The 72,089-nt window shown below is 39.3% G+C and overlaps 1 protein-coding gene across 1 annotated transcript; it reads left to right on the plus strand.

The window, feature by feature from the left end:
• Positions 1-42,254: 42,254 nt before the first annotated feature.
• On the plus strand, positions 42,255-42,929 carry LOC121464489 (E3 ubiquitin-protein ligase TRIM52-like). The gene has a single exon (XM_041677518.1). The coding sequence runs from the start codon at positions 42,255-42,257 to the stop codon at positions 42,927-42,929; it is 675 nt and encodes a 224-aa protein (XP_041533452.1).
• Positions 42,930-72,089: the final 29,160 nt, after the last annotated feature.

Consider the following 72,089-nt stretch of genomic DNA (forward strand, 5'->3'; position numbering starts at 1 on the left):
CTGGTCATAGTGAGGTTGCAGCATTTTAGGAAGGGTACAATCTGTCAACAAATCATAATAGTTGTAAATATTTATGCACTGAATGTGATCCTAATTAATCTCATAAGATACACACTAAAAGGCATGAAAGGTGAGATATCATCATTGTGGAAGAGTTTTCATATCTCACTTTCTCCCTTTGATAGGTCTTCCAAGCTGAAAATCAGCAAAACATTCAGAATTCAACTATAGCATAGAGCAACAGGATTGACATACAGGCACATGCACAGAATATGGATTCTTCTCAGTATTTTGCTTCTTTAAAATAGATATAGTATTGATGAGCTCTAAAGTACATTTGAGTGAAAAGAATAGCTGTGTAACAGATAATTTTTTTCTTATATGGGAGATGAGTTCTTCATTTAAAACCATTACTTTAAGCAAGCACATGCCTATAAGTGCCTGTTCAGTTTGCATATCCTGTAAGTATTTTTTAAAAATAAAACATAACAGAAATATCTGCATAATATACCCAGGAAATTTAAATTTATTTTTTAAGTGTTAAAGTGGATATACACTTAGCTTTATATTTGTGTATGTTAACAATTAAACGTTATTGAGCATTAAGAAATATAACTCTGTGTCACTTTCCACCCCAAAATATAATACATCATGATATTGAAATTAATACTCTAATTGTAAACTAGCAAAAATGCTTTTATAATTACTTCAATGTCTGTAAGGCTATGACTCATGAACAAGTTACATTCATGGTTGGGTTGCGTTTATACAAGACAGGGTGTGAATTTTAAAAATGGATCAACAAGATGGGACAGATTTAGGTGTGGACATATTTACGTAATGTGTTTAAATATGGGCATAGAGAAGCACAAAAACAAATATCTCCCTTGGCATATTCAATCCATATAGGAGATTTTGTGCACTATTGTATTAATAAACATTTATGGAGATTGAGCAAAAATTGGCATCAGGTAGGATCTTGGCAAATAATCCTTGACTAGAGTAAGTTAAAACCTATTGACACTTTAAATCCTTAAGAGAATGCAGACTAATACCACGGCAAATTCTGCATTTGGGGCAGAAAAATGGAAGACTCTTCCAAAGGGCAGTTCCCCCAGCAGTTGCAAATGAAATTGTAACCTTAATGTGACTCTGTTGAAAGCCAACATATAGCCATACAACCCCAAAGGAACAATGGAATTCTATAATTATATGTTCACACCTACAATATGTCTCACTCATTTGTGACTCTAATTATTATCAAACTGTCTTTTTTCCATGTTGATTTTCTCGTTTGCAGAAAATGTGCTTTACCCACATTTAAGTACTGTGACACTGAGATTTTAGGAGCAGACACTGTGTCTAATGTAGTTCTCATATATAGTAGACACATTAAGAACAGACACAGTCTTACTTCTTCCCAGAACACTCAGTGTTGTCAAAAATTTGAGTCTTCCCTCTGGTTCCAAAAGGCAACCAAATGTCTCTTAACAGACTCTGCCCATGGGTAGGAGCAGCTGTGGCAATCTCTGAGCAAGTTGAGAACTGTGCAGAAAATAAATAGAACACTATGAATTACCATTTATATTACAACCAAATTGGTCTTATTAAGAGATTAGCTACAGGACAAAGGATAACTCCTAAGGCTTAAGAACTATCTTTAAAAATGTATCCCTAAGGAATATGGTGTGTGTGTTTGGGGAGGGGGGGAGGAGAGCAGCATCATCCAACTAACAAGATATTTGGGCTGAGTGGGGATAGGACAGGAGATAGAGAAGTTATAGAATGAGGGAAAGGAGCCCAGATGTGCCATACAGAGCTACACAATAGTAAACATTTCTTTCCTGTCTCTCTCTTCTACTGACATGTATAATTGTAGTATCAAGAGCTGCAGTGTGTTAGGTAGTATATACCCCCCTTGTCCAATCAACCACACCCACAAATGCCCATTGCAATGAGTCTTTTGATTAATTTTTTTTTGGTATTTCACATTTTCTTTATTTATTCATTTGACCACAGACACAGGGTTTGTTTCCCTAGCTTGGCTTTTTTTTTTTTTTATGAGAGCAGCTTATTTGTTTTTTCTTTTTTTTTTATTGAGAAAAAGAAAAAAAAGTTTCCGCCTCCTCCCAGCCTCCCATTTCCCTCCCCCTCCTCCCACCCTTCTCCTCCTCCCCCCACTCCTCTCCCCCTCCCTCTCCAGTACAAAGAGCAGTCAGGGTTCCCTGCCCTGTGGAAAGTCCAAGATCCTCCCACCTCCGTCCATGTTTAGGAAGGTGAACATCCAAACTGGCTAGGCTCCCACAAAGCCAAAACATGAAGTAGGATCAAAACCCCCTGCCGAGCCGGGCATTGGTGGCGCACACCTTTAATCCCAGCACTTGGGAGGCAGAGGCAGGCGGATCTCTGTGAGTTTGAGACCAGCCTGGTCTACAGAGCTAGTTCCAGGACAGGCTCCAAAACCACAGAGAAACCCTCTCTCGAAAAAACAAACAAACAAACAAACAAACAAAAAACCCGTGCCATTGTCCTTGGCTTCTCATCAGCCCTCATTGTTAGCCATGTTCAGAGAGTCCGGGTTTACCCCAAGCTTTTCCAGTAAAGGTCCAGCTGGCCTTGGTGAGCTCCCAATAGATCAGCCCCACTGTCTCAATGGTTGGGTGCACCCCTTATGGTCCTGACTTCCTTGCTCATGTTCTCCCTCCTTCTGGTCCTCATTGGGACTTTGGGAGCTCAGTCCAGTGCTCCAATGTGGGTCTCTGTCTCTATCTCCATCCATCACCAGATGAAGGTTCTATGGTGATAAGCAAGATATTTGTCAGTATGGCTTTAGGATAGGGTCATTTCAGATTCCCTATCCTCAGCTGACCAAGGAACTAACAGGGGACATCGCCTTGGGCTCCTGGGAGCCACTCTAGGTTCAAGGCTCTTGCCAACCCTAAGGTGGCTCCCTTAACTAAGAATTGTGCTTCTGTGCTCCCCTATCCAACCTTCCGTTATCCCAATCCTCCTGTTTCCCCAAGTTACCCCATCCTCCCCTTCTCACTTTTCTCTCCCCATCTCCCCTTTCCCCCATCCCACCCCACCCCCAAGATCCCAATTTTTTGCCAGGCAATTTTGTCTACTTCCCATAACCAGGAGGATAACTACATGTTTTTCTTTGGGTTCACCTTATTATTTAGCTTCTTTAGGATCACCAATAATAGACTCCGTGACCTTTATTTATGGCTAGAAACCAATTATGAGTGAGTATATCCTATGTTCATCGTTTTGGGTCTGGCTTACCTCACTCAGGATAGTGTTTTCTATTTCCATCCACTTGCATGCAAAATTCGAGAAGTCATTGTTTTTTACCACAGCATAGTGCTCTAATGTGTATATATTCCACACTTTCTTCATCCATTCTTACATTGAAGGACATCTAGGTTGTTTCCAGGTTCTGGCTATTACAAATAATGCTGCTATGAACATAGTTGAACAAATGCCCTTGTCATATGATCGGGCATCTCTTGGGTATATTCCCAAGAGTGGTATTGCTGGGTCCAGGGGTAGGTTGATACTGAATTTCCTGAGAAACAACCACACTGATTTCCAAAGTGGTTGCACAAGTTTGCATTCCCACCAGCAATGGATGAGTGTACCCCTTCCTCTACAACCTCTCCAGCAAAGGCTATCATTGGTGTTTTTGATTTTAGCCATTCTGACAGGTGTAAGATGGTATCTTAAAGTTGTTTTGATTTGCATTTCCCTGATCGCTAAGGAGGTTGAGCATGACCTTAAGTGTCTTTTGGCCATTTGAACTTCTTCTGTTGAGAATTCTCTGTTCAGTTCAGTGCCCCATTTTTTTAATTGGGTTAATTAGCATTTTAAAGTCTAGTTTCTTGAGTTCTATATATATATTTTGGAGATCAGAGCTTTGTTGGTTGTGGGGTTGGTGAAGATTTTCTCCCAGTCAGTAGGTTGCCTTTTTGCCTTAGTGACGGTGTCCTTTGCTTTATGAAAGCTTCTCAGTTTTAGTAGGTCCCATTTATTCAATGTTGCCCTTAATGTCTGTGCTGCTGGGGTTATACATAGGAAGCCATCTCCTGTGCCCATCTGTTGTAGGGTACTTCCCACTTTCTCTTCTATCAGGTTCAGTGTGTTCGGACTGATATTGAGGTCTTTGATCCATTTGGACTTGAGTTTTGTGCATGGTGATAGATATCGGTCTATTTTCATTCTTCAACAGGTTCACATTCAGTTGTGCCAGCACTATTTGTTGAAGATTGCTTTCTTTCTTCCATTGTATACTTTTAGGTCCTTTATCGAAAATGAGGTGTTCATAGTTTTGTGGGTTAAAATCCGGGTCTTCTATACGATTCCATTGGTCGACTTCTCTGTTTTTATGCCAGTACCACACTGTTTTCATTACTGTAGCTCTGTAATAGAGTTTGAAGTCAGGGATGGTAATGCCTTCAGAAGATCCTTTATTGTATAAGATTGTTTTGGCTATCCTGGGTTTTTTTTTTTCAATATAAAGTTGATTATTGTCCTCTCAATATCTGTGAAGAATTTTGATGGGACATTGATGGGGATTGCATTGAATCTATAAATTGCCTTTGGTAGAATTGCCATTTTTACTATGTTGATCCTCCCAATCCAAGAGCAAGGGAGGTCGTTCCATTTTCTGGTATCTTTTTTTTTATTAAGGAAGCAATTAATTTATTGAATTAAATTCTAAGAACATTTATCCAGGCATTTTTATAATTTCTTATTCTTTAAGGAATAATTAAGTAAGTAAGCAACTATTTGCTTGTTAGCCTTCTAGAGGGTACAATGGAATGGGCTGAAAAACTGTCAGATATGTTATTATCACACATGACAATGACATTTTTTCTGCAAGATTTGTTTTCCCAAACTGATAAGCAGTAATGATAACATTTTCTGGTATCTTCTTCAATTTCTTTCTTCAATGCCTTAAAGTTCTTGTCAAATAGATCTTTCACTTCCTTGGTTAGAGTTCCCCCAAGATATTTTATGCTGTTTATGGCTATCGTGAAAGGTGAAGCTTCTCTGATTTCCCTCTCTGCTTCCATATCCTTTGTGTATAAAAGGGCGACTGAGTTTTTGGAGGTGATCTTGTATCCTGCCACATTACTAAAGGTGTTTATCAGCTGTAAAAGTTTTTTGGTGGAGTTTTTGGGGTTGCTTATGTACACTATCATATCATCTGCAGATAACGAAAGTTTAACTTCTTCCTTTCCAATTCGAATCCCCTTGATCCCCTTATGTTGTCTTATTGCTATTGCTAGAACTTCAAGCACTATATTGAAGAGGTATGGAGAGAGTGAACAGCCTTGTCGTGTTCCTGATTTTAGTGGGATGGCTTTGAGTTTCTCTCCATTTAATTTGATGTTAGCTATCGGCTTGCTCTAAATAACTTTTATTATATTTAGGTATGACCCTTGTATCCCTAATCCCTCCAAGACTTTTATCATAAAGGGATGTTGAATTTTGTCAAATGCTTTTTCAGCATCTAATGAAACGATCATATGGTTTTTTTCTTTCAGTTTATTTATATGATGGATTACATTGATAGATTTTCATATGTTGAACCAGCCCTGCATCTCTGGGATGAAGCCTACTTGATCATAATGGATAATTTTTCTAATCTGTTCTTGGATTCAGTTTGCCAGTATTTTGTTGAGGATTTTTGCGTCGATGTTCATGAGTGAGATTGGTCTGTAATTCTCTTTCTTGGTTGAGTCTTTGTGTGGTTTTGGTATCAGAGTAACTGTAGCTTCATAAAAGGATTTAGGCAATGCCTCTTCTGTTTCTATATTGTGAAATACATTAAGGAGTATAGGTATTAGTTCTTCTTGGAAGTTCTGGTAGAATTCCGCATTGAAACCATCTGGTCCTGGGCTTTTTTTGGTAGGGAGGTTTTTGATAACAGCTTCTAATTCTTCACGACTAACAGGTCTATTTAGATTGTTCACCTGGTCCTGGTTTAACTTTGGTAAATGGTATTTATCTAAAAAAGTGTCCATTTCTTTTACATTTTCCAGTTTTGTGGCATACAGGCTTTTGTAGTAAGATCTAATGATTCTCTGAATTTCCCCTGTGTCTGTGGTTATTTCCCCCTTTTCATTTCTGATCTTATTCATTTGCATATTCTCTCTCTGCCGTTTGATTAGTTTGGATAGGGGTTTATCAATCTTGTTGATTTTCTCCAGGAACCAGCTTTTTGTTTCATTGATTCTTTGAATTGTATTCTGTGTTTCTATTTTGTTGATTTCAGCCCTCAGTTTGATTATTTCCAGTCTTCTACTCCTCCTAGGTGAGTCTGCTTCTTTTTTTTTTTCTAGAGCTTTCAGGTGGGCTGTTAAGTCTCCAATGTGTGCTTTCTCTGTTTTCTTTAAGTGGGCACTTAGTGCTATGAACTATCCTCTTAGGACTGTTTTCATAGTGTCCCATTAATTTAAGTATGCTGTTTCTTTACTTTTCATTGAATTCAAGGAAGACTTTAATTTCTTTCTTTATTTCTTCCTTAATCCAGGTATGGTTCAGTAGTTGACTGTTCAGTTTCCATGAGTTTGTAGGCTTTCTGGGGGTAGCATTGTTGTTGAATTCTAACTTTAATCCATGGTGATCTGATAAGACACAGGTGGTTACTAATATTTTTTTGTAACTGTGTAAGTTAGCTTTGTTACCGAGTATGTGGTTAATTTTCGAGAAGGTTCCATGAGCTTCAGAGAAGAAGGTATATTCTTTCCTATTTGGGTGGAATATTCTATAGATGTCTGTTAAGTCCAATTGATTCATTACCTCCATTAATTCTCTAATTTCTCTGTTAGGTGTTTGTCTGATTGACCTGTCCATTACTGAGAGAGTAGTGTTGAAGTCTCCTACTATTAGTGTGTGCGGTTTGATGGCTGCCTTGAGTTTTAGTAATGTTTCTTTTACGTACATGGGTGCTTTTATATTAGGGGCATAGATATTCAAGATTGAGACTTCATCCTGATGAATTGTTCCTGTTATGAGTATAAAATGTCCCTCTCCATCTCTTCTGATTGATTTAAGTTTGAAGTCAACTTTGTTAGAAATTAGTATGGCCACACCTGCTTGTTTCTTAGGTCCATTTGCTAGATAAGCCTTTTCCCAGCCCTTTACTCTGAGTAGGTGCCTGTCTTTGTGGTTGAGGTATGTTTCTTGTAAACAGCAGAATGTTGGATCCTGTTTTCATATCCAATCTCTTAACCTGTGCCTTTTTATAGATGAGTTGAGTCCATTGACATTAAGTGATATTAATGACCAGTGGTTGTTAACTCCGGTCACTTTTTTAGTAGTAGAGTTTCTGTGTTTCCCTTCTTTGAGTTGCACTGGTGAAGGGTCTCTATATGTCTGAGTTATTGTGGTCATTGTTGGACTCCTTGGTTAGTGATTTTCCTTCTATTACTTTCTGTAAGGCTGGATTTGTGGCTACATATTGTTTAAATTTGTTTTTATCGTGGAAAATTTTGTTTTCTCCATTTATAGTGAATGAAAGCTTGGCTGGGTATAGTAGTCTGTGGTTGCATTTATTGTCTCTTAGTTTTTGCAATACGTCTATCCAGGACCTTCTGGCTTTCATGGTTTCCATAGAGAAGTCAGGTGTAAGTCTGATAGGTTTACCTTTATAAGTAACTTGGCCTTTTTCCTTTGCCGCTCTTAATATTCTTTCTTTATTCTGTGTGCTTTGTGTTTTGATTATTATATGGCGAGGGGATTTTTTTTTTTTGATCCACTCTATTTGGTGTTCTGTATGCTTCTTGATCCTTCATAGGTACATCTTTCTTTAGGTTGGGAAAGTTTCTTCTATAATTTTATTAAATATATTTTCTGGACCATTGAGCTGCACTTCTTCTCCTTCTTCTACTCCAATTATTCTTAGGTTTGGTCTTTTTATTGTGTCCCATATTTCCTGAATGTTTTGTGATGAGAGTTTGTTGGACTTGCTGTTTTCAGTGCGTTTATTTTCTCTATGGTATCTTCAGAATCTGAGATTCTTTCCTCTATCTCTTGTATTCTGCTGGTTATGCTTGTTTCTGTAGTCTCTATTTGTTTACCTAGATTTTCCATGTCCAGCCAGCCCTCTGTTTGTGTTTTCTTCTTTGCCTCCATTTCAGTTTTCAAGTCTTGAACTGTTTCCATTATCTGTTTGATTGTTTTTCCTTGGTTTCCTAGGGTATCATTCACTGATTTATTCAATTCTTCAAACTTACTGTTATACTTCTCATCCATTTCTATAAGGGCATTTTTTACATGCTGTTTAAGGGCATCAATCACTTTCCTAAAGTCAATTTTTTCTACTTCTTCTTGATTAAGGTGTTCATGTCCTCCTGTTGTGAGGTTGCTGGGTTCTGGTGGTTTCATGCTGTTTTTCCAGAATGTTGGGTGAATTCTTGCATTGGCGCTTTCCCATCTCTTCCTCTGAATGCTTCCCTATGGATCTTCTTTTACAGGATCAGGTCTCCTTGCCTACTGATGTACCTTCCCAGTGATGGCACTCCCCAGTGATGGCTCTCCTGGTGCTCCAGTGATTTCTCTCCTGGTGCTGAGATAATATCTCTGTGCTTGTTGGGTAGCTCGTAAACAAAGTGCCTACCTTGCTTGCTGCAGGCAGGCTATTGAAACAAAGGAGCTCCCGCCTGCCCACTAGGTTGCCCTCGGGATTTGGCCCCAGCACCGTGAAGGGGGAAGGGATGCAGAAGTGGGGAGGGTTCTGGATGCAAGCTGGGTGGGATAGGAAGAGAGAGGCAGTATGCTGAGAGTATAGGCCCAGCAGGAAGCCCAGGAAGTATAGGGAGGCTGAGGAATGTCTGAGTTCCATGTCTTGGGCTGCTGCCAAGGGTCCCAAACTCACCCCAATGATGGCTCTCCAGGTGCCGAGATCAGATCTTGGTGCTGGTTGGGTAGCTCATAAACAAAGCGCCTACCTTGCTTGCTGCAGGCAGGCTACTGAAACAAAGGAGCTCCCACCCCCTAGGTTGCCCTCAGGATTCGGCCCCAGGGCCCCGAAAGGGGGAAGGGAGGCAGAAGGGGCTTGATTAATTTTTTAATGACAATAAATTAATGTTATATCAAAGTTAAGAATACCAACAAAAATAAAGATGAAGATCTTTTTTATACTCGATTCTTGTCTGAGGATGATGTTTGAAGTTTTACATATTCTATAAAGGGTGAGATTCTATTAATTTACTTTTGGTTTATGTATACACACATACACACATATTCATTTAGTTTGAAATGCATGTAGGGAGTAGGTGAAGTCCTGAGTAGGGGTTGAAATAGGCACAAGGATATCAAGGACCCCAGTGCCTCAGACCCATGGGAGTGGCAAACAAAGCCTTCCCCAGAGAAGATTCAGAGGTATTGCAAAGCTTTCCTCTGGTTCAAGTGTGACAGCTGCCACAGTGCGCTAAATGCCCACCATAGCTTTCTCGCCTTGATGTTTATAGCCTGAAGACTGCTACACCATAGAGAGTGCTCCAACTAAGGGTACCCAAACCCACATCCTTGTTAAGTTGTATGTAATAACCCTGTCTCTTTGTTCAGTTATGTATAATGATTCCACCTCACTGTTCAATCATATATAATAAACAGGTTGAGCTTCCAGGGTGCTATGCCTGGGTGCTGTGCGTTGTCTGAATGCCCAGTCTCTTTAACTCCAATGTGTCTATGTATTTGTCATTTCTTCATTCTCTGGCCTATCCAGTTAGGGCAATCCCTAGGTCCAATCAAATGATCTCTGCATAATCCCTTTATCCTACCCTCACTATAATTTTCAATGTTAACAAGAACCATATTTGATATACATATATGAAAACCCTTAAAACATGTCATGTTTTACAATTAAACTTCAGATGTGCTATACACATATATGTATAAAAGAGAACAGAGGTTTTTTTAAATCAGTGTAATTGCTCTTACACATACTGACTTGCATTGTTCTGCTCATACTTAGTATCTTGTGGATGTCCTCATTCTCTCATGTCCTACAAAAGACAGTTTACTTTTTTATAGTTTGTGTAATAACTCAATTATTGATGACATTTATATCATCTTCATTCTGTTATCAAGCACATGTTTTAGAAAAAACCATTGTTCATGTTGTTTGTGCATGATTAGCAAATGTTCCTGGGTAGAAAAGAATGTGTGTGCACATGTATGTCATGCTGTGTGTAGAGGGGTGTGTGCTCAGATGCTAGGGCGCTGAGGTTGCCAGGCTTGCACAGTACATGTCTTTACCCACTGAGTCCTCTCACCTGTACTTCCAATGTGGATTGGGTTTGTTTCTGTGATGGTGCCTTTCTGTGCTGCTCAGGCTGGCCTTAAGGTTGCCGTCCTCCTGCATTACATTCCCCAATGCTAGAAAGTAAAGTTGTGCATCTTATGCGTGGCTCAGAATCTGTCTAAGTACTATTAATGTATTATTTGTTAATGATTGACACTTTCATCGAGTATGTGAGATTATCTTTTTTCGTATATTTTCATTGGAAAGGTGTTTTTATTTTAAGAAGAGTTCAGTCTAATATGTGGAAATGATATATAGTTTATTTCTATCTCTTTTAATCCTAGTTAGAACTCTTCTTGTGAATTTTTGGAATTTATATTTCTTCTATTTCACATTTCCATGCACATAATTTTTTTGTTGTTGAAATGGTTTAATTATATCTTACTGAATTAAAAGAGCATGGAAATTGTGATTTGATTTTCATTCACTGTTTTCCTTTTCTAAAATAATGTTTTATGTTGCCTTTATTATGAAAATAATATAATGTGATAAAAGTTATCAGTTTTTGTGATTTTTTTGTTTATCTGTTTGATTGCTTTTTCTTGGTTTTCTTTAAGGGATTTGTTGATTTCTTTCAATTTTTTGTTTGTCTTTGTCTTCATTTCTTTGAGAGAATTTTTTATTTCCTTTTTAAAGGCCTCAAACATTCTCCTAAAGTTATTTTTTAGGCCATTTTCTTCTGCTTCATCTGTATTTGGTTGTTCAACTTTTGCTGTTGTAGGGCCACTAGTTTTTATTGGTGTCATGTTGCTCCTTGTGATGTTGAGTGTGTTCTTACCTTGTCTGCCCATCTTTTCCTCTGATTGGTGTAGGTGGGGTTGTGTCTCTGGTGATCAGTCTTCCAGGTGCCAGTGGATCCAAGACTCAGATGATTGCTACTCGTGGTGTAGTTAGGGTCATGTTTCCAGTCACCCCAGAAGTCACTTGGTGTTATTGGAGATCACTCAGTGCTCCCAGGAGTTGCTCTGCAATACTGGGGTTTCTTAGGGCTTGCTCCCATGGAGGTTGCTTGCTTGGGGCTGCTCCTGCTGAGGTCACTGTCGTGGGCATGCTCTGGTTGAGGTAGCTGGCTCAAACCTGCTCTGGTGGAGGTCACTGGCTCAAGCCTGTTCCCACAGATGTCCCTGGTTTGGGCCTGCTCCTTCAGAGGTCCCTGACTTGTGCCCAGTCCCTCAGAGGTCTTTAGCTTGGGCCTGCTCCCTCTGCAGTCACTCCCTTGTACCTGTTCCTGTGGGAGGTTGGTGTCTCAGGCCTGCTTCAGTAGAGGTCATTGGTTCAAACCTGTTCCCATAGATGTCTCTGGCTCGGACTTGCCCTTCAGTGGTAGCTCCCTTGTACCTGCTTCTGTGGAGGTCACTGCCTCAGGCTGAATTTTTCATTTATATGTTAATTATACAGACTTGCCAACTCTATAGTTATGACTTGTCATTCTATGTTATCTTTTCTGTTATTTTTTTATTTAACGTATTTGGAGTATACTTTTATGAAATAATATAAGATGAGTGTTAGCACTTTAAAAGGACTGGTTAATTAAGAAAAATTTTCTTTCCTCAACTTTTAGTTAGACTGTAGAATTGCATATTAGAACTTAATATGTCATCATTGGTTCTTTCATGATAGTTTTAACATGGTTAAAAAATATCAACTTGCTTTTAAAATTAATTTTCCAGTTCATGCCATTTTTATAAGGATGATTTTCTATTTCAATAGCATGCTTATATATAAACCCAAATACTTATTTTATTTCACATAGAAGTGTATTTGAAGAACAAATAAGGACAAGACATTTTAATGGGAAATTTTGAAAATAGTTTAACGTTCAGCCAACAGTGGAGTTGGCTTTATAGGTTATACAGTGATCGAGCAGCTATTGAGGTTGTAAACTCCTGGCAGGCAGGAGGCAATTTCCTTGGCGGAGGTGAAATGGAGGGTCACTAACAAACTGAAGGGGAGACATAGTGGTGACAGTTCATAAAAGGGACAGGAACAGGATATCTCTGACAATGGCATCTTTACAGGCTAGTATAATCCAGACGGATTTGTTATGAGTCATCGCAGTTGCTAATGATACAGTTTCATGTCTCTGCCTTCTTGAACCTTTTAGTTAAAGGACAATAATGTGTTTTTCAAGAGCTATTACAGCACCAGGGTGAGAAGTGAGTTATGACGCAGAAATTTTACCGTATGAATTGGCACCAGGGGATTATTAATCTTTCAACCTTGTCTTATACTTAAGGCTTAGAAATGCTAAGTGAATTCTTCCAGGTCACAACATTGTGGTCAAGACATAACTAGACGTTCCTTTTTATTTGCCTTTCCATGTTTCTCAAGTCTTGGGCACAATGAAATAAGAAGCGGATCCATGTTGCTAAGAAACATGTCAGCAGCTGCTTTTCACAGGTCCGCTAAGGGTCCTGCCAAGAAGTCTAATACTTGGGCCTTTGACCTGAAAGGCTCCGGTGATTCTTCTTTCCTCTACCCACTAAGGTGTCAGGTGATCTGCGACGCTGGCTATCCAATAAGTTACTAAGAAAACACCATGTCTCACCACTTACTCTGTCAAAGCCACCAGCGTCACTTGCCTGAATTACGCAAGAGTCTTACTAGGTTTTTGCATTTCTTTTTGTCTCTGTTCCACTCGCCATCCAATAACTAGGATGATATACTATCTCCACCTCTGTCCTCCTGTGAACACATTTATCTACCTCCTATCTTCAACCTACCAATCAGTCAGTCAATCAATTTATTTATCTACCATCTAATCCATCTACCATATAATCAATCATTTATCATATAATCCACCACCTATCACATCTCTACTTATCATCAATCATCTGTTTATATCTAGCTATCTTTTATCTCTTTGTTATTTGTCAATTTTATCTATGTATCTAAATTTTCTTTTGCTGTCAATGATTTATCTTTATCAACATGTCTCTATTTAGCTGTTATCGATTGCTTATCATATATTTATATTTAATGTTTATCTGTCTACCATCTCTATCATATCTATCTTTATTAATCAATTTATTTATCATCTGTTTTAACTTGATTAGATCATATCTGTCCCTTGCTTTAAGCTCTCCAATGACATACCAGTTTAGGATACACATAGAAAATACCCTTTCTCTTGGCCCCCCAGCCCCTCTGTGATCTGGTCCTGGCTCTTTGCTTATGTCTCTATTCTGCATTCTGTTATTTCCTACTTTATTAATGTGGTTGAGGCACAGTGCACTTGTTCATATCTTTGACATGCCTTTCATATTCCCTTTTCACACCATGTTCATACATCCTTGTCCCACCTCTTTGAAATATCCACATCCAGACGTTTCTGGATTCTATGGTTTTCTGGATCTTTCTGGTTCTGTTGTTTATAGCTTGGTTATCATCAACTTAACAGCTAATATTCACATATAAGCAAACACACACCATATTTCTCTTTCTGGATTTGGGATACCCCATTCAGGATAATTGTTTCTAGTTCTAGATATTTACCAGTGAATTTCATAATTTAATATTTTTTGAATAGATGAGTAATACTCAGTCGTGTAAAATTACCACATCTTCTTTTTCCATTCTTTAGTTGAAGGACACTTAGATTGGTTCTGGTATTATGAATAAGATATCAATAAACATCACTGAGCAAGTGTCTCTGTGGTTGGATGAAGCACCCTCTGAGTTATGTGGCCATGAATGGTATAGTTGGATCTTGATTTAGATCAATTCCCATATTCCTGATGAATTGCCACACTGATTTTCCCAGTGACTGTATAAGTTTGCTCTCTCACCAGCAATAAATGAGTGTTTCCCTTATACACTCTTGCTTGCAAGAGCTGGTATTTGTGTTGTTGGTCTTGGCCATTCTGATAAGTGTAAGATTAAATCTCAAAGTAGTTTTGATTTGCATTTCCTGGATATCTACAGATGTTGAATATTTCTATTGGTGTTTCTCAGCTCTTTGAGTTTCTTCTTTTGAGAAACCACTATTTGGATCTGTAGCTTATTTTCAAATTGATTTTTTTTTTGTTTTCTTTATATCTAGGGTTTTTTTTTTTTAGTTCTTTGTATATTTTGGATGCTAGCTTTCTATTGGATGAGGAGTTGGTAAAAATCTTTTTCCATTTTGTAGGTTGCTACTAGTCTAAATGTCTTTGCCGTGCAGAAACTTTTTAGTTTTTTGAGGTTCTATTCATGAATTGTTGATCTTAGTGTCAGTACTAATGGTGGTCAGTTCAGTCTTTTCTTGTGCCAATCAATTCAAGGTTATTCCATACTTTCTCTTCTATTAGGTTTGGTGTATCTGGTTTTATATTGAGCACTTTAATCTATTTGGAGTTGAGTTTTTTATAGGGTGATAAATATGGATCTATTTGGATTCTTCAACATGAAACCACTCAGTTTTACCAGTATCATTTATAGAAGATGCTGTCTATTTTTCTAGTGTGTATTTCTGGCTTCTTTACCAAAACCAAGTGTCCATAGGTGTGGGTGTGTGGACTTATGTCTGTGTTTTCAGTTAATTTCTCTTGATTCCTCCAGTTCCATTTTGTATTTATTCCTATTGCTATGAAGGGACAAAATGACCATGGAAACTCTAATAAAGGAAAACATTTAACTGGGGATAGATAACAATTTCGGATGTTGTCCATTGTCATCATGGTGGGGAGTGTGGCTGCTTTCAGGTAGACATGGTGCTGGAGAAGTAGCCGAGATTTCTACATCTGGTTTGCAGGCAGCAGGAAGAGACCCTCTGGGCTTGGAAAGGACTTTTTGAAACCTCAAAGCTCACCTTTGGTGACACACTTCCTCCAACATGGCCTCCTAATCTTTTCAAATAGTGCCACTCCCTGGTGGGGGTACTGAGTGCTCCACAGGAGATAGGAAAGCAGGGTGTCCCATCCAGATCTGGTTATCCCTGTGACTAGGACAAAGAGTGATGAGAGAACAAACCGGGAGGGCTGCTACAGAGCTGGAGATGAGACTGGGAGAGTGGACTTGGGGTGATGGAGAGAGAGGTGAAGATTTATAGTCAGCCTACCCCTTTTGCTGGCAGGAGTGGCCTGCCTGCTGTTCCCAGGGAATGCCTGTTGGAGTTTGGTGCTGGAATAAAGGGCTGAGTAGAGGCAAGGAAGTTTTAAATGGTTGATGTGTATGATCTACTGCAGATGGGGGTTTCCGGGGCAGGGTGGGTACACCAAATGGTTTGCTGTTTGCCAGGGATAAGATTGGGAGATTGATGCTGGAGATGCAGAGGGAGAGGTGAAGATCTGCAGTTTGTTTGCTGGTTTCCCTGGCCACAGTGTCCTGTGAGTTCTCAGGGAGTGTCTGCTGGACTTAGGTGTTGGGATTAGGAATAAGTGGGGGAGGCAGAAGCTCAGGGGAGAGCTGTGAGGTCCACCAGAGATGTTGGGAGGGGGTGGGAGTGCTGTGCCCTCAGTAGGCTGTCTAATACAGAGCCCTGCATAAGACTGGTAGAATGGATTTGGCAGAGAGGAAGGATAAGTGAGGATTTGAAGTTATCCTCCCGGCCTCCCGGTTGGAGTCCTATTGTATGAATTTTATACTACACTATAAGTTTCAGGAAGACAGAATTGTTGAGTTATTCATTTTACACTTCCAGTACCTCGAATAGTTCCTGACACATAATTAATTATTGAGTTCTTAAAAGATTAAAAAAAGTCCTATTTACATAGTGATACACTTCAAGATTGTTGAATAAAATTAGCTTTGTATAATGAGTAAGTTACTTCTTCACATTTTCTCACTTTTACAAGAACAATAATACAACCAGCTGCATCCAAATTATTGTTAGTATATAACCCAGAAAAATGCACACAAAATGCTTAATTTGATACCACACATGAAATATATGCTCAATGACAGTCAAAAGAGTATTGGGTGTGTGTAGAGAGATGGCTCAGTGGTTAAGAACACTGTCTGTTCTTGAGGACTCTGGTTCAAGTCCCAGAACCCCCATGGCAACTCACAACCATTTGTAACTCTAGTCCCAGGTGATTCGATGTCCTCTTCTGACTTCTGTGGGTACTGCATACATGTCATTCACAGACATACATTTAAGCACTCATTCACATAAAATGAAAATCTCAAAAAAATGAAGAAATAAAACAGGTTAAAATGTAATGATAGCTCTTAAATCTAATGTTTGTTTTGACTTTTAATTTCTTATTTACTGCTGTAGCTCAGTCTTTTTTTTTCCGAGGTAGTGATTGTTTTTAAAAAGAAACATGAAAATAAAGACAGTGCATGGAAACCTGTATTAGTTAGAGCTTTATTGCTGTGATTATTTTTCTTCTCCATTAGTATATGTAACACTTCCTGTACTATGACAGCAAACTATTGGGATGAAGCTTCCAGGTGAGTATCAGCTTGATTTCTTCATGTTCTCTAATTCAAGCATGTGGTGACATCAGCAAGATGGTCTTACTGTCAAGTGTTGGAGTGTAACTTATATTATTAGCAATAGTGTGTAACGTTTGGGGGTCTGTGGGACCTCGGTGGGCAAGAACTCAAAGAGAGGTATCCTGTTCCTAGCAGTAGGCTTCATTCTTATGGTGTCTAGTAGAGGCATTGCTCCCAGTCATTGACACTCCATTTTAACGTCCACATATATTCAGGACCTTCTATAGTCGTAGGTCTCCATACGCTTTTTTTTTTCACTTGTAGGAAGAAAGTCAAGATCAAAGAAAGAAGAAGGATTAGGAAACAGAACACATTGAAATTCCTACTTTCATTTGCCACATGGTTAAGTGTGTACTGCTCGTGGAATTCTGCAACTGTACACAGTTTAGTCTACCGTCAGTGGGCAATCAGCCATACTATAAGCAGCAAACCTGAGTGGGAGACAAAAACATGGTGCATTTGTTAGTTTAGAACTAATGTTTGGTTTTCTTTTTTCCTAGTACACATGACTTAAGTTTATCTACAATAGTAGACAAGCCTTCCTTCCAAGCAAATACTCTTCGCTTGTTTACAAACAGTTGTAATGTGGGTTCCATTGGATTCATCCAGGAAGACAAACAGGAAAGGAAAGAGCTGGAATGCTTCAGACTTTGCAACATAAACAGTTGACCAATGATGGGCTGCAGACTATTATAACCAGGTGCTCCTTAGTGCTCTCATCTTCCCCCTTTCCATTCCTGGACATAGAACAGAACGAAATTAATCAACTTAGTGGTTTTTTTCTTGTTATTTAAATGTGATTTAAAGTCAGGGTAGAGAAGCCTTACAAAATATTTCCCTCATGTCACAACATAAACAAAAAGCATCCAAACTTTAGTCATCGCTTCAATAATCTGTAACAAGCCTGAGGGAAGAGCAGGGCAGGATGAGTGGAGAAGGCCTGATTCTACCATTTGGATAAGAAGCCTGCTAAGTAATTAACCTCAGAATCTCCATAGTCCAGAAATGTAAGTAACGTGTCACACACCCATTTCTTAACAGAACGTTAGCTGTGAGTTCTTTCACTTAGCACATGGTAGGAGAGCTAATCTTTCCTATTCTTAGATTTCGCCTTTTGTTTTGCAGGAACTTTGCTAGTTCCTGTCCCAGTCTTGGCTCTTTTGATGGGGCCTGAGGGAGAATGGACAGTGGAACCAGAGGCCCAGGGTTTGATTCCAACACACCAGCCTCCTCCCTAGAGTTTCCTAAAAGCCACGTTCACTGCTGTCGATTGGCCTCACCTGACAACTTGGAGCTGTTGTTGTGGAGATGAAAGGAGGTAAAAAGTGAGCAGTCTTGGGAATGGGGTGGGGGTAGGGCTTCTGTCACATGAGAAGTGTTTTGTTTATCTTAGCTCTTTGCTTTTCTCCAGTAGAAGATCTGACTAAGTCTTATTTGCATTTGTTCAGATTTTAGGTTATTAACCAATGTTTTCCTCAATATTCTTTTTTCAAATTGTTTTTTATTGAGCTCTACATTTTTCTCTACTCCCTTACCTGCCTCTCCCCTCCCCCTTCAGTCCTTCCCCAAGGTCCCCATGCTCCCAATTTACTCAGGAGATCTTGTCTTTTTCTAGTTCCCATGTAGATTAGATCTATAAAGTCTCTCTTAGGGTCCTCATTGTTTTCTAAGTTATCTGGGATTGTAGGTTGTAGGCTAGTTTTCTTTGCTTTATGTTTAAAAACCACCTATGAGTGACTACATGTGATAATTGTCTTTCTGTGTCTGGGTTACCTCACTCAAAATAATGTTTTCCTGAAAAATTCAAGATGTTGTTGTTTTTTTTCTGCTGTATAGTACTCCATTGTGTAAATGTACCACATTTTCCTTATCCATTCTTTGGTCAAGGGGCATTTAGGTTGTTTCCAGGTTCTGGCTATGACAAACAAGCCACAGTATTCTTAAGGAGACTGTTTTCACACCCTACTCAGACAACTTCATCTACAAGTTGCTCGTTGCTCTGGAGACCACTTCCATAAGACACACTGTGCAGTTTTCCATCCAGTAGCCATTTTACTATATCTGTCAAAACGAAATTTTGACATTTATTTATTTGTGCGTGTGTCTGTCTGTGTGTGAGAGAGAATGATTTGAAAGAGTCAATTTTCTGTCCACCGTGTGGGGTTCTGGGAGTTAAGCTGAGGTTCCGCAGGCCTGGTCACAGATACTTTTCTCTACTTCATCCCTCACAGGCCCCACTCTCATCTTTTATAAAGCACTCTCGCGAGTGCCAAGGAGAGGGGTTCATGGGGAAAGTGCTTGCATAGCATAGGACTTGAATTTGGAATCTCAGCGCCCACAAAACGCGAGGTGAGGTGATGCATGTTTGTTGTAATCTCAGTGCTGAAAGGTCTAGACCTCATAGCCCAGCAGGCCTGTCTGAATCAATGAGTTCCCAGCTTAGGAAGAGACCTTGTCTCAAAAGATAGTGTGGAGAGCAATCTAGGAAGATAATTAACATCTACTTCTTTCCTCCACGTCCATATACATAAAAATGCATGGGCACACACATGTGCATTCCCCTTATACACTATACGCTGCACACACAGACATGCATGCGCGCGCACACACACACACACACACACACACACACACACACACACACACACAAAACCCCACTCAGCTTTTTACTTGGACGTAGTTGATCAATCAAGCACCTTGTTCTCCTCGTACGGGCATTCTCAGATCCTGAGACTTGAATAGGTGCCAGAATGACCTGAAAATGGTTGGACTAGCTCATACTAAATGTACCACACCTGGATGAATGTATTAAGTTGTCCTTCCTAACTTAGATTATTTGAAAGTGACCCAATTGCTCCTTGAGTTTTTCTTAGTCCAGAGTGTCTCCATATATCCATCTAATGAATTGTCTTTTTTTTTTTTTTAATCAGAACTGGCCAAAGCAATTTTTTTTTTGTACTGAAAACTGATGAGTTCTCTCTAATATAGAGTTCTTCTTCCTCTGTTAGTATTGCAAGTCTCTCTGCACACTCCAGGGTTTTGCTCTGTGTGCTCTGGCCAGCTGCCTCTGTATTCTTTCCCACTGCAGCAATTGCAAGCATATTTCATTATACTGCTTTTGGCAGAAAGAATTGTTTCTTGATTAATATCTGAGCAGAAAATGGTTTCTCAGTTGAGCAAAATTATCAAAGCTGTCCTAGACTTGTTTATAATGGCTTGCTATTTCCTCAGCCCCTTCTAAGGGCAGCTGCTGAGGCCCTTGCTAACTAATAAGCAGATTTGTTATGGAGAGGCACCCTGTGACTTACACCATCTGGCTGATGGTTATTGGACCGGGGAGGTGCTTCTACCCCGAGGCCCTGTTTCAGCAAGGCAAGAAACCTATGGCTTGCATAGCCTGGCTCAAAAAATATTTTTGGGAAAATAGCCAATCAGATCCATGTCTTTGGAATTTAGAATTTGGAAACAGACCTGCCTAAGGCAGTTAACCTTAGGGACGTGTATCGTGTGTGTGTTTGTGTGTGTGTGTGTGAAGAGTTGCTCATGTCATGAGGGGTCTGAAATAACCACCCAGAGACATGCAAGCCGAAGCAGGAAAGAGTCCCTGGGAAAGACAGACAGATGAAGTAGCTGGCAGAAGACAGGTAGAAATGTATGAAAATGTGTTTTCTGTAGAGCAGAGAGGGAGGCTGGATTCTGAAAGTTCCCCTGGTGTAAGCCCTGTGAATTTCAACTGTATAGTGTCTCCACTCTCAAATGCCTGGCTTCTTGATTTATCCTTAAAATATTGCACACGAATGCATTTTTACCTTTGCGAACTGTGAAGATGAAATGTTTGTTCAGCAAAGAAGGTACAGTGCTTGCCACGTCACTCCAGTGAACTCTTTGCCAGAACATCAGCAAACTTTCTGTTAAACCCTCTCAAAGTCTTTTTGTGTAGCTCTAACAAGAGAGTTTTCTTGTTTATTATTGCTTATTTGAGTCTTGGTTGTGCATCCTCCCATGCCTCTTTGCTTGTCTCTTCATCCCCTGGCAATTTGTTAAGGTTCCATCAGACTCTAGTTACTCTTCTTATCTGTGCAGTCCCTCTAGAGCATGTGCTGAAGAATTACCTGCCTGCTTCCTTTGTGTGACCATTAAACCTTCTCTGTGCTAATGTTATTCATTGTGAAAAATTTCATTCAGTAAGGATTACACCTTGTGAGGAGTTGGAATAAACCCATACAACTATTAAAACACAACTGACGAGCATAAAAAATATTTAGACTGCTACTCAAGACAGACACTGTAATTGTTTGGTATGAATAAAAGCAAAGTTAGTGAGCACATCCATTGCCACAGATGCTGGGCTTTATAACTCCATTTTGTAACTAAAAGTTTGGGCTATGTGATGAGCTTCTCCATGTTGTTTTTGCCTCCAGACTCTGAGAACCATAATTTTCATGTGTTTTATGAGTTCCCTTTTGTAGATTCTCCATTTAAGTGAAGCTATACAGTATTTATCTTGATAAGACAGACTTATTTTAATCAACATATGAATTTCTATATTGTTCCTCTAAATTGTCACAAATGGAAGTATTTTCTTCTTTTAAAAGCCAAATCATATTTCATTTTGTGTATATACCATGTTTCTTTATTCATTCATTTCCTGATGATACCTAGGATGTTTTTTCACCTTCGTTAATGTAAATGATTCTACAGTGAAAATGGAGGTACATATATGTCTTCAGCATAGCTATTTTATTTCCTTTGGGTTACATGTGTGCATGTAATACACACACATGGATATTGTGGTGGTTTGAATAAAAATGGCCACAATAGGCATATAAAGTTGAATACTTGGTCACTTCCTGGTGCCTACAGATTCAGATGTAGAGCTCTCAGCTCCTCCAGCAGTGAGTCTGCCTGTGTGCTGCCGTACTTCCTGCCATGCTGATGATGAATTAAAACCCTGGAATTGTAAGCAAGCCCTAATTAAATGCTTTCCTTTGTAAGAGTTGTAATGGCCATAGTGTGTCTTCACAGCAACAGTACACTGACTAACACACACACACACATATACACACATATGCACTGAATTAACAGATCATATGATAGTTTAATTTTATAGTTTTTTTGAAACTTTATACTCTTAATGTAATATAAAAATTCAATTTACATTTCTGTCAGCATTTTGCCTAAGTTCTTTCTTTTCCTTTGACAGCATTTTTATTTGTTGTCTTTTGTGTTGTTGTCCATCTTGAGAAAGCATATTCCTGTGTAGACTAGGCTTTTCTTGTATTTGATAACCCCCCACTTCACCCTCGGAATCCTTGGATTATAAGTGTAGGTATCTACCACAGTCCCAGATCAGTTGATTTTGTGGTTAATCGTGAGGTGTGAAATTATAATTTGTGGTTTTGATTTGCATTTTTGACTGTTTCTGCACATCCTTGTTGATCATTTGGGCTTCTTTTGAGAAATATTTACTCATGTCTGCTCCAGAGCTGGGAAGAAGACAGGGGAATTGGTTTCAGAAGGGTTGAAGGGGATATGAAGATCCTTAGTTAGCATACCTGGTTTCTGGGCTGGAGTGCTCTATGGGAGTTTTATATGTATCTAAGATTTTCCTTTTAAGAGGAAAAAATAAATTCTTGGATCCATTGCTTTACTCCTTTTGATGTAACTACCCAATTACAAGTGAAAAATCTTTGGGGAGCTACTTAAAGTCACATTACTAAAGTAATAGAAGTGGTTTCACAGACTCTAGTTGCTTGGACAGCTTTGGGATTTAGGACCATGGGCTTTGGGCTGTTTAAGTTGATGTCAGCCTTTACAACTTGCAAGTTTCTACTTTGGTTAACTTTCCAATTTTTCAAGTTTACATATTTAAAAATTATAATATCAGAATTTACATGCAGTAGTTAATTATAGTGTAATCTATTTTCACACTTTTACCAATAGTGGATTGAAAAACACAGCAATTTATTTCTTTACATAGTCATAGTCTAAAACAATGAGAGCATTTACAGTTGGAAATTGGTTCTTATTATCCTGATACTCAGTTATACCTTGTGGGTGTTATTGTATAGAGGCTGTTTGTTTGTTCCCGGCCAGCGTGTCTTCATCTATTTTGTTTGGCTATAACAGAATTTACCTACAGCCCAGAATTTTATGTAGCAATAATAGGTTTAATTCACAGTTTTAGAGGACCAGATGCATTCTATTAGCTGCTGTTCGGTTGTGTTGAGGGCTTTCTGGGTATATTACAGCATGTCAAGACGACAGTATGGTGGAAGTCCATGTTAGAGGGAGTGTTCACAAGGTGAAAGAAGAAGCAAAAGAATGGGGTGTGGCAAGGGTTCCTCTTTTTGTAATAACCTTCTCTTGAGAAACCTGGAACCCTCCTTACTAGACTTACCCTACCTTTGAGACACAGCATATAAGCATTTAGGAGAGTGGTTCCTGGATGACGCAGTTGCATTCAATATACGTCCTTTTTTTTTTTTCTTAAAGATTCTACTACAGAAATACTGGCAACCTGAGAACCAAATTTTAAGAACATAAACTGCTTGAGGACAAACCTCTCCCAAAACACTGCAGTGGGTCCTGTGATTTTCACCATCTTCAGATAGCCAATGAGAAGATCATTCAGCTATGTGACAGGAAATAACCCAGAAATTGTACCCACATCATCCCTTCTCAAGTTCTCAAGACCCTTGTAACATTGCTACATGAAGGACAAACAAATGTCTCTCAAAGTGTCTATAGAACTTGAATTCTACTAAACATTTCCTGGGAAAACTGAATTATTAACACAGTTAAGGCCTTCATGCCAAGAACTTAAATCCCTTTATGCATTGTACATTCTTATGCAACAGAAGCAGAATATTAAGTGTTAATATATTTCCTTTGCTTTTCCTTATTAATTTTTTCTCAGTGTTGAGGATTCTGTACATGTTAAGCAATTTCTTTGCCAATGAGCTGTACTTCCCGCTGGCAGTTTTAAAGAAATGTGTGTAGAAAAGACTTTATACACATGGCTGATGCCCTACTACTTACGTATCTATTTCAATCTTCCTTTTTAAAAAGTTTTATTTTTAACAAGAGATATGACATTAAAGTCTTTTTATACATATTTACTCCATGTGCTACATATTTCTTCAATCTTTTTTAAAAAAATATTTATCTATTTTTATCTATGAGTATTGAAATATCCATTCTTTAGCTCTTTATTCTTACTTGTTTTTTTACATTTCTTGGCAGGATATTTCAAAAATTCCACAAATTCAACAGATGGATGGGTAATGAAAAAGAGGTACATACAGACACTGCAATTTTATTTAGTCCTAAAGAAAATGAAATTGATGGGACTCGCTGGAGAATAGTTTATTAAGTGAGGTACCTTAGGCTCTGAAACATGAACAGCATATGTTTTCTGTAAAGACGAGCTTCCAGTTATACACACATATTCCAGGGAGGCCTGAGGATAGGGTACTAGAATGCATGTACTAGACTCCGTGGGAGAGTAGAGTAGAGCACTACAGCTACGATGAGGGGCAGGGAGAAGGAGGGAAGTACAGGCAGGTAATTCATATTCATGTATGAAAGCCAAGGTCACAAGCAAACTTGTTACCCTGTTTGTTCATTAAAAAGAAAAGCATAGCTACAGGCACCTCTCACCCCTAGTCAGGTGACCTCACAGCTACCTTTATTAAGTGACAAGTCCCCTTCTTTCCTCTTTCCATATGTTAATCCTGAAGTCTGTGACTTGCCTTGGAGAGCAACAGGGATACAGTGTGTGGCTTCTAAGAAGTCTAGAAGCTTCCACTTTTAACCTTGCAAAGAATCTTAGTATAGATTAACAAATGGTATAGACTGAGAAGGCCAAGAAGATGGATGGGCTGCGAGGAGAACAAGTATAAGAATCCAGGCCCCACAACTGTGAGCAAGCCTCCTCAGATTCTCCAGTCCTTGTTAAGAGACCTCCCCGCTAAGACTCCAGGGAGCATGAGACATGAACTATGACCTCTGTTCCCATTCCTGATCTGTGGTTTGTGAAGAATATGGTGGAGGCTGGTTTCAGTTCCTGAGTGTTGGAATGGAAGTCTATGCAGCAATAATTACTGGAACTCTTTTATCCCCCTTGACCTCGCATATCTTTCAGGGGGGGAACCCTTCTAATGCATTGTTTTGGTGTTTCTTCACAGAGCAATCTTCTGGTTACACAAGAGCTGTAACTGAATTAATGCCACCTTGTATGTCTCTAGGAAAAAATCTCAAGATTAGTCTGATAAAGTTCTGCAACTGTCAGTGTGATTTTGAAAGGCAGCTTTGTTATGACTTGATTATTTGGATTCATGGCTTTATACAAGTCACTAGATCACACAAGGCAATGGTGCCATTCCTCTCCAAGTCTCTCTCAACTCTACCCAAAGTTCTTAAAACCATCATCCTATCAGCAGCCTCAGAGAGAGCCATGATCACAGTAGAGACTTCAAGTGGATAGGAGTAAAAACAAGGAAGAGAATGGAAATTTAACCATATCAGACCTAGAGACAGTTCAGTGTACTTGTTCTAGAGTATGTTTTTAGTTTTTTATTTTAGAGTAAGATGAAATAAAGCAATAACAATAGTATGGAGTGACAACGTGAGTCCCACTAAATGCCTTACTTCTGTAATAAAAGAAAAATAAAAAATTGAGGGAACAGAGATTAAGTGACACTTAGAACAAAATGTGACACCAACAGATCAAACAATATCCATGGTTTGTATGATGACTAAAATCAAAAAAGGTATTTTCTGAATAAAATATATTTCAAAAGAGATGTATATGTGATAAGAACACTCACCCCCTTTTTCCAAAGATAGGTGAGTCATACATAAAAGAATAGAGTTGGATCGCTAAGAAGAGGTTTTGGTCACTTTCCTTTAAATAATTAAATTTAACCTTTTTGATTGGTTAGAAATGGCTTCCTATCTTTACTTCTCTGACAGGTACACAGGGGAAACGATGCCTTCTTTATCGGTCTTTATTTATTCCATTAGTGTCTCAGTAACCGCAGCCTGAATGGCCTAAGCGCGGGGGCTGTCTCGGTTTTCAGAGGAAAGCCATTCGTTTGGTGCCTTCCCTTCAGTAAGAGGCATGCTCTCAGCTGCGCAGTGGCAGGAAGCCAGAGAAGCAATTTCCTTTCTTTTAAAAGGGTTTGGAAAGCATCTGATTGTATCAGGAAGAGGCTTTTCAGTTCTCAAGGTGAAAGAACACTTGCTTCTTTTAAAGATATAGTAGAAATAAGATACAGTAGTGAGAGACAGGGCTGACCAGTTAAACAAATCCAGGAAGGGCAGGACACAGTCTGTCTACAAGGGATCTCAATGCAAATTAGCAGAGCAGGAGAACAGTATCACCTTTTCCGACTCCCTGTACTACTTGGCTTAACTTTTCATCTTATTTTCCTTGCACTGTATTTAACATCTGGTGAAGGCATGCACTTTTGAAGGACAATGTGATGCTTTGATTTATGTGTTATTGGGTAATGATCAGCACCAAAGGCTTTGCCCATCCAATACTGTAAATTTTCCTTCCTTTATGACAAGAATGGTAAAGACCATCACTTCCCTCAGCTTTTAAAAAAATATTTTTAGCCGGGCGGTGGTGGTGCACGCCTTTAATCCCAGCACTCGGGAGGCAGAGGCAGGCGGGTCTCTGTGAGTTCGAGGCCAGCCTGATCTACAAGAGCTAGTTCCAGGACAGGAACCAAAAAAGCTATGGAAAAACCCTGTCTCAAAAAATCCAAAAAATAAAAATAAATAAATAAATAAATTTTTTTTATATTTATAATTTAAAAATATTTAAAACAATTTTTTAAATTTAAATACATTTTGATCAAATTCTTCCGCTCCCTTCTCCTTCCAGATGCTCTCTGCCTTCCTTGGACCCACCCAACTTCGTTTTCTCAAAACAGACAAACGAAAAGCCAATATGACAACACCACCCCCCACCAAGAAAATGAAATAAAACTATACTTAAACAAGAAAAACAAACGAACAAAAACAAAACACAACAAAACAAAAAAGCTAAAACCACCAAAGTGTAACCAAAAAGTCTGTGGAGTCCATTATATGTTGGTCAACTACTCCTGAACATGAGGCCTGTCCTGGAGTGACTGACACACTGGGTGTCACCGGAAATGATGTCTAGACCTCAACAACTGATGGTGAAACAGCCACCATTTAGAAGACCTTGCATTTGTCCCCCTGTCTCAGACTGACAGTAAATGGTTCCCTATCAGGAGTTAAAATTTTAGATAAAATTATAATCCATTTTATTCGTATTTTAATTTTAAAAAAGTTATTTATTTTTTATTTTATATGTATTAGTGTTTGGCTACATGTATGTATATGTACCCCGTGTGTGTCTTGTGTCCTCAGAGACCAGAAGACAGTGTTGGAACTCCTGGAACTGGATAACTGGTTGTGTGTAGCATGAGTTATAAAAACCCAGAGACAGAAATTGGGGTTCATCCCGAAGTGACAACAGCCAGCCACTGGCTCTTATCTCTACCTCAGTCCAAAATGGGGATCCTGCCTCCAGGAATCTCAGAGTGAGACTGTGTGTGAGAGCTGTCTCCTCCTGTCTTATATTCCTCTCTAGGGCTGGGATTAAAGATGTGCACCACCAACACCTGGTTTCTCTGTGTGGCTACTGGGATTAAAGGTATCTGTCACCACTGCCTGGTTTGTAAGGCTGATCAGTGATCACTGGTCTATGTGTTGCTTTTATTGGTTAATGAATAAAGAAACTGCCTTGACCCGTTGATAGGACAGAACTTAGGTAGGCAGGGAAAACTGCACTGAATGCCGGAAGAAGGAAGGTGGAGAGAGAGACGCCATGAAGCTGCTGCCAGAGTCAGATTTGTTGAAACTTTAGCTGGTGAGCCACTACCACGTGGCGATACACAGATTAATAGAAATGGATTAAATTAAGATGTAAGAGTTAGCCAGTAAGAGGCTAGAGCTAATGGGCAAAGCAGTGATTTAATTAATACAGTTTCTGTGAGGTTATTTTGGGTCTAAACTAGCCAGGCCGCCGGAAGAACAACCGGCCTCCCTCCTCCAACAGATCAGTGCAGCTGCTTTACTCTCTGAACTTCAGGCAAGCTTTAATTATTAAAATACAAATGAAATATTGCTACAGTTGTGAGCCATCATGTGGGTGCTGGCAATCAACCCTAAATCCTCTGTAAGAACAACAAGTGCTCTTATCCACTGAGCCAACCATCTCTAAAGCCCAACAATTTTAAGTAAAAGAACTAATGGAAGTTATTTTTTGAGCTCTGGGATATGAAAATAATAGCTATTGATATTATTTTTAATTATGATGACTCTAAGAATAAGTGCAAAAGCATCCAAAATAGCTACCATGTGATGTTTAGGCTTGTCTACTTAGTAGGTACATAATATGAGCAAAGGTGCTGTCTGATATCAACTGTTTCATTAGCCAGATTAACAAAAAGGGGATAGAAATTGCATTGTTAGTTTCCATGGCATATTTAATTCAACCCAGTAAACCCAAATCATGTAATTTAGATGTCTAATAAATATTGTCATGAGTGAAATATTTTACAGGTTGTTTTTATGCTGAGCAGTAATGTAGCGTCACATATAGCTTGGGAAACTCATAGCTTGGTATTGTTTGACCTTTATGGTTCTTTATATTAACAATTTAGACACAAGATTTCAAAAGTTGCTGTTTCAGTGTCTGCTTTCTCCTTATACTAGGTTACTTTTAAACATATATTAGATATCTTTAGGCAAAAATAGTCTTTAAAATATTATTATTTTTTCAATTAAAGTATTAGTTAGCATACAAAGTAGATTTAATTATGATATTGTCATATGTATATATAATTATACACTTTTACTTGCCCACCTGTCTTCTTTGCCCCTTGCCATCACATCCTAGTCTCCCCTCCCCATCCCATACTGTCCCTCATCTTATGCTAGATTCCCCTACCCTATGTTAGTGCCCCCAGCTCACACTACACCCCCACCTCATTTTAGTCCCCCTCCTCATCTAATACCAGTTCCCCTATTTCATGCTAGTCCCTCCATCTCAGGCAAGACTCTCCCCTACCTCATGATCGTCTCCCATCTCATACTAGTCCTGCATCTCATGCTATCGTCCCCCACCTCATGCTAGTCCCCCCATATCATTGTAGGCTCCCCCATCTCATGCTAGTCCCTTTCCTTTTCCTAACTAGTCTTCACTTCTGCTTTCATGTCACATAGAATCCTGTTTCGCTTTTGTCCCCCTCCCCCACCCTCCTCTCTTACAGTCATTTCTGTTCTTATGTGACACACACAGACATGCAAGCACACGTATACATTTTAATCGAGATTCCACACATAAGAGAAAATGTAGTATATTTATTAAGTCTGACTTATTATATAATTACTTCTATTTCCATCCATCTTTTTTTCTGCAAGTGCTATAATTTTACTTTTAACTTTTAACTGAAAAAAATTCCATTGTGGTTATGTTTATAGTTTTCACTATTCATTCATCTCTTAGTGGACATCTAAGCTGACGTCATATCTCAGTTGTTGTTAATGTCATGACAGTAAATGTGGATGCGCAGGTGCACTGATTTAGAGTTCTTTGGAACGATATAGCGGGTCACATGGTAGTTCTATTTTGAGTTTTTTTGAGGAAGTTTCATAATGATTTTCATAGTAGTGGTCATGATTTCTATCTATCTATCTATATCTATCTATCTATCTATCATCTATCTATCAATCATCAGTCTATCTACCATCTTTCTATTTAATGTTGGAGGGGTGTGTATGTATGTGCCACTACTCACCCATGGAGGTCAGATGATGTCTTTTGGAAGTCAGTTCTCTGCTTCTATCATGTGGGTCTTGGGGACTGAAGCAACTTTGGCTTCAGTCAGCCTTGGCAACAAATGCCTTCACAACTGAATTTCTTGCGGGCCTGCTGTAACAGTTTATATAGTTTATATTCCTACCAGCCTACACATCTTCACTAGTATTTGTCCTCTTGCTTACCTATCACCATGCACAAAACTCAAGTCCAAAGAGATCAAAGACCTCAAAATAAAGCCAGCCACACTGAACCTTCTAGAAGAGAAAGAGGGAAGTACACTTGAACTCATTGGCACAGGAGACCACTTCCTAAATATAACCCCTGCAGCACTGACACTGAGAGAAACAATTAATAGATGGGACCTCCTGAAACTGAGAAGCTTCTGTAAAGAAAAGGACACAATCAACAAGACAAAACAATAGTTTACAGAATGGGAAAAGATCTTCACAACAAATAATAAATGGAGAAAAGAAAACATATTCAACAAATGGTACTGGCATAACTGGATATCAACATATAGAAGAATGCAAATAAATTCATATCTATCACCATGCACAAAACTCAAGTCCAAATGGATCAAAGACCTCAACATAAAACCAACCACGCTGAACTTCATAGAAGAGAAAGAGGGAAGTACACTTGAATGCATTGGCACAGGAGACCATTTCCTAAATATAACCCCAGTAACATGGACACAGAGAGAAACAATTAATGAATGGGACCTGAGAAGCTTCTATAAAGCAAAGGACATGGTCAATAAGACAAAACTGCAGCCTACAGCGTGGGAAAAGATCTTCACCAACCCCACATCAGACAGAGGTCTGATCTCCAAAATATACAAAGAACTCAAGAAACCGGTCATCAAAAGAACAAATAATCCAATAAAAAATAGAGTATGGATCTAAACAGAGAACTCTCAAAAGAGGAATCTAAAATGGCTGAAAGATACTTAAGGAAATGTTCAACATCCTTAGTCATCAGAGAAATGCAAATCAAAACAACTCTGAAATTCCATCTTACCCATGTAAGATTGGCCAAGATCAAAAACACTAATGACAATTTATGCTGGAGAGGATGTAGGGTAAAGGGAACACTCCTCCATTGTTGGTGGAAGTGCAAACTGGTACAGCTCCTTTGGACATCAGTATTGCGATTTCTCAGAAAATCAGGAAACAACCTACATCAAGACCCAGCAATGCCACTTTTGGGTATACATCCAAAGAATGCTTAATCGTACCACAAGGGCATGTGCTCAACTATGTTCATGGCAGCATTATTTGTCAAAACCAGAATTTGGAAACAACCTAAAAGCCCCTCGACCAAAGATAAAATAAGGAAAATGTGATACAGTTACACAATGGATTACTATGCAGTGGAAAATAAAATGATATCTTGAAATTTGCTGGCAAATGGATGGATCTAGAAAACATTATATTGAGTGAGGTAACCCAGACCCAGAAAGAAAATATCATATGTACTCACTCATAAGTGGCTTTTAGATATAAAGCAAATAAAAACTAGCCTACAATTCACAATCCTAGAGAACCTAGACAATAAAGAGGACACTAAGAGAGATATATATGAATCTAATCTACATGGGAAGTAGAAAAAGACAAGCTCTCCTGAGGAAATTGGGAGCATGAGAATCATGGGAGAAGGGTAGAATGGAAGGGGAGTGGAGCAGAGAAAAATATATAGCTGAATTAAAAACAATTTAAAGAAAAGGCGTGTGCCACCACCACCACCCAGTGAAAAGACATTTTTAAAATCTAATATATTCTATCATTTTTCTTCATTATAGCATTATATATTTGTTATAGTGACACCTATAGCAAGACTCCCATCATTCTGGAATTCCTGTAGATATTATTCCATTACCCCCTCTCTTTCTCTCTTTCTGATATTTTTGCTGGATCTGACATCATCTTCAACTTTGATGCTTATGTACTGAGACGGAACAACAGGGGAGTCAATTTAACAGAATGTGAACAGAATACTAGGGAAGCAAGACCTTAATTCAAAGCTGGAAATGTAAACGAACCTAAGAGGAACCAGTAGTTCTTGATCTAATTGAGAAGACCTTAAAGAAGCTAGAGCTTATGCAAAAAGTATGAGTTGGAAATTTATTATGTATTTTCTTCAATAAATAGATTGTGTATGTCTAATGTAAAATTGTGAAACTCTTTGATAATAAAATAGTCTAAGTGCCATAATGCTTGTATTTCATAATCTATTAAACAAGTCCTGGCTGTGATATTTGGATAGCCATCTGTGATCATGGAATATTTTCAAAATGTGCCATATGGCAATTGCTCAGCTGCCGCATAGCCAGTTGGAACACCACTTGCCTTGTTTTATATGTGGAATATAACACCTCTTTTACTCTCCATAATATTACTTGTCATCCAACAGCATCCATCATTCTGCTATTCATCGGAAGTTCCTCCCTCTTTTAGCCATTCAACAACATCCATTATTCAGTATTTTCTATTAATCCAAATTTTACTAAAATAAATATATTTGCTCCTACTACTTGTTTTTAAAATTTAACATCCATAGAAAACTGTATTATAGGTTGAAGAGATGACCTAGTGTTTTAGCGTTCTTGATCCTCTTGTAGAAGAGCCAGTTATAGTTCCTAGCATACACATGGTGACTTAAAATCAACTGCCCCTGTAGTGCTGCAGGGTCTGCTGCTCTTTTCTGATCTTCAGTAGCACCGGGCAGCATACATACATTCAGGGAAGACATTCGTTCACAAAGCCAAAATAAGTAAATATAAAAGGAAAAGTAGAGAGTTTTACGCTGTATAGCTTCCATGGAACATAGCATCTTTCCCAGCTATTGGTTTTCCACATTGTCATGTGAAAAGACAGTTCACTCCACCTAATCTATGACATGGAAGCCATATTAACACGACATAGAAAAAATGCTTCAATAAAAAGAATTATGAAGGGCTACTTTTCTCAACAAAATCTTGGCTATTTAGAAGGATTTAAAGCTTTATGGATTTCCTATCAGAAACACTGACATCATACAGGAACTCTTCAAAATTCTGGCACAAAAAGCCATAGAATCTGGCCTAAAGGAGCACATAGTCCCAGCTAGAAACGTCTTCATAATTGTTGAAAACATGTTTTGTCTGTGAGCTCAGCAACAGCCTAATAAAATATGTAAATGTACTTGGAAAACTGATTTATATAAAAGCTGATCTTGAAGAAGAATATGAACTGGAGTTGCTGTGGCTTGTATTTTAAATGTTTTAAAAGAAGTATGTGATGGGTGCTTGGTCCCCAGATAGGGCCTGACGGTAGTTAAACATTTAAGAAGTGGAGCCTAGTAAGAAACTTTTGAACCTCTAGGGCATGACTCGAAGATACATATTAATCCCTAACTGCTTCCTTAACCCCCCTTTGATTTTCTTCCTGGCCATAATGTGAGTGGTATACTACATACCATCATGATGGGTTGTTTGCCATAGGCCCTAAGCAACAGAATCGATTGATCACAAATGGAATCTTCAAAACCACGAGTTAAAACAACTTATAAGTTCAACCTCGGATATTTAATCGCAGTGATAAAAAGTTACTAGCATATAGATATTTCCAGTTGGATGTGGAGGAGAGTGCAATCCCTGAATTATGATGCAACCAGGATAATGTGACCTAGGAAATGGAAGAAACACATTGAAGCTAGAACATAGACCCAAAGAGTGGAATATATAGTAAAAGGTGAAAGTGGAATAGATGGCTAAGAGGTTGGCCCAGCGTTCTGTGTGCTCACAGGTTTAGACTTCATTTTGAATGAAATGAAAAGCAATTGAAACATTTCTTTTTTTTTAAATTTATTTATTTATTAAGGATTTCTGCCTCCTCCCCGCCACCGCCTCCCATTTCCCTCCCCCTCCCCCGATCAAGTCCTTCTCCCTCATCAGCTGGAAGAGCAAACGGGGTTCCCTGACCCGTGGGAAGTCCAAGGACTGCCCACCTCCATCCAGGTTTAGTAAGGTGAGCATCCAAACTGCCTAGGCTCCAATTGAAACATTTCAAGCCACCGAGTAAAGTAAGATTTATATTTTAGTTTAGGTACTTCTGAGAGCAATATAGGAGATGTACTGGAGATGTGGCATACGCAAGGAAAGGTCCTGGCTGTGCACATTGTCATTGCCTATGTAAGTGCTGTTGAGGGAAAGCTTATAAATAAGTAGAAATGAAGGAAGACAGTGGGTCAGAAGACACAGGAGAAGGGTTACAGTACGTGAGTGTAAAGAACTGTAGGTTAAACTTGAAGGAGAAGATGAGAATTTTCCTTAAGTTTTATCTTTTGTTTCTGTGCAAGTTATAGTGTTTCTCAAGAAAAAGGAAACTCAAGAATAAACTGCTTTGTGGGAAAACTGTGCACAATTATAGTCATTTAAAGAGCTTTAATCAAAATGGGGCAGTTGATAGTTGGGCATTTCATTGAACTAAAGGCATGGGTGAGATTGTCTGAATGTATAAAGGAAAGAGAAGACCAAAGACTCCCTGTAGGGACTCTTAGGTTGTAAGAAGTGGGTATACAGAAGAGCAAGGGGGATATTTAGAGAGGCATGTAGAGGCTGAAAGAGAATATCGCAACGAAGTTAACAGTAGAATGAAATGATGGCCAGAAAAACCTTTAAAAAGCAGTGACATGCACTGGCACCATAACAGGATCACAGAGAGGGTGGCATCGTTTCTGATGTCCCTTTCAGAAATCAATGTGAAAAAGAAGGAAAGCTTGCCTGCAAAGGAGATCCCCAGCACAGTGTGTGCAGTAGGAACTGATGGAGATAAGGTGCCATCTGGTTTCCTTGGTTAATCTACTAACACATAAATTGGAAATCCATTCTAAATGCTTTTATATATTAGTCATCTCAAGCAAACAATGGCAGAGTGATACTACACAGAAAGCATAATTAACAGCAGGGCCAAATTTGTATCAAGATTAAAATGCTGCAAAGCAAAGTGGCTGGGAAGAAAGGGCAAATTTCTCTCTCTCTCTCTCTCTCTCTCTCTCTCTCTCTCTCTCTTGTTTTTTAGAGACAGGGTTCCCCTGTGTAATAGTCCGAGCTTTCCTGGAACTAGCTCTTATCGATCAGGCTGGCCTCAAACTTGCAGGGATTCACCTGCCTCTAGCTCCTGAGTGCTGGGATTAAAGGCGTGCACCACCACCATCCAACTGGAAAATTTATCTTGTATTGAGTTATAGAAAGTGGTTGGGAGAAATGGTTCATTGATTAAAGTTCTAGGGATGGCAAACCGAGGAATGGTAATGTGAGATTTCCCCCTGTGTTCCGTGATTGCCATTGATTAGTAAAGTGATGGAGGAAGGTCATTGGTTAAATAAAAAGAAACTGCTTGGCCCTCATTTGGTTAGAAGATAGGTGGGAGGAGTAAACAGAACAGAACGCTGGGAGGAAGAGGAAGTGAGCTCAGACTCCACAGCTCTCCTCTCGGGAGCAGACGCCTCAGAGAGCCTGGGCAGACGCATGCGATGAAGCAAGCCGCCAGGTTAGACATGCTGAACCTTTCCCGGTAAGACCGGTGCTCACAGATTATTAGAGATGGGTTGATCGGGATGTGAGAATTAGCCTGTAAGGGCTAGAGCTAAAGGGCCAAGCAGTGTTTAAATGAATACAGTTTGTGTGTTGTTATTTCGGAGCATAAGCTAGCCAGGCTACTGGGGTGCTGGGGATGCAGCCCCGCCGCTCATATTACTACAGTAAAGAAACTATTTGGGCCTCTAGCAGGGCAGAACAGAGCTAGGAGGGTAAAACTGAATGCTATGAAAAAGAAGGCAGAGTCAGGAGAAGCCATGTAGCCCCGCCTGACAGAGACACCATGTAGCTGCCAGAGGGGGAAAACATGAGCAGCCAGCTGGAACCTTGCCAGTATGTCACAAGCCTCATGATAAAGTATAAAATAATAGAAATGAGTTAACTTAAGATGTAAGAGTTAGCCAGAAATATGCTTAAGCTATTGGACAAACAGTATTGCAAATAATATAGTTTCTGTGTGATTATCTCCGGAGTCTGGGTGGCTGGGAAATGAACAAGCAGCCTCTGACAACAGAATGGTGTAAGCAGAGACTGCTCATTCATTTCCTGGCCACCTGTACTCAAATACAGAAACTATATTAATTACAGCAGTGCTTGGTATATTAGCTCAGACTTCTTATTAACTAATGCTTACATTTTAAATGAACCCATTTCTATTAATCTTTGTATCAGCATGAGGCTGTGTCTTACTTGTAAGGATCCAGCGTCTGTCTCCTTTGTATCAGCATGAGGCTGTGGCTTACTTGTAAGGATCCAGTGTCTGTCTCCTTTGGCAGCTAAGTGATGTCTCCTTGACTCCGCCTACTCTCTCTATTTATCTCTTCCAACCTGGTTATATTCTGCTTTGCCATAGGCCAACATAGCTTTAGTCATTAACTAATAAAAGCAATACATATACAGAAGAACATTCCACATCAGAATGGAGCAAGGCAGATGTGATGAGACACATGTAATTCCAGCCTTGAAAGGCACAGACCACAGAGACAGGGGTCCTCCAGAGCTAGGTAGCTAGTGAACGTAGCCATATGGGTGATCTCTAGGTTTGATTGAGAGACCCTTTCTCAAGGAATAAAGTGGAAGAGAATGAGGATGATTTCTAATGTTAGCCTTGGGCCTCTACAACTATCAGCATACATGTCCACTAGCAACATATGTCCACACACATTCAGATGGGCACACCATACATACCACATACACATGAAAATGGAGAAAAACTTATAACAAAATTAATTCTGAGATCATTATGTAGTGATATACAAAAGTGTTTAATACACAAAATATGTTAAATACTGATTAATAATTAAGTTATTACTTTTGTCTTTTCAGAATTTTGATTTTTGTCACTTTTTCCCTGATTATTTTCTTGGCATAAGAAAAGATCCATCTGAAAAAAAATCATTTTTGATTGATTCTGGTTTTGGTTTTTGGCATTCAATGCCTGTTACCATCAACACTCAACAGTCTCACACCAGGGGTGATGTCAACTTGACAAAAATGAGAGCCACTTAGGAAAAGAACCTTAAGAATTGCCTCCATTAGACTGGACGGGTCGGCATGTCTTGAGGAATTTTCGTAATTACTAATCATAGCAGGACCCAGCCCTCAGTGAGTGGTGTCATCCCTAGAAAGGTAGGCCTGGCATATGTACATAAAAGAAGTAGCTAGGCAAGGCAGAGGCAGCAAGGCAATGCATGCCGTTTCTCCCTGGTCTCTGCTTCAGTTTCTACCATCAGTCTCCTCCTGGTATTCCTTTCTTGGCTTCCCTTGATGATGTACTATACCCTGATAAGCCCTTTCCTCCTCCTCCGAGTGTGTGGTCAGTGTTTTATTTCAGTAACAGAAAAGCAAATTACAGCACCTGGTTAATTTTTACGTGGAGATTTTTCTAAACCTGTTTCAATACAGTATGTTACTTATAAGAAGGAAATGGCCTTTTCCCCATATGTCTGGCATCTTCAGGTAGCCAGGCTGATCTTTAACTTTCCATTTCCCTGCTGTTCTGAATGTTGAGCTTAGAGGTGTGCACCACCATGCTTGGCCTCCTTATAAGATTATTTCATAAAATTGCCGGTTAAAATAAATTCAAATAGTAGTAAATAGAATAAGGAAATGCGTAGTTCATATATAATTTCCATTCTAATATTTCTATAAAAATATTTGTAAAAATGTTTCTATTCTTCACTTTTTCTATATCTATTCTGAAATCTCAAACTTTTGCCTATTTCTTTGGCATTTATTAATACATTGTTTAAAATTTGTCCAAAACTAGCTTAATATAACTAAAACTTTCTAATTTTGGACATGATGTATTACATACTTTATTTATTTTGTTCTTCTTATATTTCCAAATATGCATACTTAAAATAATGATGTATTATCAGGTTATACATTATTATGCAGTTAGTACTTAAATATCTCGTTCAGAGATGATCCAAGTTGTTATATTTTCCAATGGATATTTTCTTTGGCCTTCTTAAAATCTGAGTTAGAATATCTCTCCTCTGTGTGTGTGTGTGTGTGTTTGCTCTAGTTTGTATATAACTATCAACAAGTCACCCTTAAACTGTGACCACAGTGCATAACTCTTCAGTCCTGTGAACTTGCAGACATACTTACTAATTCCATGCTTTTGAAGATATCCTTCTGGAAGAGATTTTCTTCTTACTCTCTTCTAGAAGAGCTTGCTACTCATCTGGTCCATTGCAAGTCATGTATTGTTCCATGATCTTCCTAAATACTCATTCTAGAAATTTCAATATCATTTCCTTCCATTAATTTATCAGTGTCTGGGTTTTATATCTTTTTTTTTCTTCCTGATTTTGGTGACATGCCTTCTACTAACTTTTGAACAACAAATTCATGAAAGATTAAGTTCATGCCATTTTGTGAACATGAATATGTCTTTATCTACTCCCACACTTCATTTCCAATTGAGTTGTTATTCACTATAAGATGAAAACAATATTCGCTCATATTTTTTAAATTGTTTATTTATTTTGGTTGTTTAGTACCTAGCACTTTTACTTAGCAGGTCCATGCTGGTTTTATTTCCTCTTTGGGAATTTTGTCCTGATGTCCTAAATTTAAAGCAAAAAGTACTAGATTATGCCTCCTATGCTGAGCTTTTTTTTACTTTTCATTTTGAATTTCAATTATTTCTGCAAGCATTAATTTGTAATTCTTCGGTCTTTTCTTGTACTGATGATCCATATTTTATATGTTTAATTTCATGTATCTTTTATTTTAATTGTGTATATATCATTGTCTAATTGTTATTTTCATTTTTTCTATTACATTTCTTTCTTTTTTTTAAATTTATTTATTTATTAAGGATTTCTGCCTCGTCCCCGCAACCGCTTCCCATTTCCCTCCCCCTCCCCCGATCAAGTCCCCCTCCCTCATCTGCTCGAAGAGCAATCAGGGTTCCCTGACCTGTGGGAAGCCCAAGGACTGCCCACCTCTATCCAGGTCTCGTAAGGTGAGCATCCAAACTGCCTGGGCTCCCACAAAGCCAGTACGTGCAGTAGGATCAAAAACCCACTGCGATTGTTCTTGAATTCTCAGTATTCCTCATTGTCCGCTATGTTCAGCTAGTCCGGATTTATCCCATGCTTTTTCAGACCTAGGCCAGCTGGCCTTGGTGAGTTCCCAATAGCACATCCCCATTGTCTTAGTGTGTGGGTGCAGGGATGTACTAACTCATATTTGGTTTCTAGCCATAAATAAAGGACATTGAGCTTATAATTCATGTTCCTAGAGAAGCTAAATAAGAAGGTGAATCCAAAGACAAACACATAGGCATCCTCATGAATATTAACCTTCATCAGGCGATGAAAGGAGACAGAGACAGAGACCCACATGGGAGCACCGGACAGAAATCTCAAGGTCCAAATCAGGAGCAGAAGGAGACGGAGCACGAGCAAGGAACTCAGGACTACATTTCTTATTTGTAGGTATTTTCACTGCTTGCTTGTATCCTTTTAAAGATTCATTATTTTAAAAATATACATGCATGTGTGTTTGTGGGTATGTGCCCATATGTACATACAGGTGACTGCAGAGGCCAGAAGAAGGTGTCAGATCCTTTGAAACTGGAGTTACATGTGGTTGTGCGTTGTCTTATGTGGGTACTGGAAACTGCTCAGGTCCTCTGCAAGAACAGTATGTGCTTTTAAATGCTTTTAAGTAAGTTATCTGTCTAACTTCTGTGCTTTTTTTTTTAATAAGCTGATTTTATTTAGTAAAAGCAATGTCCATGGGCAAGAAAAATATAACCTCATATATAGATACATTCTTGAGTTTTTCCTAATATTATTATTTTATCCAAAATTGTTTCTTTTTCTTTAAAAATTTCTGCTTTAAATTGGAAGCTTTCTTCAAATACCTAGAGAATTTTGGCTGCCAGTAAATATGAAAAATGAATCACTAACTTGTGGGACTGAACTTGTTTCCTGCCTTGTTAGGTAACCTAGTTCCACTGTTTGGTCCGTGAACTTTTGACCATGTTTTTTATGTTTTTCCACCCAGATATTTTCATCAATCTGTTTAGATTCTCTAGAGAAAAATTAAATCCACTTACTTTTGGAAGGGTCTGACACTGGTTGCTGGCATTAGAATTAGATGAGAAAGTTTGGGGAGTTCTCATTGTTCAATGTGCAACCTGTAAGAGGATTCTCCTCTGTTTCCTGTATTTTCTACATTCATTCTTTCTGGATCACTCTCTATAGTAGATAAACCCCAGTTTTCAGCAGAAGGGGGGCTCAGCTGTGGTGTAATTACGTATTTTTTTTTTTTACTTGTAGAGGTTCAACTCTCTAGTTATGGATACTTGGGATTGTCAGAAAGTGTTTCAGAATCTTGTATTTTTTTCCCCTCCAGAATTTTCTCTGTGTTTTTATCCTTTCTCTTATTTTTCCTTTTAAAGTCTTTTTCTTTTGATTTACCTTTCTTTAGCCTCAATTACTATTTGTCTCTATCTTACAAGTTAGTGTTTGTTATCGTTCCTTGGATGACACTTGTTATTTGTAATTTAACAATCTGCACCATTACATCAGTAAGATGCTATGAGGAAATAAGAGTATGCTTCAATTTACAATGCAAACAAGTTAGACCATTTAAAATATCTAGGTTTTCATAGTTCTTTTTTAAGACATAGGATGATTTTAAAACGCTGATCTAAGCATGAACAATGCTGGATATTCTGCAAAACTGAAAAACAAACAAACACTGCAAACTGCTTAAACTTCTAAAAATGTTAAAAGCAAACGCTTGAAAAACAAATAGCGTATCTATTGCCATGTGCCTAATAAACGACTTAATATCTATGAAGGGTTTGCAGTACTCTCGGTAGACCAGTCCCTTATTAATCATTTTAACTTTTATAATGCAGGAAGTGCCAAAATATCTCCTCACTGCAGCTGCATATTCCCAGTCCAGAACATTCTTTCCAGTATGACTCGATTATGTTCATCAACTTTGTAACAACCTTCTTATGTTGGACGAGAGAGTAGAGGGAGTAAAGAATTATATCTTGACACTTCTTGGAATAGAATCTGAGCGCTAAAATGAATTTTGATGGGAAATGGTATTTAGTAATGAGGAGCAGCAGTTGTCTGTGAAAGAACTGATCTGCTCATTGTATAGAAAAAACAATTAAAAAAAAAGAAAACCGCTTTTAAAATCTGAATCATCTTCATTTTTAGGAGACTGGGCCCACCAGTTTGTTTTTTATTTCATCTGTCTGTCTTTAAATTGTCTATTCAGATTTCAGTCTTGGGGCCAAAATGAGCTTCGAAGTCACTATGTGGCAGTGGGTGGTCTTGAATGTCTGATCTTTCACCTCTGGCCTGCTGGGATTACGTATGCTACTGCAGCTCTCACCAGTCTTTTCTCTTACGTGGTGGGATGGGTTGGAGCCCACCTGCCAGGGCCCTCCCTTGAGTACCATCAAGACGAAGGTCCGCCAATGGCCCAGAGTGTCCTAGTGGTAGTAGTGGTGGTGGGTAATTAGCGCGTACGACGTCATTTTCGGGTGCCTCGCCTATAAAAGGCGGTATCTTGTGAGGCGGGCACCAGTCGCTGGTCGTCGCCCTCTGCTGGTCGCTGGTCTTGCTGCCCGCAGATGCAGACCCAGGACGAGCGCTGTCAGTTGGCTGCCTGGTTCCCACCGGTGCGAGCAAGGGCTGCGTGAGTCGGGTGCGGAGGGAAGACCCGGGGGTGCGGGCTTCTGTGACCGAGCAAGGCAGGGCCGAGGGCGGCAGCGGCGGGTTGTAGGCGGCAGCCAGGCCCACGGGAGTCGCGCCCCTCACAGGGCAGCGAGGCCTTCGAGCTTCCCGCTCCTCACAGGGCAGCGAGGCCCTCGTACTTCCCGCTCCTCACAGGGCAGCGAGGCCCTGGTCTTCCCGCCCCTCACAGGGCAGCGAGGCCTTCGAGCTTCCCGCCCCTCACAGGGCAGCGAGGCCCTGGTCTTCCTGCTCCTCACAGGGCAGCGAGGCCTTCGAGCTTCCCGCCCCTCACAGGGCAGCGAGGCCTTCGAGCTTCCCGCCCCTCACAGGGCAGCGAGGCCCTGGTCTTCCCGCCCCTCACAGGGCAGCGAGGCCTTCGAGCTTCCCGCCCCTCACAGGGTAGCGAGGCCTTCGAGCTTCCCGCTCCTCACAGGGCAGCGAGGCCTGGTGTTCCCGCCCCTCACAGAGGGCAGCGAGGCCCCGGTGTTCCCGCCCCTCACAGGGCAGCGAGGCCCTCGTACTTCCCGCCCCTCACAGGGCAGCGAGGCCTTCGAGCTTCCCGCTCCTCACAGGGCAGCGAGGCCCCTGTGTTCCCGCCCCTCACAGGGCAGCGAGGCCTTCGAGCTTCCCGCCCCTCACAGGGCAGCGAGGCCCTGGTCTTCCCGCCCCTCACAGGGCAGCGAGGCCCCGGTGTTCCCGCCCCTCACAGAGGGCAGCGAGGCCTTCGTGCTTCCCGCTCCCGTGCGCCCCTGGGCGGCAAGGCCAGGTCTCCGGTCCCGTGGCTGTGCTTCTTGACAGGGCGGCGAGGCCCTCTGTGTCCCAGCTTCCGCAGGTCCCGCGTGCTCTGCCATGGCGGCCCCCCGCGGGCCTCCCAGCCCCATGCAGTCTCTCCGGGAGGAGGCCGTGTGCTCCATCTGCCTGGATTACTTCCAGGACCCCGTGTCCATCGCCTGCGGGCACAACTTCTGCCGCGAGTGCGTGACCCAGCTGTGGGGCATTGACGAGGAGCCGGAGCGCGGGGTGGCGGGCGAGCACATGGTGCGGGAGGTCTTGTACCGCTGGGCTCGGGAGGAGACGACGCCCCCGCGCCGGGCCCACGCCCCGCCCTGGGTCCCCGGCGGCCACGGGTACCCTCCGAGCCCCTCGGGCCCCGTGGAGCCGGGCTGGGATGCCGTGGAGGCCTGGAACGGGGCGCTGGTCCAGGACCTGCGGATCCGGGTGTTTCCCAACGAGCGGGAGGCGCTTTTCCACAACGGCCACCACTACCACCACTTCGGCCGCTACCGCCACCGCCACATCTTCCGGCGCGGGCCCCCGCACCCCCGGGTGCGCCGGCAGCTCTACCCGAATACCCGGCCCCGCTCCCCGCCCCGCACCCCGCCCCGCACCCCGCCGCGGCCCCACATCCCGCAGGTCTTCAGCTGCCCGCAGTGCAGGAGGATTTTTCCCAGCCGCAGCTACCGCCCCAATTTGCAGCTGGCCAACATGGTCCACATCATCCGCCAGATTAGCCGCACCCCGTGAAGTTGGCCAAGAGCGTGCTCCGAGTGTGAGGAGGCCCCGATGCCCTCCTGTGAGGTGGAAAAAAATGGAGTGTGTTTGGATTCCAGGCCCTACAAGCACCACAGCTGAACAAAGTGTTTCAGGAATACGAGGATCATCCCCCCCCCCCCCCCTGCAGTGCCTTGTAGGCCCAGTGCTGCCCCAGCACTGTGGAGAAATGAAGGCATTCCAAACATCACCTTTGGTTCAGTCTTAAATCAGAATTAGAAATGGGTATGAAGCTCAGAAGCAGAATGCTTGTTTGCCTAACATGCTGCATCCTGCCCCCCAGTTTATTTCGAGTTAATGGCTAACTTCAATTTTAGGAAACAGTTCCATATTTGTTTCTGTTAGCTGAGAATTTACTTATGGGAATGAGGAAAACTGCTTTGCTTTTTTTAAAAAATTGAACCGGGATGTTTTCATGAGCTTGATATTTGATTACTTAAAATATTTTTGAGCTTATTATTAGGTGATTTGGGGACATTCTTGGAGTCTCTGTCAATAGTACTGTAATAATGCCATACCTTAAATTTTTGGGAAAAGTTGAAATGTGGCCAAGAAGTGCTGTTCTGTCAGTGTCTATAGATTGTTTGCTGGAAAGGTTCTTTGTCGTCATAAACTGATAAAAACTGTATGCTTTGTTCCCATTTGCTTTTGAAGATCTGAACACCTGTCATTGTTTTTGTCAGATCTAAAGTTCTTCAGTTAAAGAGAACTGCATTCAACATTTGGATAACAATCCTACATTAGAGTACCAGTGAAAAAGTGAAACTGAAAATAGGAAAGTTTAAAAAGTTAAAACTTTGGACAGAATTTTAATAGTAGTGTTGACCCTGAAATGCACTGGCCCTGAACTGGTAATAGGAAAATACTAACATTTTCATTGTGAAGTATTTAAAGCAAACCTTGCCAAGAACAGCATATGTAGGTATATGTGAGCAAATTCATATAAAAAGTGCCTAATTTTGTTGGCTCACAACCAAATTTAAGAACCAGATTAATGAATATTCTATTCTTAAACTTAAAAATTAATAGTAATATACAAAATAATAGATTTCATTATGACACTTTCATACTTGTGTATCATTGTGCTCTACTCACATTTTCTCCTCTGTTACACTTAAGCTGGCTCATACTTTTCCTCCAGCTAGTCTGTAATATCATATGATGTCATATATAAAATTCCTAGTCTTAAATTTTAGATGAGAAAGTATATCAATTGTTTGCTATTTCCCATTCTAGCGCCCTCATCTTCCTCCTTACCTTTAGAGCCCCCTTTCTTGTATAGCAATCCTTTATTATTGTTATTTCAAGAAATTTAGAAATATGTTAGGTGATGTGTTTAAGACATGTTAAAACCAATATATGGCAGCTCTGAGAGGAGAAATGGATTTTTACCTTGATGTCCAGTTTTTACTGAAGCACGTCAAGAAGAATTTGTGGAATTTAAACAAGTCTGATTGTTTTGACAAAAAAAAAACAACTTGTATGTAAACTGTATATAGAGATAACGATTTATTGCATTTATTTTTCAAATTTCTCTTTATATTTTTGTTTTTGTTCTTATTTTTTCCCTTACTGTGTCTAGCTGGGAGGAAACTGTAAATGTCTTCTTAAAAGTGATTTATGTTTTATTGCATTTTATACAGTACCCAGTAAAGAGAAATTTTTCACAGTGACATGCTTATATTATCTAAATAAAGTGTTCATTTTAAAGTTAAAAGAGACTGAATGAAAATTTAATTTCTTTTTTAAATCCTTATTTTAATATTTTTCCCCACTCCCCTTCTGCCCCCCCTGAAAATTCAATTTCAAAGAATAAATGTTGAAAGTAGTCATATCAGTAAATATTGAAGACAAGATGATAAAAAAATGGAACAGTAAATATTTTCTAAATTAGAATCAGAATGACCTTCATTCCTAAAAACTGCAATCCTGGAACTTTCTTTTTATTTATCCTTACCATCTTTCACATCATGCATCCAGATACCATTCATTTCCCATCCCTTTGTATCTGTTTTATGCACTTGCCAAATCAGTCCCCCCCCCCCACCAAATAAAATTGAAGAGAAGAAAAAAAGGAAAAAAAATCTTGTGATGCTGTAGTGTGACACAGTGAGTCACCCAGTAAACCCCTTTGGTCCATATATCTTTAATTGCAAATGTTCATGACGGTTATTGGCCTTGTTTGAGGCCTCTGGTTTCTGCTACAGTATTGATGCTGGGCCCTCACTACTCTTGGTTTTCCTGTTGCCTTGTGTTATGGAGATCATACAGGTTTGGGTCTGTGGGTCATGTCCCTTCATGTGTTCCAGCAGATTACAGATGGGGTAGATGTTGGGGTGTGCTAACTCATAACCCTGGTTCTGGGCCTGGGTGGTTGCAGGATTGGTCAGCCCACCTACTCTCTGCCATTCTCACCACCAGGGTGAACACACCAGCATTTCCCTGTCTAGTTCACCCCTTGCAGGAATGAGTAAGGGGTTGGGGCTTATTCTCCTGCTCTCAGTCCTTAGTTTCAGCTCTCCCACACCAACACCTTCAGGGCCAACTCTACTGAAGTTCAGGGGCCACTCCAGAGTGCAGCAGCTGATGTCGGGCAGGGACAGGTGTTTTGCTCTCAGGACCACAGGGCCAGTTCTCTCACCTGTGTCAGTTGTAGAGGGAAGGAGTGGGGGCAGGCCATCTCATCTCTTCCGTGCCCATGGCCCAAGCTGCCATATGGCAGATGAGGGACAGGGCAAGGTCTCTGATGCTCATGTTTTGGGGTGACTCACCTGTGCCCCTGTCAACAGGGTCTGCTCCTCTGTGCTGCCCAGACAGATGTAGGGACAACTTTCTTGAGTGTTGAAGCTGGTAAAGTGGAGGGTTACCTTCCTTGCCAACTGGAGATGGTTCCCTCACCCTCATCCCCAAATCAAGCAAAGGGGGTCGGTACTGATTATTGCCCTCTCAGTTCTTTAGGACTGGACCTGACCCATGTCCCTGTCTACAGGGTCAACTCTACTGTGCTTTTCAGGCAAGGGTTACTGTTCTCTCAAGTGCTGCAGCTGGTGAGCAGTTGAGTCAGGTCCCCCACCTGCTGCAGGTGGCAAGTAGCAAGGGCAGGAGGGCTGTTCCTCACCCACACCACTATATGAGAAATGAGAAGGGCACAACCTGCTCCCCAATCCTCTCACCTCTCAGGGCCAGTTCATCAATGTCCATTTGGACAGGGTCAGCTCTATTGTGCTGCCCAAGTGACATGTAGGAATTCTCTTTCCTGTGTGTTTCAGTTGGTGAGGGGCAGGATCAGTCCTTCATAGTGTTGCAGCCAGTGAGCAGGTGTGGTCAACTCTGTACAACCCTGTCTATCCTCTCAGCCTTTGGTGGTATAAGGAGCCAGGGGTATCAACATAGATCATGGCTGCATTAGACCCATGAACCCAGACATGGACCCCAACATCAGCCTAGGCCAGACATCACCATGGCCCTGGGTGGCAATGAAGCCACTCACTCCAGTCTGCTCCTCACCACTTTGACCTCTTCAGATATGCCTCTGTCTACAGGAAATGAACCATTCTGTCTGTTTGTCTCTCTCTCCCTCCCATACACCCTGTAAATTTCCTCACCCTAATAGAGTCAGTGTTTTCTCACTGAAGCCCAGGGCATAGCACCCCAGGACTGCATGTGAGTCTCTTTGCTCAGTCCAGGACCATGCATGCTTCCTCCTCAGAGCCTGTGGCAGTCTCCTGACACTTAATTTCAATGTAAGAATGAAGATAGTTCATATCACTGTTGTTATAGGGAACATCTGAATTCTGTCGGCTAACGTAAGTTAATGGGGTATGTGCTGTTAGACATGTGGCTCTGGGAAAATATATAGAAAAGGTATTGAGCATATTTCATCAATTTAAACCTTTTGTATAAATTCTTTTTCCCTTTAAAAATTTGTATATTTTATGGATAAATAAAAACTGTTATTCCTAATGTTTAATTACTTTTCTACTACTTTGACCCAAATTGAACAATGTAAAGGAGGAAGGATATATTTTGGTTCACAGTTTCAGAGGTTTGAGTCCATAACTTTGTTGATTCTATGGTGGTAGAATGAGTAGCCAGCTGCTTGCCTTAGTGTGGGTGGAAAGCAGAAAAAGAGGGCCCAGTAGGATATAACAATGATAAGCCACCTTCCAGTGGCCCTCATTCTCAAAGTGGTCACCACCTAAAATATCTGTAACCTCGCATAATGCATTAGCTAGGAACCAAACCCTCACTTGCCCTCAAACCACAATGCATAGAAAACAAAAACATAGCAAAAAAAAATGCACAAAGAAAGGGAGCATTGGTGAGATGTTATAAAGTTTAAGTTAATAATAATTGAAAATGTACCATATCTGTGTTTTTCTTGGAAAACATTAAGCACGTGATGAGTAATTTCATAGATAAATTAGAAAGGAAATAAAGCCCTGTGATTCTAACCAATTGTGAATTTTAAATCCAAAGGTAGCAAGTTAAAAACATACTTGCTTAAAACTTTACAGAAATACAACACAACCAATTTTGAAGATGAAAACTATGCTAGTTAAGTTGTTGAGTCTACTGTGCTACCTCCTGCGCCCATCAAGATACAACCCCTAGAATGAGCTCTATTAAAGCTTCCTGGGTCTAGAATGGTGCCTTGGGCACATAGCTTTAAGAAGTATGTAGACAGGGAAGATTTTGCAGATGGAAATTCTTCTTTCCTCATTTTTATTACTGTTACTATTTTCCCCCAATTTTCTTGAGCACAAACAGGATAAAATTAATAAGGATGCTTTTAGATTAAGTTTTGTTTATAATAGCTGGATTTATTTTGTTTTTACAGGATGATCAAATGTGCCTACAAACTACTTTGTGTTTGCCAAATAGATAATATTAGCCTCTGCTTTTTTTTTTCCTTTTTGGACAGAGGTCTAAGCAGATGGTGACCAGGCAATCTAGTCTAGAAAAGTATAATAGCATAATTGCCAGCTCTGACTTTAGTGGGGTGGAGAACTCCTTAGAGGGAAATGGAAATTTAGTTTCAAGATAGTAGTTTCCATGTGCAAATGGGTTTGAATTCTCCAAAGTAGAAATAAAAACTTGCAAAAAAGGTTTAGGATAAGTTTATTTTTAAGGAAACTGTCTAAAAGAGTTACATGTAATAACTTACATAGTTTTGTATTACTAAAAATAATTAACATTTTCAGACCTTAAAATTTCTTATCAATTTAAAAGGAGTTAACTGAGCTGACAGATTTCATTACTCAAAGTAGTCTGTTTCATTTTTTATTTCACTTTGACATAATACTTGGCACAAATCTATTATAAGCAGTGTTCATTTATTGCTGCACTTCTAAGTTATAAATATGGTTTACATCTATGGAAAATGTAGTACAGTATTGAAGACATGCCCAGTTATCTGACCAATTTGTTTTATGAGCTTATACCAAATTAAATAGAAAGCATTGCCAGTATTTGTACTTCCTCTGTGGCCAGTTAGGAAAAAATAAATACAACCCAAAAAACAAAAACAATTTTTTTTTGAGAAAAGGTATTTAGGGTTCTGCTCTTAGTATGTGTCTTGTACAGGTTGTGGTTAAAGCATGATCTGAAAGTGTGATTGATGGTGTTCATTTCCTTTTTTTATACAACAAATAAGTTCAGAATGTTGACACCTATGAAAGGTAGAATCATTGATGCTGGGTTGCATTCCCCCTTAGTATTTCTTAATATTGGAGGAAATGGTTTGGCCACGAGACAGACAAGGCTGGTTTTTCTCAGGAAATAATTACTGAAATTTACAATGTTTTATGTACCATAGTTTTAAACTTTTAGAATGACTTCACTGAATTAGATCGAATATGTTAAGGTGAATTGTAAACAGTTGGTTGCTGTAATGAATGTAATGGGGAGAGAAAGCTTTCTCATAATTGAGGTAAGAGTGGGAAGCACTTTTATTTCCATCTGTAGTGCTTTGTTTTGGGAAGGGAGATTTCTGATAGAGGTGGAAGAGGGGAAGAGGGAGGGAAGGAGGAGGGAGACAGCTGGAGAGATTTCTATGGAAACAATTATGGATTTATTGTAGATGTCTGGATTTTTTTCAGCTTTGGGATTGGAGATAGATTAATTTTTTTCCTTAAAAATATTATAGTAAATTTTTGTTTTAGTGTTGTAGAAATGTTTTTCTTTTTTATATTGTACTTAGGTGTTTGAGAGGGGCTCATGTAAACCAGGCTGGACTCACAGTGCTTACATAGCTGAGGATGATCTTGAACTCCGTATTCTCCTATCTCTACCTTGTAAGTGCTGGAATTAAAAGCACACCACCACATTTGGCCTAAATTATATATACTGTTTGTAGAGTGTTACGCTTATTTAAAAGTTGGATCTGATTTATTTTATCAGCTCTTCTCTCATGTAAAGCATTTTGTAGATTAGAGTTTGTACCTTGTTTTGTTCTATTTTCTTGGTGATATCAAGTCATTACTTTATCAAATTTTTTGGTTTATTTTTGAGATTATGCAATTAAATAATAGCCTCACTCCCTTTCCTCAAAACTCCTTTATACTCCCTCCTTGTTCTTTTAATTCATGACTTCTTTTTCATTAATAATTATTACATGAAAATATGTATATGTATTCCTAATTATAATTTGGTCAGTCTGTATAGTATTGCCTATATGTGTGTGTGTGTGTGTGTGTGTGTGTGTGTGTGTGTGTTTACGACTGTCCATTTGGTACTGGATAACCAGTTAGTGTGCTTTTCTCTGGGGAGGACTTATTTCTCCCACTCTCCACATTCCTTATTTACCTGTGGTTCTTTGTATAGAGCTGAGGCCTCATCATCTTCCCTTTCCATTTTGGAATGTCTATTGGAGTTCTTGATCAGCTGATGTTTAGACATTTGTGTTGGCCAGCCTTTATAGGTGTAGCTTCTAATGTTACTGCCTGATTCTTTTTTCTTTACCTTTTCCACAATGTTCCCTGAGCCTTAAATGCAGGAGCTCTTTTGTATATGTATCCATTGGGACTGGATGCTGCATGTTGCATTTTGATTGATTGTGGGTTTCTGTAATGATTTTCATATATTGCAGAAATGAGTTTAATTGATGAGAGGCGAGAACTACATTTATATCTGTGGGTGTAAGAAAAAAGACACTTAAGAGTGTAGGTAGAGATTATCCTAGTTTTATAAAGTTGTTCTAGATTTCTCCTTGAACACCCATAGCTTTCCAGCCCTAGATAGTTTGCTAGTTTTCCAGTACCAGAAATGGTTTTTCTGGTGTCTTTGGTTTTAAGTTCAGTTAGAGCTGCTAAGGACTGTTGGTTGCTTCTTTCCTTGGGTAGCTTTTTTCTTTGCCTCTATTTCAGTGATTTCTGCCCTTTTTTAAAAAAATAGGTTAATATTTAAATAGGTTTGAATTTGGTTCTTATTTTTCCAAATTTTTGAGTTGCCTCATTAAAATATTTATTTGTGCTCTTTCTAGGTTTTTAGTGTAGGTTCTTAGAACTAAAATACTGCTTTCAGTGTGTCTCAAATATTTTGTTGTGTTTTCATTTTCATTTAGTTCCAGGATTTTTTTATTTCTGTCTTGATTTCTTTCACCCACTCACTCATCATTCAGTTATGCGTTGTCTAAGCTACATGAGTTTGTATGTTTACTTGAGATTTACTTGCTGTCATTTATAAGTTTTATTGCACTATAGTCAGATAGGGTCAAGGAGTTATTTCAGTCCTTTTGAATTTGTAGAAATTTGTTTTGTGTTTCATGATGTGATTTTAGAGATTTCTTGTGCTGCTTTGTATTCTTTTGTGTTTGAGTGAAATGTTCTGTCGATTTTATTATGTCCATTTGATGTATGATGTCAATAAATTCTGATGTTTCTGTTTATTTTTTTGTCCAGAAAACCTGTCTATTGGAGAAAGTAGGGTTTTGAAAATCACCCAATATTAATGGATTATTGTTAATCTGTGTCTTTAATTCCAGTAGTAGATTAAAAAAAAAGAAAAAAACAATTGGGTGCCCCAGAATTTGATGCATGTATGTTTAGCATAGGAATGTCTTGGTTAACTGGTTCCTTGATTAGGATGAAATATTCCTCTTTATCTTTTTAATTTAATTTTAGTTTGAAGTTTGTTAGATATTATGATGGAGGCTTGTGCTTGCTTCCTGGTTCCATTTGATTGGAGTTTTGTTTTTTAACATTTTACTATTAGTTTCATTTACAAAATATCATCAGCAAAGAGAAGAATAAAAGGAAGGGTGAGTGAATGAAGGGTTCATGGAAATGATAAGCAGAGGATAAAAGGTTAGAGAATTAACTATAGGACTGTGATAGATGAGTTCTTTAAAATTTGAGTTGATTTGAAGATGCAGTACATTTGATATCCAGGCCTTGGTTTCTTCTCTTCACTGGTTCCCCCCAAAAATCACTTTATTATTTTTTTAATGGATTTTGCCGCCTGTATTCAGAAACCTGTTTATCTCTCTGTCCCTACCTCGCATCAGCCTTCTGCCCTTGCTTCTTTCCTTCCCCCAAAACAAAACCAATTTTAACAGCAAAATTAAAACCCAAAGAAAACAAAGCAAAAACATAAACAAAAAACAAAGAGAAGAATCTTGCAGTGGATGCAATAGTGTGGCCTGTTGAGACACAGTTTACCCATTAGTAAAAGTTAGTCAGTCTTTACTTGTAAGTACCGTGAGTCATTGGCCTGGCCTGAGGCTTCTGGCTTCTGTTACACAACTGATAATGATAATGGGCTCTCACTGGGGCCAGTCTTGGCTATCCTGTTTTTGTGCCATGTCATGGAGAGTCTGCGGTTTTGAATCTGTAGGTTCATCCCCTTCACATGCTCCAGCAGTTTATAGATGAGGTGGATATTGGGGTGAGCTAACTCTTAGTCCTGATTCTGGGCCCGGGTGGTAGCTGGGTTGGTCAGCCTGCCATCTTTCCCTTGTTGCTCTAGCACTACACAGGCTAGCTCACCCAAAGCAGCCTGCAGCAGGGGTGGGGCCGTTATCCTCTCTCAGGTCCTGTCCTCAGATCTGACCCACTCATGCTAACTCCACTGTTTTGCCCAGGCAAGGTGCAGGGAAGGCTCTCTCTCCTGATGCTGTTGGGGGAATACAAGGGAAGGGGTGGGGTCAACTCTTCCTGTTCTCATGCCCTCAGGGCTGGCTCACCTGTGCCCCTGACAACAGGGTCAGCTCCAGTGTGCTGCACAAACAGGAGACAAAGCCTGCTCTTTTTGTGTGCTGTAAGGGTCAAGGCTAGATTTCTTACCTAGTCACCCCAGGCCCAACTCTCTCTCCTGCTGTAGGTGGTAATGTGTGAGAGGGGGAAGGTATTTTTCTCTCATCCATGCTGCCACATGATCAACTGGGGTGGCAGGGTCGGGGGTGGAGGGTGTCAGCTCTAGTGTGCTGCCCAGGTGAGGTACACACCTGTGATGAGGGGCGAGACCATCTCTGTAGCACGGATTCTAGTTGGTATTAATAATAAAACCCAGAGTCAGATATAGGGATTAATACGGAAGATTAGAGAAGCACTAGAAAGTTCTTAACTCTACCAATGCTCAGACCTAAGAGGCAATCCTGTCTAATCTTCAGACTGACTGCTCTCTCTCTGAAACCTCAGACTGAATCTTCAGACTCCATCTGTCTCTATAAATCCTCAGCTTGCATCTGCTTTTGTGTCACTGCCCCCAAAACACACACACACACACACACACACACACACACACCCCGCCTTATATTCCTCTCCAGCCATATCATTTCTGTCTCCACCTTCCTGGGGCTGGGATTAAAGATGTGCACAACTACCCACCACCTGGCTTTGTTTCTCTTTGAGACTGGATCAATTGAGTGTAGCCCAGGGTGGCCTTGAACTCACAGAGATACCTCTGCCTCTGTATCCCAAGTGCCAGGATTTAAAGTATGCACCAGTGGCTTAGCTCTGCAGTCTGATCTTCAGGCAAGCTTTATTTGTTAAATCACAAACAAAATATCACTACACATCTCCCCTGAGTTGGGGAGGGGATAGCTTTCCCCCAGGGGCAGAGTCAGTTCTTCTGCTACAGGTGTTTAGCATAGGTAGGGCCAGCTCTCCCAGCATGGTTCCAATGATGCACTGTGCTAACATGGGCCACAGACAGCATCATGGACCCCAGTTGAAGTAGCACCAACCACCCAGACATGACCCTCAGCAGCAGCTTGGATCCAGATGTTACCATGGCCCCAGTGGTAACACAGGCCACCCAGATCAGTGTGGCCCCTGAAGCAGCAAGGCCTTGGGCACCAACCTGGTCTCAGGTGACTGACCAAACCCAGAGTATCTGCAGAGCATTCATTCAGTAGTAAGAGAAGCCATGAACATCACCATGGCCACTACAGGGCCACAGACCCAGACAAGGCCCTAGGCAGGCCACCCCACCCTCCACACCTCTTTGGCCCCCAGGTGACAGCACTATGGACTGGAGTACTTTTGTTCATTCCTTTAAGGCAATTCCCATATTTAAAATTAAGATGTATTTCTTAGGGAGAGTGGATGTATTTTGTTTCTTGATCCATTCAAGTAGACTGTGCCTTTTGATTGGAAATTGATATTTAAAGTTATCATTGGAATGTGTATGCTAATTGTGTTTATCATGCTGATTTTTGTGTTGTTTTTGGTCTTAGTGGTACTTTGTGCTTTAATAACTATCCGTAGTCTCCTGGCTATGCTCATTCCTCTCCAGCCTGAAATATTGTTTCCTGTATTTTCTTTAGGTCTAGTTTGTTGCACATAAAAGTTTTAAGGTTTTTTATATTGTGCAATGTTTGTCTTTCTCCAATTATGATAGAGTTTTTCTAGGTATATTAGTCTAGGCTGGCTGTCATAGTCTTTTAGGATTTGGAATGTATTGCTCCAGGTTTATGTGAATTTCAAAGTTCCCATTGAGTAACCAGGTATTATTCTGATGGGTTTCTTTTATATGTGACTTGCATTTTTTTCTCCTGTGACTTTCAACACATTTTTTTTTCTTTTGTTACATGCTTAGTTTTAACTATGGTATGCTGTGGAGATTTTCTTTTCTGAGTCTATCTAGTTGGTGTTCTGTGTGCTTCTTGTATCTGAACAATTGTGTGTTTTGTTAGTTTGGGGAAGTTTCCTTCTGTGATCTTTTTGAAGATCTGGTCTACATCATTGACTTTGTATTTATCTCCTTCACCTTTGTCCGTCATTTGAAGGTTAAGTTTTTCATGGTGTTCTATATTTCTTCAGTGTTTCTTTCCTAAGTTGTTAACACTTTTCCTATTTATTTCTTGTTTGGTCTAGATATTGAGTCCTGATATTTTATCTTCTACTTGATTCATTCTTCTTGTAAGACATTTCTTTGAGTTTTCTAATCGAATTTCTAATATTTTTAGTTCTATCTTCATTTCAGCTTGAGTCCTCTTTAATACTTCTATTTCCTTTTGAATCTCACTATCCAGTCTTAAGTTGTCTTAATCTTTTATTATACTTTAGGTTGTATTTTCTTGGACATCACTCAGGAGTTTATTCTTAAGCTCTTTTTAATTTCATGGAGCTTTTTTTTTATGATGTCTTCAAATTCCTTAAATTCTTTGATAAAATATATGATAGTTCCTTTAAAATAATGTGTTCTGAGGTTCATGTAGATAATTTTCATTGGGAAATGTATCTATAGGACTTGTAGGTTTTGGCGAGTAGATTCTGGCTCCATTTTTAATATTGTTCGTACTTTCACAGTGAGATGTAGGCAGGCTCTTTTTAGTTCTAAATTTGATATGTATAGAGCAGGGTGGTGCAGAAGATAGGACATGGGGGTGTATTTTTTGTGGAATGAAGTCAGGTGAGTAGATGAGGCTGGGTTGGTATGTAATATATGCCTCATGGTTCAAGATCTGGTTAAGTGGAGACGTAACATATGGTGTGGGGGGATCCTGTTGTTGTTGAGGGATAAGTAGGTAGAGGCCTGGCAGAAGCCTAGAGATTGTCTGTTGCTGTGGAACAGTGCTTCTACATTGTAAATATGTATTCCTTTCATTGTTAATAAGAAGCTGATTGGCTGATGGCTAGGCAGGATTTTTGGGAAGAAGGAGGGTGGAGTGAGAGGCGTTAGCCAGCCAGCCAGAGAATAAGCAAGACCTGCTAGAGAGGTGAATGCTGTGATGAATAGAAATGGGTTAATTTAAGTTGTAAGAGCTAGTTAGTAATAAGCCTGAACTACTCCTGAGCATTTATAATTACTAATTAGACTCTCTTGCAGTTATTTGGAAAGTGGCTGCTGGGAAGGGAAAAGTCCGCCTATAGTCTGTGGTGCAGGAGAGATTGCTAGAGTAGGTCAGGGCACTGGATATGGGACTCAGGCTTGATATGGTAATGGGAAGATGTCTTATATGGGGATATCAGGGAAACACACTGGGCTAGACCCTGGAGGAGGAGTTCGGAAGTCTGGCTGTCAAAGATTTCTTTCTGTTGTATCAGTTGTCTCAGCTTGAATTGGCTCAGTCCTGGGCTAAAGGTTCTACAGTACTATCGTGATAAGTCTTTTGTTTTAGAAGTGTAGTCTAGTGTCTGTGGTTAAATGTAAGTGAATGTATGTTTCTTTAGTGGCTGTTTTGTTCTGGGTATTTCCTATTGTGTATATGGGTTGATAGTTGCATGTGGCTGTGTTGGCACAAGCTCTCACTTTTTGTTTTTGCCATTGCTCTCTGGAATGGCCAGTTTTTCCTGACAGATTTCCCTACTTAGTTTTTAACTTTTTATAAGATGAAGGACCATATGGAGCTTTCAGTTTTTAGTGTGGTTTTCTGTCTTGCACTTTCTGTCTTCTATTCTTTATTTTTCATCATCCTCTCATCTTTCAGTGTGTCTGTATAGAATATTCACAAATATTCTGATTTGTGATTAGATTCTCTTTTTTATATATGATTGCATGTTCATCCCAGTAAGGAACATTTTTCTATATATGGATTTGCATTGCTTATGCTGACAGGTTGAATTAAATCTGTGCTTTTCTTGAGCTTATATGGCTTACTTAGGGTTTTCACTAAGTTGGCTCCTCTTGAAAATTCAGCAGCTATCTCTTCTTTGTAGATACTTACATTCATGAATATCCAAAGAGGTATTGGAGGAAGGGAACCTTAATGAAGTGAAATTATTACTAAAATCATTAAAAAATACTTTTAGCAAACAGAGTAATGAGTCTCAGTGTTGCATTTTCATACTTGGCCTTATTCTTTATTCTCATTCTGTCCTCTTCTCTTACTGCCCTCTTATGTCCCTTGCTCCCCTCGGGCAGGTTCTTTCCCTTTCTCTGGATATTTCCCCTCTGTTTTTTTTATGGCCCTGGAAATTGAACCTGTGACCTTGTGTATATTTCATAAGCATTATACCACTGAGCTACATTCTCCACTCCTATTTTTATTACTTTTTTTAACCATTCACTTTAGAAATCTCAAGAACACATGTTAAAATAATCAAACACTCAAATCTCACTATTTTATTTTTTCCATTTACATATTATCAGGATTCAAAGATAAGTGCTTTGTCTTTTAAAGGAGGCAAAAAAGACATGCAGACACATTGGTTGAAAATTAGTGAACACCCAGGTAATTAGTTATAAACACCCAGATTTAAGGTCATAGTCATGTGGGAAATTTGAGTTGCACAAATAAAGGGATTTAGATTATTTTGTGATAGTAGGAAAATGCAATTATTTCATAAAAATAGACTTGGTTCCCTTAGAACTCACATAGTAGAGAGAACCAACCTCTGTAAGTTGACTTTCACATGCATGCTGTTATCTCTCTCTCTCTCTCTCTCTCTCTCATTCTCATAATTGTTATAATAAAAATCTTAAACAATAATTGGTGAAAATCAGCCTTCCTCATAAAGGTCAATTTAACTTTAATGATGTTAACATCCCATTTACTTTAGAGAGAACCAGTTACTAAACACTTAGACCAAAACTTAACACAAAGAATTTGAACATCACTGTTAGTTTTATTACTGTATTCTTATTTTATTGTTAGCAACACAGGCCTATTAAATAGCCTGGTATTTATTTATGCTAAGGGTTGTTTACATTTTATGCTCAAGTTACCGTATTTAAATTTGTAAAAAATTTTGAATTGTAGGAGCCACATTTCTTTATTTGAACTGTCAAAAACAAAACCCACAATTGTAGTAGATCATAAAGTAATTACTTTCTGAGACATGTTTTCTTTGCTAGGCTGTATTTTCACCTAGATACTGTCTCTTACCACAACCATTGATTTAGAAATGCTATTTTACCATACAATAGTTGACTACTTTCAGAACAAACAAAAAGGAAACCTGTTTATTTTACATTTTGTCCTGTTAGTCTTGTTACTGTCAAATGGCCTGATTATGCCAATACATGTTTTCTCTTAGTATCTTAGTACTGTGTGCATTTATTGTACTGGCTGAAATGTATATAAAGGACTAACAATTGTGAGTGGACACAGGCTAGAGTTCCAGAGCCAGTGGCAAAAAGGAGGGCTCTCTAGAGAAAAGAGAGAGAAAGAAAGAAGGAGAAGATGGATAAGAAGAAAAGAAGGGGTGAACAATTCAGAAGGAAGTGGGAGAAAAGAGAGGAAGGGGTCCAGAATGAAGAGGAGGAGACATAATTCTGGTGACATCTCAGTACACTGAATTCATGGTTCCCTGATCTGCCTATAGCTTGGTTGTTCCTTAAGACATGATAATCTGAAAATTGCAGTATATGTTTAGTATCTGTTTTTGCCATCAAAATATTTTTCATGAATGTATATATTTATATCTATGAATAATGGCAACCTTGCAGATATGGTCCATGTCCAAATATAGAGACCATTATATAACTAATAATTATTTTGGCCATTTTTTAAAATTATTATGTATACAATATTCCATGTATGCCTGCAGACCAGATGAGGGCACCAGGCCTCATTACAAATGGTTGGGAGCCATTATGTGGTTGCTGGGACTTGAACTCAGGATCTCTGGAAGAGCAACCAGTGCTCTTAACCTCTGAGCCATCTCTTTAGCCCTATTTTGGTCATTTTTTTTAAAGATTATAAATGGAAAAAGAAACTGTTCAGTATACTGAGATACTGGGTGTTGAAACTTAGATTTTCTTAAATAGGTTGGAATAACAATTGTAGAATATGTTTACATATGTGGTGTGCTGACAGAGTTTACCTCATGGAGACCTAAACAATCCTATTGATTTTAAATATTTTAATGGAATTACTTAGTTGTCAAACAAGTTTTATGTATTATTTGACAAAGATTTTACTACTTTTGAAATACATTCTTAGAAATTCAAGCCCAATCTCACTTTTATTTTAATAACTTTTGTAAGGTGTTTCCTTATAAAAGGTTATATTGTCAGTTCTGTGTTTACATGAAACCTTAGTCTTTGAGTATTGGAAGTTACATTTATGGGGAAAGTAATTAAAAGATGTTAGCATAATACTGAATATCACCTGAAAAATATATAGCTTAAGGATTTAAGAACAGGGTATGAATAACTTTTTAGATTTCTAGTATTCTGTTCCTGACTTTAGCAATCATTTGGAAAAAGTGGGAAATAAAATGTACTGGGCCCTGAGAACTTTGCTTTTGGTACCGGAAAGTGAGCCCAGGACCTTGTACATTACCAGGCATGCACACTATCACTGAGCTATGTCTTCAGCCCTTTAACCTTTTCCCATTTTGAGATTTTATCCTTCTAAGTATTCAAACTGGCTTTGAACTAGCTCTGTAGGTCAGGTAGGCCTTGATTGATTGTACTGCTTCATCCTCCCTAGTATCTACAATTACAGGTCTGGCCAACAATTCTTATTTGTAGTTAATATACTTTAAAGTACTTTTTAATATGGTGGCTGTGTTGTCTATTTTGTGAGAATTACAGACAAGAATAGAACACTGTGTCTTCAACATAAGTGTCTTAGTTACTAATGCTATGACAAAGCACCATTACCAAAGCAATTTATAAAAGAAAGCATTTAATTGGGATGTTGCTTACAGTTTGAGAGGGTGAACCCATGACCATCATGCCAGGGAGCATGGTGCTAGAGCTGAAGCTGAGAGAGCTTCCATGTTGAGACAATAACCACAAGGTGGTAGGAGGGGGAGAGGAGAAGAGAGAGGAGAGACGAGTCAGTATTGGCAAGATAAATACTAGGCTCCCACAAATGTACCTGGGTTCATCCTGGATGTTCACACTATTCCTGTTGCACACAGTTTCTGGTTTCTCTTCATCAGGTGCTACCTCTACAAGTCTCTTGGTCTGAAGTTCTGGCTGTTGTTCATATTTTCCCTGTCTTGTCTTGTTTCTTTCGGCCTGTATAATGAATAGCACAACACACTCTATTATCCCTAATTTCTGACACTAACTTACCCAACTTTAACATTTCTCCTTCCCTAGTTACATCTCATTTCTTCGTTTTCTTGGAAAATATTAAATTCAGTTTCCAAAATTTATATATATTTTTTCATAAGGCAATTTAGATCCCTTTCAAGAACATGTACTTGATATATTTGAGGATTTTCAATAGATTGGAGAATCATCCTGAGAAAATAGACATCAAAGATAGAAAGTTAGGGAGGCTTGAGAGAAAATAACCATTTACAAATAAGTCTAATATATTCTTCATAGCTCTTTCTCCCAATAATGAGACATTCAAGTTAAAAAAAATATATTTTTACTCTAAAATTGATTTTTTTATTTATATGTATCTCATTGTGTTTATGTACATGTGTGGGTGCCTCCAGAGCCTAGAAGTTGTCAAATTCCTTGTAGCCAGAGTTATAAGCATTTGTGAGCCACCTGATGCTGGGAACTGATTGCTAGATCTCTGGAAGAACAGCAAAGACTCTTAACTCCTGAGAAATTTCTTCAGCCCAAAGATTGTTTGTTTGTTTTAAAATACTCACTTAAAAAATTCATGACAAATCCAGTTCAATAAAAGAGAACATTTGAAGTAAGGCCTCTGAGGAATGAAAGAGAACTTTTAGTCACCTGACCTCCCTTTGGGCTATGAGGGGCTGGGAATAGGTGATAGTCTTCTGTGGCTTCTGGTTTGGTGTTTATGAGAGGTCAGGAATATGACTTATAGGGCAGAGCAACTAGAAGAGTGAGTAGATACTGAAGGCACAGATGATGGTGGTTTCTTGCTGGTTCTTATCCAAAAGGTGCTAAATGTTTCATTTGGAACTCAGATGGAGACTAGAGATTTGGCCTCTATGATGGGATCTTTAGGGGACTGGATCCCAGTATTTGAAGAGGTAAAGCATAGACTATATTCTAGAGAAGAAAGGAAAAGATTGGTGGGGAAATTAAGAGGTAAACACTAGTGCCATGGAAAGCTAGAGAGGTTGCATCAGCCTTGTGCGTGTGGTCAGATGGTACGGTCTAACTACAGCAGAGAAGCAGAATCAGAGGATTCTGTTGGGAATTTTTTTCAAAGTGTTTATTTCTTCACTGTAGTAATAAGGGCGGCGGGGCTGCGTTCCCAGCACCCGGCCGCCTGCTCGACTAGCTTATGCCCGAAATAACAACACACAAACTGTATTCATTTAAACACTGCTTGGCCCATTCTCTTCTAGGCTAATTCTCACATATTAATTTAGCCCATTTCTAATCATCTGTGTATGGCACCCCAAGGTGCGCTCACCAGGAAGATTCTAGCCTATGTCCATCCTGGGTCGGAGCTTCATCCCGGGAGTGGGCCATCCTGAGAGGAGAGATGTCGAGAGTGACCTCACTTCCTGTTCCTCCCAGCGTTCTGTTCTGTTTACTCCACCTACCTATGTCCTAACCAATAAAATGGGCCAAGGCAGTTCCTTTATTAGCCAATGACCTTCCTCCATCACTTCATGGTGATTCCAACCTGCCTTTGAATAGGGGTGATTGTAGAGTATTAAAGGCTGCCCAAGTCATGCTGAGTTCACATCATTCCTTTTCTTGTACAACTTGAGAGTTTTCTGCTGTCACTTGGAGTCCATGAAATATTCACATTGTACTGTCATAAACTCTAAAGTATCTGTAGATACCATTTTTTTATTAAAAAAACTTCTGTTTTTATCCTTATCCTGCCATTTTTGTAGGGGGACATTTTTTCTTTTACGTGTATCCAGTCTGGCCTATAGCTCTTTAACATGTGATTCCCAGACCTCAGCATCTCAAGGGCTGGGATTACAGGTATGTTCCACCGTATAGAGACTAACTTCTCCCACTCCCTGGGCTAGGAGTTAAGCCTAGCTCTTAACACATGCTGAACCTTATCCTCTATCATAGAACTGAAATTTCAACTAGAATTTAACTTCTGAATTCTCAGAATAATTTCTTTGGGTGTACATTTGATTCAACATTTTTCACATTATCCCAAAGGTAATATTTTTCTATATGAAACCGTGTTTGAATGTGGTTTGTAATACATTTCTATAGACATAGCTTGTGTTAACCCTGCTATTATCAAATATATGGCATAACTAGAGATACCTTCCTATGCGTATCATTCTGTTAACATCACTTTTAGGAAGTTAATTGAATGTTTTAACAATATGCATGGGAGAGGTATATTGCATAAATTATATGAATCAGTTCTCATAATTTTAAAGTGAATACAGTCTTTGAGGTGAGACTAATAATTAAATGAAATAAAAAGTGATGAGTTTAGTGAATAAAATGTTAAATGTAATAATCTCTTCTCTTGACAAATTTAGTGAGAATTTTCTTAGTATTCTCATTACAATTCAGGACTTCGGAAAACTGAGTTCACTTGGACGTGGGCCATTCTCTATTTTGTGCTTCCAGTTTTTGTAAATTGGAGCACATATTGAATTTCAGAGTTCCCAAGCCAAAAATATATTAAAATCCACATATGCTCTTTTCTAGTGGAAAGACGAAATGATCTCCAGTGGAGAGGGACTCCCTCTTCTGTGAGTTTGTCCGCAAAACGGGTTATTTATGTGAGCTCAGAATCACTGCCAAAAAGGCGGTCATGGTGTATCCTGTCAATAATTTTGTTCTTTTGTTAAGATTATTTTATGTTTAATGGAGTATAAATCTTGTTTATAGCCTTTAAATATTCATATGGATTCGTATATTAACATTTTTATGTTTTTGTTGGTGTAATTTATAGATTAGAGTCAAGAGCTTCTATAATTTATGAGCAAACCAACTACCTTCATAAATATAAAATGGAGCTGGTCAGACCCCTAGAATGAAGATACCTAAGTCAAGTTGTTTTAGACGTGGATAATAATTGCTAGCAGTTGAAAATGGTATTCTTTTAAAGTCTGACAGATACCTCTAGTGATCCAGTCACATTACTAAGCAGTTTGTTCTGTGCTATGGTAGGGCAACTAAGTTGTATATTTGTGTACTGAATATCTGTGCCTACTCACATTCTTTATTATTTTTACAAGTTTGTTATCTTATGACAAGTTCATAAACAAAATGTTCAAAATCAGGTGTTACAGAGGATGCCTGCAGGCTAATGTGGAGAAAATGAAGTTCAATTAGGAAAGACTTCCTATGAATGTGTTATTGTCAAGAAGGAAGCAGTCTATTGTGGCAAGTCAGGGGAAGAATTGGAAATAACGATCTCATTTTTTGGTGGACATTAATGCTGTTGTATATTTTAAATATTCAGTAGAAAAATTGAAAAGGAAGAGATAATTCATATTAAATTCTTTTTTACTTGATTGGGAATGGAGAGTGTTTGAAAATAATGAATTTTATTGGGCATTGTATAAACAGTTTTAAAAAAGAAATGTCAAGACATTTAAAACTAGATCATGTTGAAAAAGGCAATTTCTAGTAATAAAGTATATATTGCTAATATACATTCTTTATTTTCTAGTGTTGGATCACAAAACAGTGTCATAGGATTTGTAAGTTCTGCAGCATCTACAGTTACTATTGTGAATGCCTCTATAGAAATAGTCTTAGGAACTGTAACTGGATTTGAAAGTCATTCTAATTTGCTGGAGTGCAGGGTTTTATTTCTACTGAGTAAGTTGAGGTCTAACCTTTGGTGCCAGATTTCTGCACCAGTTTCCTGGCTGAGACTGAAAATGTGGTTGGCAGTGCAATAAGGTGGCTCAGGTAGCCAGGAACTGAGATTATGTTTACCATTTTCATAAACCCTCATGGAATATATATAGGCTCCAGTCACCCTTTCTTCTCCACACTATTGATTTCAGCAGGAAGAAAGTATCATTTTCATCTCTTGGTACAATGAAAGCTCTGAGAATCTAGTTACAATTTCCCTTAGCAAATGGAGTCTCAGAGTGGCTGCATGAAGCTAAAATATACATGTATTCCCCTCTTGATTTTTTTTAGACAAATATCTGCTCTTTAAATTATCCCATTACTTTACAGAGGAAGTATTAATTACACGACTGTAAGCACAGATCAAGTTGGGATGTAATTACAGGGCTTATTTTGTCTCTGTTGTCCAACAGAATTAGCCAGGAAGCATTCATGATGCCAGCAGTAGAAGGTGTGTTAAAGCCTATTATGTCTTTGGTTCTTTAAAGAACTCAAGCATGGATCAAGTGACGTTTTTGCTGCCCAGTTGTCTGGGAAAACAAGAAAGCAAGTATTAACAAGTTATATTTTTGCGAGTTTATGGTTGCACATTGATATGACATATTATATGTAACAGTAAAATATGTTAGTTTATACCATCGTTAATGTTTGAGTCTCTTTTTTTTATAGATGTGTGAGTGTATTCCTGATTATACACTTGGCTATCATGTTAATAAAGAGATAGCTAAAGCAATAAATAGGTGTTTGTGTACATAGTTTTATTTCTTTTTGGTGTAGGAGGGTCTTCTGTCTATGTGTTACTTTCATTGGTTGAATAAGGAGACTGCCTTGGCCTTTTGATAGGGCAGCCTTTAGGTGAACAGCGTAGACAGAACAGAATGCTGGGAAGAAGGGAAGTGTGGCAGACACCATGATTCTCTGACCCGAGATGGAGGTAGGTTAGAATCTTGCCGGTAAGCCACAGTCATGTGGTGATTCACAGATTTAATAGAAATGAGTTAATTAGGGTGTGAGAGTTAGCCAATAAGATGCTAGAGCTAATGGGCCAGGCAGTAATTAAATTAATTTAGTTTCCGTGTGGTTATTTCGGAGGTTAAGCTAGCTGGGCAGCGAGACTGAGCCTGCCTTACCTCGTTACTACACTTTTTAACAGTATTTCCATTTAAAATTGTTCATCTTAAATGTATGATTTCATACCAAAATTTATAATAAAGTCACCTATTTCACTTTTATTCATTTACTTTGTTATTTCTTGTATTGTGATTTTCTTTACTATTCTTAGAAAGTTCAGTATTTTCTTTTACTTCGTAATATTTTTACAAGTTCTCACCCAATGACTGTGTTTACCTTCAGCTCTGAAGCTCCCTCGTAATGAAAAGTTTTTTAAATTTTCCTTCCATCTTCTGTTGTTAGAGGTGTGATGTCTGCAAGTTCTTTCTATAATTACAGTGTGTTCTGTCTGCTCTCCCATCTGAAGAGCATAGGTAGTTCTGTCATCACTGCTAAGCAGCCAATCCTCATTTTTACTCCTCCCTGAAGTTTCTGCATTGCTTGGCTTATTCCACTTATAATCCATGTCACACGACACACGGAAAGCTATGAAAATGTGGTTGGCAGTGCAATAAGGTAGCCAGGAACTGAGATTATGTTTACCATTTTCATAAACCCTCATGGAATATACATAGGCTTATATATTCCTCATGGAATATACATTGTTCTTGGAGTAAATTTATTTTTCTAGAAACATGCTCATAGCAATCATGTTAGTCTAGGTCATGGGACTGTCCTTACTGCTGTACTTAAGGCTGTTGGCATGCCTTCCTGTTTAGTTTCAGTTTTTCCATTTTTCTGCCATACTCCCAATTGGGAGAGGTGAGCCTCTAGATTTGCCTCTGCTTCCTTTTTCTTATTTTACAGAGGGTTATGAGACACAGGCATAAGGCAAGTTCAGTGGTGGATAGGCCTGAAAATAAAAGGGAAAATTATTTTGTATGTCGGCAGAATAACTAATAGAACATATTAAAGGAACATATTAAAGGGTTAGATGAATAGAAACCATTACTTCAAGGACACAAACTTATATTTTGACTAGCAATTTAATTGTTTGGTAGAAGAGCCACAGTTGTTCATGTGATTATTTGCTTTGTTTCAGAAGCCAGTGAGAAATTATATAACATGTTGTATATGTTTTCAACGTGTGCAATACATTCATATATAATTTCTCACTGGCTTCTGAAACAAAGTAAAATGCACAAGTGAAAACAAGGCAAACGATGGCATATTAGGAACAAACCAAAATATTCAATGTGAACACAGTGTGCCTTAAAAGGCCCACGTAATAAAGTTGACGGAGTGATGATACAAATTCAGAAAGCCTAAGAGAAGGTCTTGGCCCTGCTCCTTGTTGGTGTGATGTGGCTGCACACGTCATCTAGCCTTTCTAAGTTTTAATTGTCTCACAGAAAAGGGAAAATATTTAGAGTCATCATTAAAAAGTATCCAGTGGGGTAATGAATATGAAAACACATATTTATAACCTTATTCTCTATTCTTGTATTAGTATACTTAGTTGTAGGGTAATGACTATGAAAACACGTATTTATAATCTTATTCTCTATTCTTGTATTAGTATACTTAGTTGTGGGGTAATGACTATGAAAACACGTATTTATAATCTTATTCTCTATTCTTGTATTAGTATACTTAGTTGGGGGGTAATGACTATGAAAACACGTATTTATAATCTTATTCTCTATTCTTGTATTAGTATACTTAGTTGCATTTGCAGTGAAACTCATTTAAAGTCTGTGCTTACTCTGGAGAGCAAGTACTGATATGTTTTAGGAAGCTTGCTTGTAAAAAGTAATAGTGCAGAATCAAGTAGATCTGTGTTATTTCTCAGCTCCTCTGCTTCCTGGTAAGGTGATCTCAGCAGATACTTAACTTAGCTTCCTTGACTGTAATCTGGCAACAATAGTGGTATGAAGTATATAAAACACTTAGTATGGAAGCTGGCACATGCTTTTTGTTTTTAGTCAGTGTCAGGGATCATACAACAACCCCACTCCTGAATACCACTCCTTAATAAATCCATTAATAAGCATCCAAGTGTCAGTTAGATGTGGTGGTGATGTCTTTAATCCCAGTACTTCAGAGGCAGAGGCAGGTGAATCTGTGAGTTTGAAGCCAATGTGGTATATAGAGCAAGTTCCAGGACAGCCAGGGCTACACAGAGCACAGAGAAACCTTGTCTCAAAGGCAAAAAAAAAAAAAAAAAACTGCCATAGCAGTTTTTCCTTTTTTCATGTTCAAGTAATATAAGACCCTAGCATCACACACACACACACACACACACACACACACACACACACACACATTATGTAATTTACCTTCATAAAGTTGACATTTTTAGTAAATTAATTGAAAATATGGATGGAGAATTTTATTTAAAGTAATGATAACATTCATATTTATTATTTTTGCTAACACATGGATATTTGTAATGAATATATGTTAATATTGATGATTGCTGCTAAATTAAATTTTAAAAAAGTACTGTCAGTAGTCCCATGTTGAGAATTCATCTGTTGGGGTCCAGCCATAACGGGGTTTGCATGTTCCAGGGTAGGGGTGTATGGATTAGAAACGCCAGGCAGACAGAACAGAGATACACATGAAATAGACAGAGATGCAGAATGGAACCGGGAGGGCAATCCAGTGAATACTGAATTCGCCTGCATTTATTTTCCTTATGCTTATATACGCCCATCCAAAAGCGGGGGTAGGGGAAGACAAACAAGACAATTACCTCTTCAATACCTGAAGCATCAAACAACTATACCCTGAGTTAAAAAAATATTCTGTTGTTTAGGCAGGGCATGCAGCAACCACACATTAGGCCAAGTATCCTCTAGGCAGCCCCTCCCAGGATCAAATGTCCTATCCTTGAAGGAACCGGAATGTGCCTGAGCTCTCTGACCTTTGGTCAAGGTGAAACAGAAACCTCTGTGGGTCATCTTAATGCCCAAAACACACCCTTGGTCAAGAGATCTTGTTAGTTAGCCACACCTTAAGTCAAACTTCTTGTCATTAGCCTTGAAGGAGCAAGAGTAGGCTTGAACTCTGACCTGCAGTCAAGGTGGACCAGACTGCTCCTGTGGACTGCTGCAAAGCACCTTGTTTTTCTTGAAAAAGCAGTAAACTTAATATCAGAACTTGACTTTGTAATGTATGCTGGTGGTGTGCTAAAATATTAGCTTATAACCTGAAATTTTGTTATTCAAAATATCTTTGATCCCCCAGTTATGTTTATCTCCTTATGCCACAGAATAGAAGCAGCTTTTTGCAGAAAAAAAAATCCTGTGGTTCATTTTTTCATATAGAAACAAATGGAGGGCAATGATGAGATAGATTATTCAGATTTCATTGTATATATGATATCTGAGTTTAGTTGAGTGGTAAAGGGAAGACTAGTGTGAATAAATGATATGTTTAGGTATGGATGTTATTTACTCATTAATTAATTAGATAGGCTCTGGTACTTGCTATACAACCCATGCTTGTCTCAAATTTATGGTAATCCTCCTGCTTCAGACTCCTTAGTGCTGGTATTACAGTTGTGTACCACCAAACACATCTTCAGATTATTAAAGGTTGAAGTGTTAGTACTTTCAATTTCTGAAAACAGGGTTCTTCAAAAACTTAGAATAAGTTATTGAGGACCCAATTACCACTAACTAATCAAAAATTATTGATTGAGTTGTTGATGCATATATTTTTTTCCCTAAATTCTTCAAATGTTCGAATTTATTTAGTATTCAGTTACAATTTATATTCAGTATAGCCACTTCACAAAAGACAAAGTAATATTTGTTGTGAATAGATTGTGTGCCAAATGACTATTCTCTTGTAAGTCAAGATATGTCAGTGGGAAATGTCTTCTTGGTTTTCTGGTGGGACTTTCACCCATACCTGTTTGTGGTTATGTACAACATTGTAATTGAGTCATATACATTGAGAAAATAAGGAATGAGCTTCCCTCTTCTGAGGTTGCCCCATTAAGCATTTTCATTGTCTGTTTTTTCTATCCTTTTCTTCTCTGGTTGGTTTGATTGGAGAAGACACTAGGAAGATCATAGGACCTCTAGGAGGTAGATTCTGAGTATTTATGTGTGGATGTTTTCCTGCCAATACATACCGAAAACACATACTTTTGAATAAATGAATAAAATTAATTTCTTTATATGGAACAGGCATATGATTTTAACTATTTACAGTCTTAAATTTTATTTGGATATAATAATGGTATCTGGCAAAGCTTAATTGTCTCCATAGTCAACACTCTAAAAATTCTCCACAGGGATAAATAGTTTTTATTAATGACAACCACTTTTGTTGCAAAAGGTCAGAAAACCAACTGAAAAAGGTTAAGCAGTAAGGGGAATTTATTACAATTTCTGTTATATTTTACAGACTGGGAATATGACCAGTCTCCAGTAACAACTGGAAATGGGATTACATTCTACATTTCTATATCTTGTATCTACTATTTTCTTTGATATCTATTTAAAGAAATTCCTTTTTTTTCTGTGTAGATCATATGTGCTCAGTGTTCCATTGGAAATTCATTCTTTTCAGTGAAACACAATGGCTTCACTTTTATAAAGGTAGACTATTAGAATACAAATCTGAAAATTCTTTTAATGCCCATATTGGTTGCACTTTATTTCAGTGCCAGGTCTGGGCTCAGAACTGTGATGAGCGTTAAGTCTCTAATTTGCCTGTTGTCTACTGCTAGAAGAGGATTTTCTGACCAAAAATAAGAGCTGCACCAAATCTATGGGTATAAACATAAAGATTCATAGGGTAGCTAAAGTTTATGTCCACAGAACAAAACATTATTAATTAGTTCCTCCACAGTTGTAATGATTCAGCCACACAACATGGCTGACACTTCCGGGTTCCAGGGCCACCCATGTGCGGACAGTCCCTCAGACAGAAGTGCCTAATGGCCCCAGGAATCTTAAAGGACCCCTGTGATTCACGTGCAGCATGGTTGCATCATCTACATATGACGCAGCTGCGTGAGCACTTGCATGCATTATCTGTGTGACAGCCATATCTCCCTATGCGCATGCACTAGGAGGCCTTTAAAAGCTGGAGGTGCCATCTTCAGCCCTCTCTCTGCACACTGACTTCCCCAGGCCTGTACATGCCCCCTCTAATAAACTCCTAAGTGGGTTTATTTTGTGTTCCGTGTTTCCTTTTCACTTGCACCAGGTAATTTCATTGGTGCCTGAGATTTGGGAGGCTCTCCTGCTCTGAGCTCCTCTCCTGGTGTCAGGATCTGGAATTGGGTATTTTTTTCCACAACAACCATATGTTCCATCTACCTGAGCGTGATTTATATGCATACCACCTGCTTCAATTGGTGAGTTTCCCCATTCTGGTCAGCATAACCATTTCTGTGAACCTGAGGAATTGACCATTGAACTCCTGGCAATCTTCCGGTGTTTCTAGAAATGGGGGGACAGCCCCCAACCATGACCTTCATGGCTGCAGTTAGGCCCTTTGCTGACATTCATCTCTGCATTGCTTCCCTAAGCTAAAATCGTGTTTAGATGACCCAGGGTCAGCCCTCCCATGACTTGGGGCCCAGGGTTCCTTAGATTTTTCTTCCTCCTTTTTTCTTTATTTTTTTCTTTTGGACCAAGTAGTCAAAAAGAAGTGTCAGTGGTACCCACTGTGGACTCTCTGGCTTCTAAGTCACCCTGACCAGAGCCAGTCAGGCTTTAATACCCTGCCTGTAGATAGAGGACACTCATCTACAAGCTCTATGGTGTTTGCTAACATCACACCCTACCTATATAGAGGGAAGGTGTCTCCCTATAAACCTTGTGGTGTCGCCATTTTTTTTTTTTTTGGTTTTTATGGTTTCAGCTATTGGTAGCAAGCCATCCAAGACCATCAATCCAGCCTCCAACCTGGGATGCCTTTTAGAGGCCCTAAAACCTTATGCCTTAATGCCCTACTTATATATTCCCATACTTGTCCTTCTTTGTTCAAAAAATGGCCTCCTTCCAATTTAGATAACAATTACATGTTATTTTTACCATTACATTGATGCTTGTGACTTGGCCAGGCTCTTTATGGTCCTTCCTTCCTGCAGGTGGGCCAGCTGAGGACACATGGAACCCTGGACTCTTTATAACAGCTCTGTGTTGTATCTGCCTCAATGCTGACCTCTACACACACCAGCAACTTGGGTGCTAAAAAGGTGACTGGAAATCTGGGTTCAGTCCTCCACACTAGCACTGCACACATGTGTGCTGCTTTCTACTGGGAGCCCAGGGTCCTTAGATTTTTCTTTATCCTTTTTTTCTTTTTCTTTTCTTTTGGACCACTCATCAGTGGTCTCTGCCGTGAGAGACCACTTGGAGCAGCTTCTGGTCTTTCTGGCTTCCAAATCACCCTGACAGGAGCCAGTCAGGCTTCAACACCCTGCCTGTAGGCAAGAAACATCTTTCTATAAGCTGTAAGTTGTCACTGCTCTTTTCATACCCCAACTATAGAGTGGAGACACCCCCCTATAAGCCTTCTGGTGTTACTGTTTTTGTGGGTTTTCATGTTTTCAGCTATGGTATAAACCCTTACTCCACTGGTGTCCCGCTAGCTCTGCTTTTCTTCAAACTGTCCCTGCTACTGCTACTGCGGCCAACAAGATTGGTCAGATCCACGAGGTGGCTGTTTTCAATTCCAACCTTTTGCTCCCTGCAGCAGCTTGTGGCATGGCAGCTCGGTGACAGGGCAGATCATGCTTCTAGGTCTCTCTTTCATAAAACATGTGACCACTGCCATTTTGACTGAGGCCAGGTGGCCTTACCACCATCTTTACTGAGGTCAGGTGACTTTACCACCATCTTAACTGAGAGCCAGGTCAGCAGATGACCATGTTTCACCATCTTTACTGAGGTATTCCCTGCCTGATTCCCTAGTGTTGACTCTGTTACATGTCTGTTTTGCACAGTGGAATGTCTTTGGTAGGGCCCACTAAGAGTATCCACTTTACCCAATTCCTGTTCAGTGTGTGTGTGTTCATACATGTAACTTAAATACAACTATGTTTACTGGTAAATGTTATAATCATCTGCTCATTGCATCTCATTCCAGATTACAAAGCAATAAGTCTCATGATTTAAATTGGTATGTACTTTTATTTTAAGTACATAAAATAATATATATTTAATCCAACCTTGCTTTACCTGTTAAGTTGTGAGCCAGTACAGTCAAGCTCAGACTCAGCTCTCCAGGCAGATTCTGTACTGCAGTTATAACTCATCTATACCTGGCAAACAGCCTTCATCTACTCAGAGATCTGGGGAATTTGGCATTTAATTGCTTAATTATTAAAAAAAAAACTTTTCATAACAAAAAATGCTCCTAGCAGCAGCACTCTATTTCCTCCAAAGAAGAAAGAAGACAAATTAGCACAAAATAACATCGATCCTTAATTTGCTTCAACTGCCAAGCTCTGACCACTGGGAAAAACTGCCTTTCATCTAAACTGAAGATCTCCAGACATGGAGAGAATCACTGGAATCGACAGCCTCACTGCTCAGATCAAGGTAGGTTGTATTCTTACAGATTTCTTAGCCCACAGGATCTTCTGGAGCCTGGAAGACCCTGGGCTAAACAGGTAAAGAAAAGTACAATCCTCAGCAACCATGGAAGACCATGAGGAGTAGCTCTAGGTGCCAACCAAGCAAGTTCTCTGTCATTTTTTTAATCAATATTCTCAAAAATCCCTGATGCAGTTTGACAGCTGAGAGGTTTTTGTTAGTTCAAAAGGAAAACCTCACCAAACAAATTTCAGTAAAATACAAATACAAGTTATTTAGGTGTGTATCTGTAAGTTATAAAGGTGTGAGGACAAATACATTATCAAATTTCTCTCTCATGCTAGCTTTTATAGTCTTAAAGATACTTTTCTTTATGCAAAAAACATCTGTCACAGTCATTCTGATAAAAATATGCTACTGTTAATCTTGTGAGTTCCAG

Source organism: Microtus oregoni, unplaced genomic scaffold (assembly GCF_018167655.1).
Source record: "Microtus oregoni isolate MIOR12 unplaced genomic scaffold, Mior012 000001F_ref0000356, whole genome shotgun sequence".
In the NCBI taxonomy this organism is placed as follows: Eukaryota; Metazoa; Chordata; class Mammalia; order Rodentia; family Cricetidae; genus Microtus; species Microtus oregoni.

Bases quoted from the DNA above. Each gene is read 5' to 3' on its own strand.
- LOC121464489 (XM_041677518.1), top strand. From the start codon at position 42,255: ATGGCGGCCCCCCGCGGGCCTCCCAGCCCCATGCAGTCTCTCCGGGAG.